Source organism: Punica granatum, chromosome 5, assembly GCF_007655135.1.
Source record: "Punica granatum isolate Tunisia-2019 chromosome 5, ASM765513v2, whole genome shotgun sequence".
NCBI classification, from domain to species: domain Eukaryota; kingdom Viridiplantae; phylum Streptophyta; class Magnoliopsida; order Myrtales; family Lythraceae; genus Punica; species Punica granatum.
The window spans coordinates 13,934,525-13,989,106 of record NC_045131.1 but is presented as its reverse complement, the minus strand read 5'-3'; the positions used below and the strand labels follow the sequence as shown (position 1 = coordinate 13,989,106).

The window sequence follows — 54,582 nt, the reverse complement described above, 5'->3', positions numbered from 1 at the left end:
ACTTTACTAAAAAAGTGTTAAAAATTTTGCCGCGAAATTTTATCAAATTCTTTTCTCAATTTATTGATTAAAAATATTAGTTTTTTTATATACTGAGTTGCAAATCGCAAGGAAATTTCTACAAGGGTCGTGGATATTCATACTAAGATTGTACAATTCTGGTGACAATTATAAGAGAAGCAAACTCGGATGAATTAGGATTGTGTTTTGATATGCAAGAAGAGAACCTCAGTTGAAATATGGGTGGAGATTGGAGAATATATTAATTTCTTCCCCTTTTTTCAACTCCAAAAAAAGAAAAAAATAGCATTTTATAAATTCTCTATCTATTTAATGAAAATGAAAATTTATAATGGGCATTCCATTTATGTTTTTATTGTTATTCCCATTGCTTAAATGGGAATGGATAGGTGGGGCATTTTATTTTCATCTTCTAAAACAAAAAAACTCCCCATCATTTAATTTTTCTTTTTTTTTTTTGAAAAATTTTAATATGACTCTAGGTCAATGTGACATGGAGTTTCCCTACCATTGAATGGTGTAGTGGATCATGAGATCCACACTAATTCAACGGTGGGGAGACCCATATCACGATGACACGGAATCATATTAATAAACCTCTTTTTTAATAAACAATGGGTGTTTGACTGCTTAGCAAATGTTGATATCCCTATGCATCGGATTAACTGTCATGACACACGTATAGGATTGACTAAATCTTGAGCAAGAATGGTTCTTCATTAAGACATAATAATCAAAAACTAGAAAATGTCCTCCATTGGTTGGTCCATGAGGGCTATAATACATTAAATTTTTTGGGTGAATTATAATAGACCAATTAGATTCTGGATGCTGCAATATTCTCTCTCTCTCTGTTGTTTTTTTTTTTTGGGTTCCGGATCATTTCAGTTGGGGCAAGGCTACAATCTTTTTTATTTCATTAATCTAATAACCAAGGGAATAGATAATATAACTTCCAAGCAATAAAAAAATAAAAAGATAATATAGCAATTTGCCATTCGTAATATATTATCCCATAGTCTCACATGGCACTCTAATTATATTCCACTTTGAGTGGCTGCAATAATTATTAGGGAAGGTTGGGGTTGGAAGAAAAGCTACTGGTAATGTAAAAATGAATGAAACTTTTCTCACCAATGCAATGAGTGATAGCTTTTCTTCCAATGCATTTAAAGGCACGAATGAGAACTACATTTTTGAATCAAATTTTTGAATCTTTCGCGGCAAAAGATTCAAATTTTTGGTACTCAACCTGGAAAATCAAATTGGATCTCAAGCTTCATCTATCCGAGACATTGAGACTCGGCTTGGACAATTGCTCAAGCTTTAAAGTTGCGACCTCAAAGATCGCTTCCCAGTGACATCGACGTTAACCCAAGAGCATGTTAATGTGGTGACATTGAGGAATGGATGGGACTTGGATGCGGAACAACGCAGCAAAGCAAAACAAGAGGCCAAAGAAACAAAACATGAGTCCAAAGATGCAGCTTCAAAAAAGCCTAAACATCTTCCAAGTGAGATTCCAACTAAAAATGTTGCAACTTTGAAAGCTAGGAAAGAAAATGAGAGGCCTAGAGTAGAGAGAAGTTAGCCACCACTCCCACTTCCTCATAGAGCTCGTAAACAAAAGGATGAGTCTTAATTTAGTAAATTTCTCAATATTTTTTAAAAAATTACATATTAATATCCCTTTTGTTGAAACTCTTGAACAAATGCCTAGCTATGCCAAATTTATGAAGGACATACTTTCCATGAAGAGGCGACTAGGTGAGTATGAAACTGTGGCTTTGACAGAAGAATGTAGTGCTATTTTGCATAGAAAATTACCTTTTAAGCTAAAGGATCCTGGTAGCTTCACTATTTCTTGTTCGATTGGTTCTTAGTTCTTTAGTAAGGCATTGTGTGATCATGGTGCTAGCAATTTGATGTTTTTATCTATTTATCGGGAATTAGGTTTTGGGGAGGTTAAGCTTACATCTGTGAATTTGCAGTTAGCCGATAGGTCTATTACCTATCCACAGGGCATCATTGAGGATGTACTTGTTAAAGTGGATATATTTATATTCTCTGTTGATTTTGTAGTACTTGATTTTGAAAAGGATAAGGAGATATCAATTATTTTAATGTGACCGTTCTTAACTACAAGGTGTGCTCTCATAGATGTTCATAATGGCAAACTAACTATGATAGTCAATGACTAGGAGGTAACATTTAGTGTATTCAAACCTATGAATCTCTCAAGCGAATCTAATGAGTGCTTTTCTATTAGCGTTCTTGACAGTGACACACGTCCAACCCTCAAGATGACATGCCCGGACAATGAAATGTATCATTCCAAGGGGCAATGAAAGATGTTGATTTCCTTGGAGTGCTTAAATGGCTAGAATCGATACAAACTGGTTCAAGGGCGATAGATCAATGTGAATTCCAAGAAATTTTCTATTTGCCCAAACTAATTAAAAAATTTGTTCCTTCGCGGGTGAAGAGAGAATTTAAGGAATGTGTGGCTTGGCGAAGAATTATGTTCAAGTGGCTTTATCTAAAGCTGAAAAGAAAGAGTCCTCAAGCAAATGAATCAACATAAGTGGCAATCAAAACAACGATGGAAGCTCAGATACCCAGGAAAACATAGACTTAATAAGAGGTGAGTATTATATTCTTCTTATAATTTTGCCAAAACATTGAGGACAATGTTTGAGTTAGGTTTGAGGATGGAATTTTACTTTTTTAGTGATTTGATACTCTTAATACTTGTTGATTTGAGATGATGTGGTGATAGTTGATGATATCTGCTGATTGAGCTCATAGTAGGTTTGGGGGACTTGAATTGCTGATGTTCAGAAGGGAAAAAAATAAAAGGTTTCTAGTTTTTGGTTTTGTTTAGGTTTTTATGTGAGAGTCAGATGTTGGCTTGACTTAATGAAAATTAATATTGAATTGGTCCATATTCAATGACGATTTTAGTGATAGTATTCATTATGTTGTAGTTAGAGGATTTCTTGAACTTGGCTTCTGTTTAAGTCTGATTGCACTTACAATCATCGTTAATGAAGTTTTGAATTAATAAATTTAAAAAATATAAAAATTACAAGATTTTAAAATTTTATTTAGTTTCTTAAACTAAAACATTTTTCAGAGTCATACATATTTTGAGTAGGAACAGATTTAGTTAAAAAGATTATGAATTGATTAAACATATTGATTCACCACCTGAGTTCACCCGGATATGATTTCTGATTTGGAAGTCGAATTATGTCAATATAGTGGATCAAATTACCCTTGGTGAGATTTTGAGCATTCTAGTAGGATTGATACATCTGTTATCAATCAATATTCTTCTTTCATGAGGGTCATTTCGGGGGCATTTGATTTCAGAGTTAAAGTAACTTTGATTTTGATTTTGATTTTGATTGTGGAAAAAGACAAATGAGATGATATTATAAATTTGACTTGAGAAACGTATGTTTTTGTTGTTTAGTGGGTAGAGTTAAAATCAAAATCACGATTCTGAAATCAGTTTCAAATTTCAAACGGGACCTTCATGTTTACGTCGCTCTAGAACTTGCTTCATATACTCATTAAGACTACATTTATATGCATTTATGAAGAAGACGAGGGCAATTAGGTTGTTTTAACCAAAAAGCCTAGCAATTTCATTTTGATCCATTAATGAGTCACTTTGAGCTTTATAATTTTCTTATTTCTTTCTTCATGACCCATGGGATATGAATTATTGATTTTTGGGGTGAGTGATGGTATTCATTTTTGGGATGAAAGTGAATTAGATGAGTAAGAATACTAATTATAAACTGTTTATTTGTATTAGTACTTCTCTTCTTTAGAAAAAATAAAAGTAAAAAGTAAAAAGTAAAAAGATGAATAAAAAATGTGAAAAAGAATTAAGAGAAGAAAGAAGTCATGAAAAGTGAAAGAATTAGGCACTCAAGACTAGAGATTTGATGTTTGTGGTTAGTCAAAGTTGAGAATTAATGATTTTGGGGGAGTGAAGAGTTATTGAAATTCATTGTTTGAGAGTGGAGAATTATTATATCATGGATTTTATCTCGGAATTTCAACCACTTTCTTTTCCTTTATATTTTAACCAAATAGTTGGTTGAGATACCTAGCCACATTACAACCCATTAAAAGTCCTTTCCGATTCATGTTTGCATATAACTTAAGTAGTGGAGATGGGATGGAAAAACAAGCCTATGATAGTGCATATTCACGGAATTGGATTTGAGTGCAAAAACAAAGCCTAAACACTTGAGAGTGAGTGCATACACACTTCCTAGTAAGGATCCACTATATTGATATGTTTAGCTTTACAATGAGATATTATATTGAGACTCCTGAATTGATAAGGATGGTTTTTTTATTTAAATACATTTTCTTGAACAACTTGATTTATTTCTTACTCTTATCATGTGGGCTTTTAAATGATTATGAAGAAAGAGATTTCAAGTGTGGTTTTAAAAGAGCTTTGGTTAAAATATTTTGAAAATTTTTACTGCACTTCTTATTAGGATGTATGAAATTCGGCAATATATTATTCTCAATCTTGAGTTAGGTGATGAGGGAATGAAACTATTAGATAGTGTGAGTCACTTTTGAGAATTTTAAGGGGATCATTCACATTTATTTGATTTGAGACTAGCCATGAAAGTTTGGTTGATTGTTTTGTTTAGTTTTTGTTTTCTTTTTCTATTTGCTAGAGGACTCGCATATCTTAGGTTTAGGGGTGTGTGAACTCTATTAAAATAGTTATTCGATACCTTTTATGCATTTATTTGGAGGTAGTTTCTCAAGTTTAGATTAGTTTTAGTAAGCTTATGATTTAAGTTACATTCATTTACATTTTGGTAGGATTTTAGAGTTTTAAGTGCTTTTTGGTGTTTTTAGGAATTTTAGAAGTTAGTTCATGCATTGAAGCTTTATTTGGGAATGAAGTGGATAACTCAACTCCGTTCCAACTATAACAATTATATTATTGGGGGTTGTAATGATTGTATTGTTGAATTATAGGAAAAAGTAATGTATAGTTGAGAGAAAGTAATGATTGTGTTGTTGAATTGTTGAAAAAGTAATGAATAGTTGAGAGAATTTAGTATTAAAAATTGAATTGAACGGTAGTTATGATAAAAAATGAAAAAAAAAGGAAAAAAGTAATAATTATATTGTTGAATTGAAGATAAGTGGAGTTAAGTGAAGTCGAGAAAAAAATTACTTCATTCCCAAACAAAGGCTGAGTTTTTGCAACCTCTAAGTTTTTGTGTTTTAAACAGGTTAAACTGGAGCTAAATAGTACAAATTGCATATCAATGGAAAGCTCATCGAGTCAAGAGCATAGCGGTTCAAATGGTCCGTCAATCGAAGTTTAGATGAGGAAGATATGATCGATTGAAGTTTAGTGCTCGACCAAGAATTATTGAACTGAGAGCCCTAGCTGTGAAAACGAAGGGTTGCAGCCCTCCAAGTCAGTCCGATCCAACCTGATAATGCTTATTTCGGGATTTTTCTCAAGCCTTAAGGATTCTAAGAGGAGGCCATTATTAGAGAGATATTTAACTATTTGTAATTAGGTAGCTATAATATTTTTGGAGATAGAATAATCTAATTGGGACGGTTAAATTAGGAAACTACATCTTCTAGATAATGAGATCTTTGGAGATTTTGTTAGTTTTTTTTTCATGTTTTTAACCTAGGAAATTAAGGGCTGAACGTTCATTCACGTGAACCAAAGAAAGGTGAGAACGGAACTTTAGGAGCAAGAGGAGGTGGAGATTGATATCGTGGTGACCGTGACTCTAGTTAAAGAATTGGCTACATCATTCTTTCTCGTTTTTCTTCAAATCCTTGTTATCATATTTATGTTTTCTTCTAGGATTTGATATTTAACAATACGATCATGAGCTAAACTCCATTATCTAGGGCTTCAATGGGACCTAGTATTTTTATATAAAATTGTGATTTCTCTTCTCTATGTCTATTAAATTCAATTGAATCACTTATCCTATCTTGTTCTTAATGTGATTGATTGCTTGACCACCAATTAATTTGATTGGGAAATCTAGATGAGCTCAAAAGAGGATTTTAGATTAAGTCGTGGATATGATAACCTAAGTTTAGTTTGAGTTGGAAAATCAACTAATTCCTGTGAGGGATAGGAATATACATGATCGCCTTAAGTAGTCACTTAGGGTTAAATGGGGGGTTATTACGCCATATATCCCATGATTTTATCTTTTTTTCAAATCTATCACATACTTTAAAAATTACTCAAAAAGGTCTATGGTTTATATTTTGCTCCAAAACTATCACGCTGTCAATTTATCTGTTACTAAAACGTAAGTAGGCTCTAAACTTATTTCATAATTTTAATTTTTTCTCAAATCTATCTCGGATAAAGGGTCATAATGGCAAGAATGAGTCCACTTACGCTCCATGTCAATAACACCGTTAAATGTTAACAGAGAAATTAACGCCATGATAGATTTGGAATCGGATGTAAACCATGGATTTTTCTGGGTAATTTTTAAATCATGAGATATATTTGAAAAACAGGTAATACTATGAGATATCTTGTGTAATAACTCCAATGTTTAGTGGGTTCTCGCTTATTAATTGCCTAGGATTAGAGTAGTTAATTCGATATAAGTGATTCGTTTTTGCAGCGCTTGAAAGATGGGTAAAAAGATAATGGAGTAGAAAGATAATAGAATCATAAGTCAGTAATTCATGAATTTAATAGAATAGAGAGAGAGAATGATCAATTTTATATAAGGTACTAGGGAAAATTGAAAGTCCTAGATTCATCTCCATTGACTTTACTCATGTTTACTTCATCGCTTTAGTTTAGCTTTTAGATTTAGTTTAATCCACTCTTTCAAATCCAATTGTCTGGATAAAAGCTAGTTGTGATAGTTTTGGTACCTAGTGAGGTTTAGATCAGTCTCTGTAAAACGATAATCTTACTCTCATATATTACTAGAGGCGGTACTTGCACTTGCGTGAATTGACGATTTTTATCACAATAGCATACTTTATTCGATGGAGACGAGCTAAAAGCTTAAGACCGAATCAAAGGTCATCAAATTCCTAAGGCACGAAAGTGACAGAACTTTCCAATGCGATATTTTCGTCGATATAACTAGATTATTCGTATTATTTATGTACCATAATTATTAAGAGTACAGTTTATAGTGTCAAAATCTCAAGTGGTATATTGTAGATTCGTAAAATCGGTCTATAATACTCGAAAACCCACGCAGTACGGGGACTTAATCGAAGAGCTCAAGTATCCAAACTAGAAACTTGTTAGTAATCTGTGAAGATGCACTTATATGAAAATGTAGTCAGATTTGGATAGTTTGGCCAATATTTGTCAGCTTGTCAAAGGTGGGGGGACAATATGTTATATAGGACGGTGGTGGTGCCACCCCCCTTTTTGCCAGGGCCGTACCTGGTGCCCACTTTTGCATAGGTGAGGAGTGAAATCGGTACTCTGTAGCAAAAAGAACCCTCCAGCCGAAGATATTGACAATTTTTTCTTCCCCTTCCCATGGAAAAGCAAAATAATGTCGAATTTAAATGCAACAAAATGTAGCTCAACGATAAATTAATCTTTCAATAAACAGATTATGTTTACATTCAGTGTAATATTATAACTTAAGAACTTATATGAAGTAATCTGCGATCTCGGGAACTAAGAAGATATATACGCAAAAAAATGGGTTGTGTAAGTCAATAAGTTAAAAATAAATTGTACTTTCATTGAAGCAATGGATTGAATTTATTTAATTTTTTCTGATTACTTGCACGTTATCAAGTCCATCTTACTCATAAGTGGTAGATCTTCATTCAATCAAAATCATACCTAAAAAATTCAATATCCTCCCAAGTCCAACAACACTGGGCAGAATTTACGAAGCTTCAGGCTCACAATGTAAATGAGCAATAGAGAAAGTACCAACCTAAACACCTATCAAAAATTGAATATCAAAAACTAATCGATGGCACGCATGATCGATTTGACAGCTAAATATGATCCTGCTAGGTTAGACTTGACCCTAGGCAAAACATGAATTCTTTCCCTAACATTATTCAAAAATTTTCTTAATTGGCAGATTTTAATGATTGATGATTGTATTTGAATATTTGAATGGACCTCCAAATTATGATGATAGACTTCCTTCCTTTTAATTAATATGCTAAATTAAGAATTACACTTGATATATTAATAAACTATAAATCAAAATATAGCTCGTAACGTGAGTGGACCTCTAGTACGTAATATACACACACACACATCATTCTTATTTTTTAATCCTATTTCATGAAAATACTTCCAAACAAAGTGTAAATCCGGTGCATTGTATCACTTCACAGTTAAAATCATCCCCCAAAAATACATGGCTTATATGATGCTCGACTCTCGAGTCAGATTCGAACATTTTGCAGCTGGAACTTCTCTATGTCCACTTCATCAAAGGTAGATAAAACGTTGCCATATATAGCATCGGGTCATAAATTAAATTTCGTAATTTTCATAGTTGGAGGTAAACATTTTACATATATCTATATCTATATATATATATATATATGAATTGAGACATCAGTGTACTGTACAGCTGTCTTCGGTGTCAATATCTGACCTTGTGGACATTAGGTTCAGATCAAGTTCCCCAAACAGTCCTTTGACTGTAGAGTTGACCAAACATCTCACATTTGAACAAGGGCTGATGCCGCTGATCATGATATCATAATGGAAAACCTTTTAATATGCATAAGATGTATCAAATCAATGGGCACCCACATCATCAAGACCGTTGAATTTTATGATTGAGCACTGGCCTACTTATATGCAAGAACCTCTCCTTCACCAACTACCAACCATATCGATTCATTAACACTAGAAACTATGGCTTAACCCGGGCATACCAGCTCAAACAATAACGATTATTTCAACACGCTCGGAATGAATTAATTTAGAAGAGAAAGAAATAAAAATTGAGAGTGAAAAAAATGAAAAAATGAAAAATAAAATATAGAATTTTAAGAAAAAGTAATGAGATAGAATGCGAGATTGGGGGTTGAAGGAGAGAGGAAAATAGTGAGTGTGAAAAGAAAGTGAGAGGGGAGAACAATGATAAATTGGCAATATTATTTTTGAACTCCTCTCTTTCATTTTAAATTGTATCATATTTAAATTAAAAAAATGATTTTGAATTTTTAACCACATCCTATAAATAAGGTAAAATTGAACTTTCATTTAAATACTAATATAAAATAGAAAGTATTAAGACAAAATATAAGATATCTCAAAGGAAAAATCATTTGCCCCTATTTTTAAGTGCAAGATTAGGTTATGGAAGAACAATTTGTTATTAGCGGAAAGAACCTCTAATTTAACCTTTTAATTAATTAATTAATTAATTAATTGAAATTAATTAGGTCTTAAGGTCAAGTTTCGTTTTCAAGATCCTAATGCGAAAATTGATTACGAAAACGTCATTTAGCATTTCCTTTTTGTTGCAAGTTGGAGTAAGCGAAAGGCAAAAGTCGTACCACTATTATTGTTAAAGGGGGTCCACCATTTACTTCCAAAAGAAAATTGGAGTGTAATTACTCTCCATAATTTGAAAAAATACAGACACATTGGATATAAAACTATTTTATTGATTAGGTGGCGTTTGAATTCTATTTCATTCCAATTCCCTCCATTCTTTATTCAATTCAACAACATAATTATTTTTTTTTAATCTTTTTCTCTTATTTAATAATAAATTTTCATATCTACTTTTTCTTAATATTATTACATCAATTTTTGAATAATAAATTTTCCGACATACTTTTACATCCATACATATATACATACTTTTCTGTCTTTTTCTCTAATTTAATAATAGATTCTCACATCTATTTTTTCCTAATTATTATTATAATTAATTTTTTAATAATAAATTCTCCATATACTGTTATATATTTTGTCTCTAGCGATTAGTGTAAAGTGAAATTGAATTCCAACTCCAGTCCCAAACTAATCCACAATGCCATATTAATAAAAGCTATGAAATATTATAAATTGAAATATAGTATCTTTTTTTTTGTTACAAAGGAGGTCCAAAACTTAGTATAATGAAGAAGAAATTATAAATAACTAATAAGTGTGCACCGATAGTCTCACTAGGTATCGAACCTGTGACTTCTAAGTCAACAAGCAGAGGCGTGTGTCACTGCACTACACTTTTTTTTATTAAGAAACTAAATTTGGGATAAAAAATTTTTAAAAAAATTATAGCTTTACTTCATATTTTTGAACATTTGGGAATAAGTTTGTGGAAGTGGGGAAAAAAAAACTTGGATAACTGCCTTCGGGCATCACGAGATCAACCGCTAGCAAACCCGCATCAAGTTCGTCCGTCTATGTTATAAGAGTCGATGCTGGGGCAATAACCGTAGGATGGACGTATTTGATGGGAAGAGAACCACAGAATATGGTTGAGGATTGAGGATAGGGGAAGGTGAATGAATGATATATAGCAAGTTTCACAGTGACAAATATGAAAATCTGAAAAGTATGAATATCATCGCATTACATTTCATTATCCGCAGGAGAAGATATTGTGTCTAACGAGTATAATAGGTGTTAACAGATTGATTTAGGCATAATTAGAAGTTATTTTCCTGTGAGGCAATAATCATATGCATGTAAAAGAGTTGATCAATTTCTTCCTACGTTAATTATGTTTTTTTCGTGCAAATAATTTTCCTGAAAAGAACCAATTGGATTATTAAAGAGAGCCTACACTAACAAAAAGAAAAAAAAATTTGTGGGCAAAAAGGAAGCTGTAAATTATTGGCCAATGAATGGAAATTGCATATTCGAACCTTTTTTTCCGATTATATAGAGAGGCGTATGGGTCTATTTGTTCAATAAAATAAAAATTCTAATAGCTAATAAAAAGGCATGAATAATCCCCAATAAGTATCAAATATGAAACCTCTTAATTATCCGATAAAAATATGCGCCACTGTATCATGCTCAAATTGCATTTTCAAACTTTGCACTTCGTCCACTTTCACTGGAAGACAAATTTGTCATATATGTAAAACCATAACTTTAGGCAGCTCATGGATCTGCTTAGTCATAGATGGGTGATGCCACCTCGATCGATCTTGCTTTATATCATGAAATAGTGGTCCCGATCTCCACTTCAACGCCGACATTTTCCTTGTTTTCGCTCTGGATAATTAATTAGCAGCTGATCAAAAATATCATTTTTGTGTCCTGATTTTTCTATAATTATATCCGATGACCCTTTTGTTTTTTGGCATCATTTGTTATGCTCTTATTTGATGACCCTGTCGTTTTTCGGCTTGATATATTATTACTCGACTGGCTATAATACTATGTTGTTTATGTATGTAGTAAGGGCGAATGCAGCTCGCTCTTGGTCAAGAGAAATAATGGCATTATTGTATATGATTAGTCTCAAGACCATCTAACATGCAATGCATGCATACAAGGACAAAAAAAGAAAACATAATAAATAATTATAAACTGAAAGAACCTCCAATCAACGACAAAGGACAAGTCTTACCACTACTGATATATACAAACACACATATATATCCTTATATGTATATATATATGTATATATCATTAAGAAACACTACCATTACACCATAAAGATTTAATTATTTAAAAAATAGAATTTATGATAATACGCTTCAATGATCAAATCTCAACTTATCACAAGGTGTTGTGTAATTGGCCAACTACTCTTCGTATTGAGATTCAAACTCATTAGAAACACGGTGTGGTTAAGTCAACTCAACTTCCCAGCATGAATTAGGCTTGGCTAATTGATTAGGGACTACTTTTACTGAAAAAGCAGAAGAAAAGACTATTTATTAGAGAAAGAAAATTTGGTATATTGAAACGTCTTGGGATTAAAAGTTCTTGAGTTCAATTCTCACAAGAAAGACTATTCATGACTCTATATTTCTTTTCTCTTATTTATTTCCATTTAGGTCAATGAGTCTCATTTATTTATAAAAAAACGAAAATTCTGTTATCATAGTGGTTTCTCATCTTGCTAGTGCTAGTTATAAATATCCTTTTACAGAGTTATTATATGCCAACCATTATAAAACTAATTTGCCTTCATTGTCAAAGATAAACTCATCATGCATCTACATTTCAATTTAAGGGAAATATTCTTCCGGGTGAGGTTTTTACAATGGCTCCATTTATAACATGTGAGTTGCCGTGCGTATATATATATATATATATATATATACAAGTTTAATATCGCGTGGAACTTTGCGAAAGGCGATAAATATGTAAAAAACTGAGATTAGGAGATATAGTTAAAATTGGAAGGGAAGAAAGCTCCTTGATCACTACTTTCTGATTTGAACAGGAAGTGTAATATCATTTTCGATTTTAGGTGCTTCCTTCCCTAAGGAAAAGCCACTGCTCAACAAAACCATGGGCCCCTTGGCATGCCAAAGAGAGTCTGCACATAGTGAAACTTCTCCGTCCAATTTATATGAACGCATGGCATCTCTCAAGTAACAAAATTGGCACATGAATAGATTGAACCAGCTTGCTAGTTAGCATACATGATCGTATGTAGTAGGAGATAGGAGAAGTGGACATAAAATTGAACTTGGATTCGCTTGAATTAGTGTCGAGGGCGAATGCTCCTCCACTAAATTTCATTTCTGGTTTCCACCATAAAAAGAAAAAGGAAAATCTCTTTTTTGAAAGTAAGGGTGGCATGATCTGTGCCAAAACTAAACAAAGGGGCTCGATCGGTAGTCCCATTGACGAGATTGGAACTTAGAACCTCTTGATTCTTACCAAGCAAGAATGCTACTCCCTTTGTCAGAGGATATCTTCATTGTAATGTCTTGTTTTGAATTTTAAATTCTACAATAAGATCAGGGAAGCAATTCTCATGAATATTAATTATAGGTTTGATAATAGATCTCCCGTTCGATTCATTGCTATAATTAAAATCGAATTCACAGTTGGGGGACAATCCTATATTATTGTAAGGTAGTTTCTCGGTTTTACTATTAGTTCTCTAATTATTATCTATAAAAAAATTTCTACTAGCTGGGGCTGATTAATTATATAGACTCGTGATAAAATTGTTAGATTCTTGAAAATGATATTTATTGATGTATTTAGAATTGATGTACTAAGAAATATATAATTATATATATTGATGAATATGTACTTAGAAATAGTAATTATCGTGTTTGGAATCATGATGAGTATATTCCTGACATCTACATAAAGTTACCGTTATTCCCTCAACTTTATATCTTAATAATATTGTCATTTTATTGGATAATTTGATGTAAGCATATATAGCATCTCTGAATGAAAAAACGAATATACAGTTCTGTTACCTACTTATACAATATATTTAAATCAAGAAATTCGAAGTAAAACTTTGTTTGGAAGCGCTGCTGATGAAAGTTAAAAATGTTGAAATGAAAATGATGGTAATTGGTGAGAGAAATTGTTCCACGCGTAACAATTAAATAGAAATACACGGGTTTATAAGTAATTAGGTACCATAATTTATTGGCTCAAATTTTTGGATTGGAGATGGTTCAATAGCTTATAGGCCCAATGAAATTTTACATGATATTAGAGCATGTTATACTTTCGCGCGCCCTTGTGGGCTCACACCACTTCAAGTTGGCATGAGTGTGGCCAGGTCCAATTATGAGGCAAGCAAAAGTGCGCTCATGTTATTCAGGCCCGAGCGTGGAACTTGTAACAATTAGTTTGATTTGTCCCCCTAGCCTGAGCACAGAAGAGAATATGTCCGGCTAATGGTCAATTGTTCTGTGAGGGTGGGCGTTGAAATTTAGAATCCCACATGAAAAAGCTAAGTGTAATTGAATGGGTTTACATGAGATTGGATTCCACAACCCATCAGCTTGAACTTTTGGGTTGAAAATGAGCTTAATCGCTTATTGACCAAAGTGAGAATTTTACATGGTAAGAGTGGGTTAACCTTTCGCGAGCCCGTGTGGAGACTCACACCATGCCAAGCTCGAGTGTGGAACTTGTGACTAGTGAAATCCAAGTTCGAAAATGGAAGCCCGACTCGTAGTTGGTTTGACGCCCCTTGCCCGAGTGTGGAAAAGGAAGTCCACTTCGAGGTAGGTAAGGCCTAAGTCCAAAAGAGAGGAGACCCAAGTATGGAAGAGGAAGCCCATCTCGAGGTAGTTAAGACTTGAGTTCAGAAGAGAGAAGAGTCTGGCTCAATGTAAGTTGTTGAGAGCAGGTGTTTAAGTGTTCACGTGACATGCGTAGATAAAGGGTGAGAAAGACCACATGGTACCATGTAAGGGTGGGGATTGAGAGAGATTGTCCCACATGAAAAAATTAAAGAGAAATCTACGGATTTATAAGAGATTTGGTACCATAATCAATTGACTCGAAGTTTTGGATTAGAGATTGGTTAATACCTTATAGGTCTAGTGGAATTTTACAAACCTCTTTGAATATATATAAGTAAGAGCGATTGTCATAATAAGCTATCAACTTGCTCGAGAAAATCATATTAATAACCGTCAAATTTAAGGCATAGTTTTAGAGTCAATTTCTTTTCTAGAACAATGACTTTTTGCTTTAAAAAAAAGTAATGAAAAAAAAACACATTTATTATACTTCCCACCACACTTTTAAAATATGAATACCCTTTTATAAATACCTCTTCTTGGTGCCTTCGGCTTGGGATAAAGGAAGTCCAAGATTCGTGCCTTTTAAGAGACAAGAGATACGCAAAGTCGCCGACACTTACGTGAACGCACGGCTCCTCTATAATTTGGGAATGGAGCGCAAAAAAGTAGATATCATACGGATCAGATCACAAAGGCAAAATGTTCGTAGATTGATGCATCCTATATAACCATAATTTATATTTTTATATCCCCAGAGTTAAAAAGAAAGAAAGAATAAAGGGACCCACCATTAATTGTATACAAGAGAAGTTTCATGATCTATATATCTATATATATACTATATATAAAAGTATGACAAGTAACCATACTTTTATACCCTCGTAATTTCTCCTCACACATTTTCGTCTTGTAACTTTTAATTGCACATTTTTACTATATATATAAAACGACTTTTTTTATTCACTGCTCATTTTTGATACTTTATTGCAACTCTTCAATCTCAACCGAATTAGCCCTTCATAACGGATATGTATTTCATAACCGTTTATATTTTTAAAATTTCATTGCACCATATTCGTTTTCAACATCGTCATAGATTAATACATTTATTGTCTCATCTCTATGAATGACATGATTGTTTTCAAAATTTCATATTTTCCTAATTTTTATTCCAAAAAATACATATATCATTTATAAATTTCTACCACTCTTTTCGTACCTTTTACTTTCACATTTTGGTACTTTTTCTCATACATTTTCAACTTTCTATTTATCGCTCATTCTCAATATTCATTGTCTCACATGTTCTATTATATATTGCTTCAGCTGAGTTAAACTTTATACATCTTTTCTAAAGTATGACCCTTCCCAAAGTTTTTCTCCAACTTTTTTTCCTTTTTGTTGTAAATTAATAATATTACTATTTTAACATTTACTCAAATAATACAAATGCCACTAAACATGATATTTTTTCAATAGCATAGCATCCTTTCATTCGTTTTAAAAGAAACACTAAATTTTACGTATTTTTTCTCATGATCTTTCGACTTCAAAGCACCCATTCATACTTTTTCACTGTAAAAACTACCTAACATGTTCATTCTCTTAATTATTCACTCTAAACAACTCATCAAATATGAAATAATTTCTCCATTCAGCGCTTACGATTCCTCTCTCCACTTTCCTATATACATTTATATTTTTATATTTCCTCTTTTTGTATTTAATTATTTCTCCTTTTAATTATTTTTATTCTTTAACTTTGTAATTTCCCATATTCTCTTTCGAACATAATCCTTTTTACTTTTTTAAAGTTTCAAAAACCAACTTATACCTATTTTTTCTCATAATCTTTCGATTTGAAAGCGCACTTTTATACTTTTTCACTATAAAAATTAAGTAGCATGTTCTTTTCCATACTTATTCACTCTAACGAACATATAAAATATGAAATAATTTCTCCATTCACCGCTTACGGTTCCTCTCTCTTTTTTTTATTTGCATTTGTATCGATGGATTTTCAAAATTTATATTAAGAATTTGTAAAAATTATCGTATAGATGGACAATGTTACATAAGCTTAAAGTCCCCATGTTGTCAATGTCCTACTTCACTAGTTCTAGGTACATTTTCGTTGTTGTTCCTCAAGGGTACATGTGTAAAAATAAAGAGACGAGTTGTTTCTAACGTAAATCTAATATCGATTATCAATACAACTTATCAATTTGTAACTAAAATTAAATTTACTCTTGTGCCTTAGGTGGGATCTAAAGTGTATCGTTTGTTTTTTATTTTATTTGTTAAGTTTAAATTATAATATATAATATGAATTACTAAAATAAATTTATATAATGGAGTCTGATCAACTTCCTTCCAATTTTCTTTCTTTAAAACTTAAACCCGACCCCAAAGTTCTTTAATTTTCGGAATTTTTTTTTATCAATTTGGGTTGGATTTTTCTAAATTTTAGAGTTATGGGTGTCATTGCAAGACTATTCGTGAAAATAATATTTCTATTAATTATTTTGTAAGATTTTATTAAAATTTTAAATTCATTTCTCTATTTTTCTTTAGGATATTCTATTGAAATGAAAGATCAAGTCAAAAAAATATATCAATTGGAAAAATGTTCTTGAAATAAATTATTTTAAAATTGCATTAATTTCATTTTTTAAAAATTATTTCCAATATTTTAATCATACTTATTATTGTTCATATCCTAGATTCTGCATCAATGCTATACGCAATGTGAAAAAGAACATAATATAAAACATTGCCTTTGTATTTTCATCATTATATACCATTTGTAATTCTACATAGTTTGAAAAAATAATTTTTTTGGTGAAATAAAAGAAAAATAACTTTGGTTGAGATAGAGATAGAGTAGGGGCTGAGGAGAAATAAGTAAAAAGCAGAGTGAAAATTGACCACGAGTGAATTGATGGAAGAGCGATATTAGATATATGGGCAAATTACAAAAAAAAACCCAAATTTTGTAAAAAATCTCAGTTTTGTCCTAAATTTTGTTTTGTAACAAAAAAAACCATAAGTTGTCTAAAATGTCTCAAAAATTACCTCCGTTATAACTTCCGTCAATTTTTGTTGCTAATGGTGGGTCCCTTTAACAGTCCACGTAGGTCACACGTAGGCAAAAATTGACGGAAGTTATAACGGAGGTCATTTTTTAGACATTTTAGAAAACTTATGGTTTTTTTCTGTTACAAAACAAAATTTAAGACAAAATTGAGACATTTTACAAATTTTGGGTTTTTTTTTGTAATTTACCCTAGATATATAAGTTTAAAATTTGAGCATTTTATAGTTTTATTTTTTCCTTCAGTTTTACTTTTCTTCAATAGAGTAAAACATAATTTGGATAATTTCGTAAAATTATACAAAAACTGATACATATATTTAGATATAGTGATTTGTTATTGGTATGCTAGTTTTGTTATACTTTTTTATGTCACCCATATGTAAATACTATTATTAATATATATACATATATATGTTTCCATTGAATTTAATATTATTTATTTATTTTATTATAAAATTAAATGAAATATATTTTTGAATATTATTAGTTTCCTTTAATAATTTTATTTTTAATTTAATATTTAAATACTCACGGGATCCACGTGGCAGATTTCCATATGCAATGTCTACAATGTTAGTATTATGTCAAAAAAATCTGTTAAAATTAAGAGGAAAGTGATGACACGCTAAACGTGATAAGAAACTCATAATTTATAATTTTTCCAATCAAAAAATTCGTGCTAGAAATAATAAAACTGCCAAAATTTTCTTTTTTGGGTCTTCAACCATCATAGATATTATTAACTCATTTTATTTTATTTATTTATAAATTAAAATAAGACATATTTTTTTATTAGAAATAGTCACAAATTCATTCAAAATGAGAGATTATTAATTTACTATTATTTATATATTTCTATTTTAAAAGAGTTTTCTTATAAAGTCTGTTGTTCAAGTATTATGTATTTTAACCTTATCAAAGAAGGTTTCATGTGCAACACGCGTGTAAATTTACTAGTATACTTACATGTAAGATAATTATATGCATTAACATATACGTATATATACTTATTGTCTTGATCAAGTTGTATTAGATATGGTCATTGATTATCAGCAATTGTAACCTATCGCTCGCCAGCAAAAGATGGTTGATAGATCGGCTTTATTATGTTGGGACCATCTCCGGCAACTGGAGTTCTCTCCTTCTCAATAAATACTTCATCCCCATGTGAAACACAGGCCTAACCAAATCATGCCTTGACGGTCGCTATACGATCGTTCACACACCAATACTATAAAAGTCAAACAGTCATTTTTTAGCCACGACATGATATGACGAGAAAAAAATCGATGAGATCTTGAAAAATTATTACCATTATGAGTGCTCATGTACTTAACATGCAACATTTCTCATTTACGATAAAATTTTAACATTATTTCCTCATGTTTCCTAATGAGATGCAATGGACTAAGGATTCCTCGTTAGACACCTTTCCCGCATCTACCTCAATAATTGCAAGCAATGAGACCTCACGAAGTTATGGGTAGAAGGGAGAATGGGAGATGGTGTTGATTGAAAGGAGATGGGCCCCTGTAAAAGGGATATGGACCCCATGAGAACAGAGAAAAATCCAAGATTGTGTTTTCGTTTCTTAGCGGAGTAGCCAGCCAGCTGGTCCCAAAACAAACGCATGCTTTGATGCTCAAAGGATCTGAAAAAAGTTTGGTCAGTAGAAAAAATTAAGACAGGGAAAAGGAAAGGGCAGCAGCAGCACTAATCTACCGATTGTGCAATCCAGTCTGCTGCTTTGCTTCCATTTCTCACATTTTGGTTGGTCTGATTATTAAATATTTTTATATATTCTATTGTTTCTTTTCCCTCCTAAGGAAGCAATTTATAATAGAAGCTAATAAAATTTCATTGGTTTTACGAGAGATTTGGGATCATATGCAATTAAAAGTTTGAATTGGTAGATAAGAGCATCCAATCCTCTTATAAGCTGAGGGTTCTCTTTGTATTTGAACGATGCGAGGGGTCATAGGATCCTCAACAACCGCTCTCACACGTAGGTGGGGTTCGGTATGTGTAAATCTATATGAATTTCTAAGAAAATTGATTTAAATTTTTTGGGCTCACAAAATTTTCATGTTTGATTGGGCCATGAAAATCCACATTTTTTCTTGGATGAATTGGGGCCAAAGCCCAATTGCATTAAAAGAAGGAAATCCACATTTCTACTCTCACAATCTCACTTGAATAGTAATGTAAATTACCATCGGAGAGGTGGAAATGTAGGCTCCACCTTGATGGGAATGTGTATTATTAGTGATTTAATTGTCGGGAATCTACCAAATGTCTCCTTAGCGCTAAATATCAATGTGAGATTTTGTCTCTTGACATATGCTCTCACGTGTAGCGTAGTTAGAGGTGAACATCCGGGTCAATTGGAAAATGCTTGATAAATTAGATTTAGAGAATATATTTGCATATGCTTTTCAAAGTATTTTCACGAGAAATAGAAGAATTGCTCATTTTTCTTTTTTACAAATGTATAGAATGTATTATTATTATTCATTGAATAAAAGAAAAAAGAAAAGGTTCAGAGTGAGAGTGCAAAAATAGAAATAAGTAGGAAACATAATAAAAGAACAAATTATTCTTGGACCGATTATCTTTCTCATTACGGATCAGTTTGGGCCGGGCCCCGACCCCTGTTTATACCTTAAGCCACATGCATTTTCTTATACCAGAGAAAGGCCCACGACTTAGCACGCGAAATTAAACCGAATCTATGTATATAAAGTTGTATTCTCACTAATAATTAAAGGTAGAATGGTAAATGTTTTAATTCATTAATATGCAATATAGATTTTAAATCACAATAACAATAATAATTATTATGTAAAAATAAATATATCCAATACAGTGTCTTAATAAATTAATATACAATATGAAATATAAAATTAAATAATAATTATTATTGTAAATAAAGGCATAAATATATCAAAAGAAATCTATTAATCAAGAATCATTATTTCATAAGTAAATAAATATTCATAATTTTAAGGATTTCATTTGTAAATAGTTATTTATAATTTTAAGGAAATTGGAAATTATTTGAAATTTAAAAGTAAATTTTAAAAATCACCGTTAGTGTTATAAAAGTTCGACAAGAAATCTCACATCAAACCCAATTTGTCAAAAATTATTCAAACTCATGAAATTTAATACATGAAATGTGATTGAGAATAATTAGGTTAATGCTAACTTTAAAAATTCATAGATTTTATGATTATTATTCTTTCATTAATTAAAGCTAAAAATTTTAAATAAAAATTTGTGGATTTAAAAATTATTTTTCTACAAATTAGATTGATGACTACGATTATGTCTATAAAGTAAATAAATATTCATAATTTTAAGGATTTCATTAGTAAATAGTTATTTATAATTTTAAGGAAATTGGGAATTATTTGACATTTAAAAGTAAATTTTAAAAATCATTGTTAGTGTTATAAAAGTTTGACAAGAAATCTCACATCAAACCCAATTTTTCAAAAATTATTCAAACTCATGAAATTTAATACATGAAATGTGATTGAGAATAATTAGGTTAATGCTAACTTTAAAAATTTATAGATTTTATGATTATTATTCTTTCATTAATTGAAGCTAAAAATTTTAAATAAAATTTTGTGGATTTGAAAATTATTTTTCTACAAATTAGATTGATGACTGCGATTATGTTTATGAAGTATTTTACATAAATTATTTGCTCGAACTCCTCAATTAATATTATATAGTGTGGGTTTGAAATTTACCCTATTAAATTTTATATAGTATAAAAATAAATTTTCTATAAAATAATATAAATTATAAACCGATAGTAATTAGTATGTTTATATTTAAATTCTTATAATAAAGTATGTTTATAAAATCCGTATAATGCATGGCATTAATAACTTCGCACAACAAATGGCTAGAGTTTCTTTGAAAAGTGAAGAAGAAGCTTTATATAGTAGTGAGAGGAGAAGCAAATTCGCCAGGAGAAAGCTTTCGAGTATGGGGAAATCATCAGGGCCAAGAGAGTAAAGGCCAAGAATATGGGTTCACGAGGCGCAACCTTGTTTGCTATAAATGCGGCAAGAAAGGGCATTTCGTTCAGGATTGCAGATTGAAGATGAAAGTTACTGAAGGTAACGCGGCAACGAAGGCCCTTGAAGATAATAAATATTGGGATGGGGGTGAGATGAAGTCATCCCAGGGAAAAGAGGTAATTGCGGCAACAAGTATAGTAGCGAAGGAGACAGCGAGGCTAGCACTGGCAGTGTCAATGTCCACTGAAGTCGATTATAGCGATGATTGGATCATCGACTCCAGATGTTCCAACCACATGACCGGCGACAAAAAGAAGCTTCGGAGTACGCAAGCCTATAGAGGAGACAATGCGATCGTGTTGGCAGACAACACCAAGCTACCTATTGCCAACACCGGGAAGGCCGAGATTTCTTCGAAGCTTAGCACGAAGAAGTTACAGCTATGAGATGTCTATCATGTCCCAAGTATGAAGAAGAATTTACTTTCAGTGGCATAGTTGACATCCGCCAGTAATTATGTGGTGTTTGGACCTAAGGATGTGTAAGTGTATTGGAATAGGAGATTTTCCAGTACACTGATTATGGAAGGAGGGCGGAAGGATTCTGCCCATGTAATGCCAGCAGAGAAGAGTTACATAGACAAGGTATGGAAGAATGAGACTGTAGACTTATGACATACACGTTTTGGACATATAAATAATCGTAAGTTGAAGGTGATGATGAATAATCCGATGCTGAAAGGATTGCCTTAACTCGAGGTGCGTGAAGATACAGTCCGTCCAGGGTGCTAACACAGGAAGGCCTATCAACTGCCCTACAAGGAGTCTTAGGCTAGAGCAGAGGAGCCTTTAGAGCTTATCCACTCAGATGTGTTCGGACGAGTGAAGGAACCATCTGTCGGAGGCATGAGATACATGGTAACCTTTTTCGACGACTACTCCAAGTATGTTTAGGTTTACTTTATGAATGAAAAGTTGGAGACGAGAGCAAAATTTAAAGAGTTTTAAGGAGAAGGTCGAGGCCGAAACTGGCGGGAAGATAAAGTGTTTGTGGACAAACATCAGGGTGAATACATGTCCCCAGGAGTTCACGGATTATCTATGCCAGTGTAAGGTCCGGAGGCAATTGAAGTGTCCAAGTATCCCTCAACAAAATGGGATGGCAGAGAGAAAGAATCGACATGTTGCAGAATATGCTGAAGCATGTTGCATGCCAAGCACGGGCCAGCTCATTCTGGGGGGAGTGCTTGAAGACAGCTGCGTATGTCATCAACAGGCTCCCTCAACCGAAGTTAGGATTCGTCTCACCATATCAGAAGTTATGGAAGGTCAAAACCACGGTGAGTCATTTTCAAGATTTTGGGTGTGTTTGCTATGTGTTTGTGCCTGATTATTTGAGGAGTAAGTTCGACAAGAAGGCCGTGAAGTGCATATTTGTGGGTTATGACAACGAGAGGAAAGGTTGGAGATTTTGCGATCCAACCACAAACAAAGTCTACTTGTCGTGGAACGTGGTATTTGATGAAGCCTCGTCATGGTGGGTCCTAAAGCATGTGTTCTTGCCCGAGTCAGAGGCAAGAGAAGATTCTGTAGAAGATAATACAGCGGAGCAACCAGAAGAAGAGGAAGTTCGAGATGCAAAGCCACAAGTTCAGTTGCCCACGAAGAAGGCAAATCCTTGAAAAACTGGTGTGTATGTCACAAGATCAATCAGAGACTCGCGAGAAGAGGAGCTAGAGGAAGAGTCACAACCAGAGTTGAGAAGATCAAGTCGACAGAGGAAGCCAAATCCCAAGTACGTCAATATGGCTCCGATACAAAGAGGTGATCGTCATTTCGAAAGAGCCATAAAGAACAAGTGTTGAGGGGGAGTGTTAAGAATCAACACTAAATTCTTTTTCAAGTGTCTTGAAGAATGTAGAAGCATTTAGACAGCTAGGGGATACTTAAGATATTACTTTAGAGAAGTCTATAAGAATTGGGGATGAAAATCTAGATAATCTATGAGGACCATTATTTAATTAACTAGAAGAATCTAGAGAAAAGAAAAAAAAAAGAAAAATCTAGGGAGTCAATAGAAAAATCTAGATAATAGGAGTTAGGGCAGCCACCTACTATAGATAGAGATATAATTGAAAAATAAAAGTTAATTGATAGCTGCAATAAAATATATATATGAATTGGGCACGCTCACAAAGAAGTGTCACGACTTTACTAAGCCGTCGGCTAGTGGTTTATCGACCTTTGAAGTGCTCTAATAATTTAATTCAAAAGAGAATATTCGTGTATTTATCTATGATTTCACATAAAGTTAACTCTTTAATTTCAATTAAATGAACTTTTACTATATCTTATTCTTATTATATACAATGAATTTCGGACAACTGCATTTATGTTATTTCTATGGAGTGATACTCAATTAAAGAAAATTTTGACAAATAAAATATCTTTTCGATAATTGAAAATAATTTCTTAATATACGAAATATTATTTTACGTTCAATGTTTTTAATATTCTATAAATTTTGCATATATTTTTGCATATATTTTCGCTTAGGTGTCGTTTGTGATTAATAGAGGGTTAGGAAATCAGATTTTTCGTTGCAAGGAATGAGAGATGAGGAAGACATCGATACTCAAAGAATACGAGTAACATGAGGGTCCTCAAGCCGTGGGTTTGAAAAGCATTAGGAGAATCTAGAAGAGGGAGATGGAGTTTTAAGTGGCTTATTCTATAGGAAAATTGACACTTTCTCAAAAAAATATCAAAATTTATTAATATTCTAGTGCGGATTTGTACCTAGTTGAATGAAAGCTAAGGACCCTGCTCTCTAATGAGTTTTGTCATGCTTTGAGAAAGGGGATTTGATATAATTGCATAAGTTGCCGCTGCTGTTGCCGCCCATCGACAACACCTGACCTTCTCCTAGGAACCTCTTATCGATGTCACTGTTGCTACTGTTGCTGCTGCTGCCTTCGCCATTGCAAAATCTCACCGGAAAAGATCGGATCTCCACCTCATGAGCCACCCAGGAGGACCTTGACCTCGCAACACCCTAGTTCGGTTCGCACTTTCTCTCTATACAATCCCAAGCCTCCTGAGCCTGGGTTCGTTGAAACTTAGGGCTTGCAACCCCCGAGCTAGGTTCACGAGCCCATCACGAACCCAGCCATGGGGCTCGCGAGGCCTTGGTGAGGGTGGCTTAGAAGCTCATGCTGGAAAGGTTTGAAAAATATGAACATTATATTTATCTTTTTTTATAAAAAAAATCTATTTAATATATAATTTAAATATTTTAAAGATGGATATTTATGTCTTTTTGATCATGTTCATAGTATATTCCAGATTTTCGTCATTTTTCTATTCCATTTAACTAATAAATAATTTCAGGACTATTCTTTCTCAATTTTAATTCATGTCCATTTTATTTTGCATTAATTTCATTCCAATGAACCATACATACCGTAATCTCCATAAAAGCTACTCCTGTTAAACAAGTAATGAAGTTAAGATAAATGAGTTATCCCGAAGACTCAAAACCATCCAAAATCACAATTGTTTACAGAAGATGGATTAATTACCATGAGTTATTCTATAACAAACCTCATTAACTTTCAAGAAATAGAAAAAACAGAAATGAGTAAATAAAATTTTTTGACATGAAATGGATTTCTCATAGAATTTACATCAATTGGATCCTTGGTATTCGTCGATTTCATCCTTATATACAACAGTTTGGTCCTTATATACATCAAATTGCTCCTTGTTCAGACTCGTGATGACTTTGATTGAACTCCTCTTCAGGAGCCTACCAGGAGAAAGTGACACACCATCGCCATCCCAAGGGAGCCTGCTGCTGCTCGAGTACAAGGAGGTGGTAGTAGGGGAGAGCTCGAGTATGAGGAGGAAGTTGATACGGGAGAACTCCGAAGTGGCAGTGTAACTGGTGGGAGTGACAGTGTGAGGACTGGTGGGAGGACGGCTAGGGGAGGATGAGGTTGTCAGAATGGTGACACAGAAGTGAGCTGCCGGAGGGAGAGGAGGTGGCGTGGATGGCAGTCGCAGCTGATATAGACCAGGCGAGCTGGACTAGGAGCAATTGGGCGGAGGGAAGAAGCTAGCTGACCAGACGGACCTGGGGCCTGATCACAGTGCGGAGGTTTCTGCGTGGTTCCATTTCTGATTGCAGGAGACTTTGGTATGCTTGGACCGAGTCCTAACATCATTCTTCCGGTTCGGATTTGACGGAGATTAGCTGATTAGAAATTAGAATGCACTCAACATTCACTTTGTAACTCCAATTGCAATTCACCGAGGCCGTACATGGTCCTAGCAACACCGGACATGGCTACTTATCAAATCAAAAAAAAAAAAACCACCTTGGACATGACTACTGATTAATTACTTGGGATGAAAGGAAGAGCAAACAGCAAATCAACTCAGAGGCCCCTTTCTAACATAGCTCGAACTCTCATAGGAAGTCCATAGAGCCGAATGAATCCACCAGCATCGGCCTGGTCATAAATCTCCCCGCTCTCGAAAGAAGAAATATCCTGCCTGTAAAGGCTGAACGGGCTTGTCTTGCTGGTAGCAGTAACATTCCCCTTGTACAGCTTCAGAGTTACCGAACCTGTTGTGGTGCTTGTGATTTTCTCCATGAATGCATCCATGGCTTCACGAAGGGGATCGAACCACCTCCCAGCATAGACTAGCTCTGCATACTTAAGGGCGAGCGAGTCTTTAACTTGCATAGTCTCCCGATCAAGGGTCAAAGTCTCGAGCACCCGGACAGCTTTGAATAAGATAGTGCCGCCTGGAGTTTCATAGACCCCGCGGCTCTTCATTCCAACGAGGCGGTTCTCCACTAAGTCAATACGACCAATCCCATGCCTTCCCCCTATCTCATTAAGCTCGGAAAGTAAGGAAGCTGGGGAGAGCTCTTTTCCATTGACTGAAACAGGGAGACCTGAGACTATCCCAATCTCCACATACCTGAAGAAAGTTAATCCATTCAAATATATTACTTGATAAATCAATTCGAAGGGTATGATAAGACGAAACCTACTCTGGTTGATTCGGTGCTTCTTCTGGATCAACAGATATCATATACATATCTTTCTTTGGCTCATTAGCAGGGTCCTCCAGAATATCACCCTACAATTAATTCAAAACAAGTTATAAGCAGCAGTGCAGCACCACCCAGAGTAAAAGCCATCACGTATATTCCATACTAGAAATTTTACCCCAACACCAATCAAGGTATATATCCCATAAAGGATAACTAACGCGAACCTATACCATTTCCAAAAGAAACCTGGTGGAGTTTCAAACCGGCTAGCAGGAATTGAAAATATTCACCTCATGGCTCAAGTGCCACAAATTCCTGTCTCTGCTGTAGATGGACTTCTTCGTAACTGGGACAGGCACATTATGTTTCTTAGCATATTCAATCGCATCTTCTCTCCCTTGGATGTCCCATTCCCTCCATGGAGCCACGACATTCAGTTGAGGATTTAAAGCAAAGAAAGTAAGCTCAAAGCGGACCTAAAAAAAATTAAAAAGGTCAAATCTCCATAGGAAAGTTAAGATTCAACGTGGAATTACTGTAGCTGATGAAACTTGGGAATCAGGGCACACCTGATCATTTCCCTTTCCTGTGCAACCATGAGCTACAGCGTCTGCTCCAACTTCCTTAGCAACATCTACCATGGCCTTTTACGTATCCAAAAAATCAAGATAACCTGATCAGTATCCCAATATTTTTGCAACAGGAAAGATAGAAGTAGAAAGGGTTTGTCTACCTTGGCAATAACAGGACGGGCCATAGAAGTCCCCAGCAAGTACTCCCTCTCATAGATGGCACCTGCTCGTAAGCAAGGATAAATGAAATCCTTCACGAATTCCTCTTTCAGGTCCTTCACCACCAACTGACACGCCCCACTGGCCTTTGCCTTTTCTTCTAATCCTTCAAGCTCTTTTATGCCCTACATTTGTAGCACTAGGATTAAGCAAGTAGGAAAGGGGAGTGGATCCACTTATTGTTAACTGAACTTGCACATGTACCGAAGTATTATTAAATAACATACTTGCCCAACATCAGCAGTGAAGCATACAACCTCACAGCCATAATTCTCCCTGCAGTTAACAGAAGAAGTTACCTATCATGCCAAAGAAGCATCGCATATGTGTTCAATTTAAAGTACATCATTCAATTATATTTGGATATATGATGATCGAATGGCAAAGGATTTATTGACTCCAAGCTACAACATTTACTTCTTCAATAATGTAAACACTATCATAGCAGGGACATCCTTCTAAATCAATAGATATAAACAAGAGTGCCATGCCTCTCTTTCCCAAACTTAAATAGAACACCCATGCAAATATAGAAAGTGGTAGTGTGCTCTATATTAAATGCCGAGAAGCTAATATTTGGGGCTGGCTGCTTCCAAACTTAAGCTGCAAAAATCGAGCCTCATGGAGAGAGGCGGAGCACTGGAAAACATACCTCAACCATGGAACTATCACAGAGGTATCTAAGCCGCCACTGTAGGCTAGAACCACTTTATTTAACTTCCCGCGGAGGCCTTGCTTTTTCTCTTTATCCATAGACGTAACTTCTTGAGTGCCTAAATCTGAAAGAGCTGCTCGTGTGCCTGAATTTAAGGGAAAGCTGATTAAATTAAAAAGATCATACCATCGAAACTTTATATGTGCAGAAATATATATTTTTCTCCTTTATTTATCAGTTTCTATATATCAGGAATCTGTTTTGTCAAAAAATCTCCTGCAGTTATTGCAAGCCCAATGCCAATGGGGTTAATGTCACCTCTTGCATGAGCAGAAAAGAGCCATCATTTCATCACCGGATAAGCTAAAATATCAGCCAAACAAATCGAACTCACCTTTAGTTAGAGGAGCTCTAGGGAGGATGCGGCTATTCGTTAAACCAACAGCACAGCCCCGGAAACCACTCACTCTGGCCCCCAGCTGCAACAAAATGGTCCACAACCACCCCATCAGTAAGAAGTTCTTTTGATTGGCTAGCAAATAGGTCCATCCTGAAAATTATAAGTAAAGGCTCCGAAAATGCTGAAGAATGCACTGGCAGTGATATCTTTCAACAGTAATCTGTACAATAAAATCCCATTTGCATAAACCATAGCCAAAACAATAACAAAGAGATCAAAGGGACAGTTGCACTGAGAGAAATGATTAGGTGTTTCAGCATGTTACCAGTCGAAACGAGGATGGCTTCCCTTGGCAGCTCATCCTATCCTGAACTAGCAACGGCTCTGCAGACACGAAGAATAGAGTAAACTCAGGGATCCACAACTATCTTCGGAAACACGAATTCAACCATGCAGAGATAAAAGAGACTGAGAAACTGAAAACTGAAATTTCCGACAACTCAATCAAGGGAGAAGGAGAAGGTGAAAGCATAATTTCCAACGTAGAGCAAATGCCAGTTGAATGAGCAATGAACAGGTAGCAAATTAATATGGAGATATACCTCTCTTGGATGCACAGAGCGCAGTGCCATCGGCTGTGCATGAAGCTAGCGCGTGCCATTGAGCCATTGTCTCTCCTCCTCCTCCTCCTCCTCCTCCTCCTCTCAGTCTCTGCCTGCAGCTGCAACTCTGAGGAGGAAGAACACAACAAAGCAACAACTTTTTCTCAGTAGGGTTTAAGAAACAGTGGGAAGATGACAAATCTATCAAATGCCCGACCCGGACGTTGGTCGGCCGACGGATGGAAATGGGCCGGGTCAGGATGGTATCTGAGGACCTGGGCCCGACCTAGGCCCAGAATTGATTGTTAAAAAATCCATATCTATATTTATATATTATCTATCTATCTATATATCTGTATAAGCAAAAACATGGTGAACCCAGTTAGATAGCCTCAAAATTCTCAGTTGTTGAATGAAATTTTCTTGCCTTTTTGAAAATCAAATTTTAACATTTTATAAAATATATTATGTATAGATTTTGTGGGATCCTTTAAAAAATAAGTTTTAATTTTTTTTATTTTTAAAAGATACAAATATAGATTTATTGAAACGGTTGTTATTTTCTCGTTTTTTATTCCTTTAGAAAAACAAAAATTTCATTTTCGCATTTTAACTTTTTTAAAAAAATTTTAAATTTTCAAATTTTTGAATATAACGAATCGGCACATCGTTCAATGTGAAATTGGTGCAGCAAATTCAATTGGCAAATTTTAATATACGTTTAAAAAATGAGATAATCTTTATTGTGGGTGAGAGAAAATATGATAATAAAGAGAATAGATTTATGAGTATATTTTATAAATATATGATGAATCATATATATCTAAAAAAGCAAATCAGACTATATTCTTTTAGATTATGTATGATATGTTATAAAATATGAAGTACCATCACCCCATTTCCTCATTCTTAATTCCTTTTTAATTTATTGAATAATCTCCCGCGGAAGTAGGAAAGACATGTCTGGAAACTAGTAGTATAAGCATGTGCGTTGCGCGTGCACATAGAGAAAGCTAGTGACGTATTAACATATTCATCTTTCATAATACATATCATACTGATATTCCAATTCCATAACTGCAAAAAAATATATATATTATCATAAAGATTGCGCCTCAAGAAATATATTGTTATGCAATTTCACTTTTTTAGATTCTTTTCCCTATTGCCACCTCTTTTCTTATTTGTTTTTAAGTACTCCTAAATTTGTATGCACTTATTTCTGTAGGATTCACTTGTTTGACATCTCACTCATAATCTTAGCAGTGTTTATTATATCTGTTTTTGCTGGGTAGTGTTTATCATATCTACTCGTTTGTATATATAGATTTTTATATATCTTCTTATATTTTTTAATTTAAATTCATTTATATATTAATAAAAAATTACCGCGCAATCTGCAACCAATTCTTTTAAACAAGTGTGACTCATATTCCACTAACTTTTACCCTCCATATCCCTCCAACTCCAACACTGTTCTCCTGAGCACGTGCTAATGTTCTTTCTATTTGAGAAATGTAGGGGTGTGCACGGATATCAGGTATATTCGAAATCAGTCGGAACCTCTCCGTTAGGATAAGGCCCGGGTAGTTCATATTGAAAATATGGTAGAGTCTGGGTATTAAAATATGAAACTGGTGAAAACTGATTTTGGTTGCGATTCCGATTCTTACATAGAGGGTATCCAGAACCAGTACCAGAGCCAATACTCGGACTTTCATAATAATTTCTCTCAATATATATATATATATTTATAATCAGATATTTCTATATTTAAAAAATATAGTCACTAATTTTTAAAAAAATCTAAATCTATGTCGATATTTTATTTTGCGTGATTACTGATTATGAAAGATGATATTTTTTGTTTTATTTAGTGAGAAAAAAATTCATAGGTTTCAATTGGGTACTTGGAACCTGTAATATAATACAGGTTCCGAGTAGATTCCGATTTTAGGACTTCACAGGGTAGGGTCTGGTTCCAAAATCTTAAAATTTGTCCCTTACAGAGTAGGATTTGAGTATCATGAAAAATACAGGATACCCGAACCACGCACCTGTAGTGAAATGATTAGAAGTTTCACTGGCTGCACCCACTTGCATCAATAGACACAGACGGTCATTTACGCGCCGACAACAACTGCATATTCTTTTTTTATTTGTTTTTAAGTACTCCTAAACTTGTATGCACTTATTGTATAGGAAAAAACCAAAACGTCTCCTAACTATTGTTCGTCATGAGGATTCACTTTTTTGATATCTCACTCATAATCTTAGCAGTGTTTTATTATATCTGTTTTTGTTGGGTAGTGTTTATCATATCTACTCGTTTGTATATATAGATTTTTATATATCTTCTTATATTTTTTAATTTAAATTCATTTATATATTAATAAAAAATTACCGCGCAATCTGCAACTAATTCTTTTAAACAAGTGTGACTCATATTCCACTAACTTTTCCCTTCCATATCCTTCCAACTCCTACACTGTCCTCCCGAGCATGTGCTAATGTTCTTTCTATTTGAGAAATGTAGGGGTGTGCATGGATATAAGGTATATTCGAAATTAGTCGGAACCTCTCCGTTAGGACAAGGCCCGGGTAGTTCGTATTGAAAATATGGTAGGATATGGGTATTAAAATATAAAATTGGTGAAAACCGATTCTGGTTGCGGTTCCGATTCTTACATAGAGGGTATCTAGAATCGATACCAGAGCCAATACTCGGACCTGCATAATAATTTCTCCCAATATATATATATATATATATAGTTATAATTAGATATTTCTATATTTAAAAAATATAGTCACTAATTTAAAAAAAAGATTTAAATCTATGTCGATATTTTATTTTGCATGATTACTGATTATGAAATATGATATTTTTTGTTTTATTTAGTGAGACAAAAAAATTCACAAGTTTCAACTGGGTATCCGGAACCTGTGATATAATACAGGTTCCGGGTAGATTCCGGTTTTAGAACTTTACATGGTAGGGTATGGTTCCAAAATCTTAAAATTTGTCCCTTACAGAGTAGGATTTGAATATCGTGAAAAATACAGGATATCCGAACCCACCCACCGTAGTGAAATGATTAGAGGTTCCACTGGCTGCACCCACTTGCATCAATAGACACAGACGGTCATTTACGCGTTGACAACAACTGCATATTCTTGAGACATCGTAACGCCAACTCAGTGGTTCGTGTGCGTGGGTCAGGGCTTGGGCCTGGCCTAACTCAGGCTTCCACAATGTCAAGGCCCAGCCCGTTAAGTCGACTGCTTCCCTCTCTCTCTCTCTTTCTCTCTCTGCTGCTCATTTCATCGTTGCGTTGGTGCTCTCTGGCTCCGTTCTCTGATCCCTCCCGAGCCTTTACTACTTCGACCTCTGTGCGTGCGTGTGTTTGTGTCGCGATCTCCGATCTGCCAGGTGCTTATCCTTCCGCCCCCCGCCGGTGTTCGGATACTGCCCAGCCGAAGTAACAGAGGTGAGAATTTTGCATTTCTAGGGTTGATTTGTAGCCTGAAAATTGAATGGATGTGTTCGAGATTTGTTGCCTGATAGTCCATTCAAAAGAGTTATACTTGCAATCATCCCCAGTTCTGTGGGCAGGCAGCCTTTAATTTTCTCAACTGGCGTCAATTCTCAATGTGGGTAAACTGCCCTGCCCCCAGTTGCTCCCCCTTTTCCTACTTCACGGTTTCAGCATTTGGATTGAGCTTCGAGTAAAAGCCTGGCTTCTTTATGTACTGATGATCGGTTCTTTTTCGTTGTACAGTTGCTGAGCAAACACTGCTGACTGTCAAGCTTTTCGAGTAGGGAACTCGCAAAATGCAGGTAAAGTAGATGTTCAAGTTCTTTTATGTTCTTATTTCAACGTCTGTAGCCCCAGATATATCTGTCGCCAACCTTTCAATATGATGGCATGTCCGCCCTTCTTAAGATGCAGTGTCATGGGATGTTATGAGTTCTTTATTTATGTTTGCGGTTGGTATGTTCTGGTCTTAAATTCTTCGATAGACCTTATTCAGATCGGTCGAGTAGACATCAGATAGTGTGATATCAATGGAGTCGCATATACGGGTCACTAATGTAATCTCAGATGTGCCACTTAATAGGTTAACTTTCTTGGGAACAGGCTCAAGTAATCAGAGATCCTTGTCTAGAGTCATGGCAACCCTTTATTTCCGTTCTTTTGTTTTCTGTCTCATGTGCCACTTCTAATGTTATTTGTACGTGTAAGCCTGCTTGCATGTAATGGAGTTTAACCCCATGCTTGATTCATCTCGGGTGTTAACTTAAGCTTCTGGGAAAGAAAATGTTACTCAACGTAATTTCAAAAGCTGTGCTGACTGCATCTTCACATGTATATCACGCGTCTTCAATGAATCTAGACCGGCATCCTTGAGCAACTGGATGTGGTCATGCTGTAGGCATGCTTTAGTCATAGAGGGTGTGTCAAGCATTTGCACAATTTTGTGGACGTGAAGGTTGCCTTTTCTACATAAGAAATTGATATAACCTTCCTAAGTTTAGCCTTTCAAAGGACAAGCCCAGCTTTCCCTGAGCATTAGAGGTAGCTGGCTTCTTTTGAACCTTTTAAAATCCCTAAGGCTTAGGCCTTGTAATTTGCTGAGTATGAATGAAGAGCTATGCTGGAGTTTGTCCAAAAAAATTCCTAAGGCTCTTGTCATATTCATCAATCATCAGTCTTGTCTGTCTAATTTATTATTAAAAGTCCCGTATACTGGTGTTTCTGTAAAGCCATAACACACGTGGGGAGTGTTAAAAGTACAATTGTCCCTAAACTTAAGTTGTTTGGATTTTTTGCATATTGGTGCATTGAGGTTGTTTCTAACCATAGTTTAGAATGGTTGATGCTTTACCTTTCGAGTTGAAAGTGCTTCTTATTATTTGAAAGGTGAAATACACTTGCACCTCCTATAGTTTGGTGAAGGATACTTACACCCCTTTCCCTCTGTTTGAAATATAATAACATCTCTGTGCATTTTTAAAAGGACACACAGACACCCTCTGCACTAGCCATAGCTGCTTTCTCAGTTTCTAGTGAGATTGATCGATTCAAGTTGCTGAGCCCCAGGCTGAGTCACTACTGGGCTTGGTCAAGTTATGATGAAATCAGATGAAAGTGTCCGTTCTTTCAATTTACAGGGATGTCGGTGTTCGTTAAAAACTCACGAGGTGTTAATTTACCTGAATTAGGGATTGCAAGTCCTAAATGCAGGGGATGCAAATAGATTTTAGTTGGGAATAGGAAGATGTAAATGTGCCTTGATTTTTTAGTTTGTATGTGCAAAACAACTTATACTCTTTCAATATAGACTGGTGTGTGAGCACGTTAAACATGGTTTATCTTCGCTTATCTACTTTGTGAAATCTAATTCTTCACCCTATTGGGGCTGGCATTACAGACATCGAGGGCAAGACTATTCAAGGAATACAAAGAGGTGCAGCGAGAGAAAGGAGCTGATCCAGATATTCAATTAGTTTGTGATGATTCAAATATTTTTAAGTGGACTGCACTTATCAAGGTAACGTTTTGGTTTTTATGCTAGGTTGCCAATTTTCACTGCAAAGTTGAATAGGTTAAAAAATTTTTAGTTCTCTCTGACTGCTGAGCTAAAATTGACGATTTCCATTTTAGGGACCATCTGACACTCCTTTCGAAGGTGGCGTCTTCCAACTTGCCTTTGCCATTCCCGAGCAGTATCCTTTGCAACCACCTCAAGTGCGTTTTTTAACAAAGATATTTCACCCAAATGTGCACTTCAAGGTATGGTACTGCTATATCACTTTGTGATAATTACCTGTTTGATCTTAATTGCAAATGTGTGATCTAGACTGCACCACTGCTGCATTTCTCGTGTCAAACACCTTAGGATTCTCACTATATCAATGAAGCTTTTTAAAGTTTTACTTCCTTTCGGTATCATATGCTTACGAGAGACCTATATAATTTTGATCCTCTTGGAATATTTTTTGCAATAGGTACTTGCTTGACTAATAGCGGTCATATTGTTTTAATTGTGCAGACAGGAGAGATATGCCTTGATATTTTGAAGAATGCATGGAGTCCTGCATGGACTCTTCAGTCTGTTTGCAGGGCTATAATAGCCTTGATGGCCCATCCTGAACCTGATAGTCCGCTAAACTGCGACTCAGGTACTATTTTATGGTTGAGGCCTTTTCATGAAGACTAACTATCTAAGTAAATATATGGCACACCATCTTTAGCTATAATTACTCCAAATTAAGGACATGTTTGAGATGGAGTGTTGTGTTATTGGCCATGTCTTGATTCTGTTACTCGTGTTTGGTTGAAATTTGAAACACGGAATGGGCATATTGTTGGAATGCCTATTCCTTCAAGTTGGTGGAATTCCAAACAGCAAGTTAAGGAATGCTTATCCAACTACTTTAAGTAATAAGATATATGCAAAATAAAAATTGGATAAAATATTTAAAAATTAGTAATTTAAAATGAAAAAGATTACCTGGCCATCTTGGGTGGCTACCAATGGCTCTGGTTCAGTGTCTATTTTTATTGCCCCTCCTCAATAGGGTGCTCTCGAACCTAAAATCGACCGACCCAGCTGGGCCCATCCCAAACTTGATTTTCGCCGTGCACGGAGTTTTTCTTGAAGCTTGTTGTGTGCACTATTCAACCAATGCTTAGGAAAATATCATTTGACAGAATCTATACAAGGGAGAATAAATCAAGGTACTAAAAGAGGAGAAGGTACACGAACGACGCGACTTGGATACTTGGGAAGATGCTATTTAGGTAGTAGGGCCATGTTGTAGGGAAAGTCCTAATGAGACATGATTTAGGTGAATTTATAGCCAAATTTCTCAAATTGGCCTTTCTAGAACAGATTAATGGAGTGCAGTCACAGGGTAGTCCATGTACCTTATGCGATTCAGTACATAAAGAGTTATGTTGTAGTTTATTGGCAGTAGCCATTTGCTGTTAAACGGGAGATAGCAAGGGAAACAGTACGTGCTTAGTTTTTTATATAAGTTTTCCTAAATTTGTGGCTCAAGGGTATCATACGTAATTTGTGCTCAATTTTCATCATCTTACTTGAGAAGCTTGCAGCCGTCTTCCTTTTTCTCTCAGATTCTGTGACTGGCTGGACAGTATCGTGCCTGTTTGGTCCGCTCGGTCTATTAGTTTTATATTGTCACCCAAAAACAGCTGCTAACGCAGCCCAGGGTTTTTACTTTGGTTGCATGGGATCTAGAGCTTTGAGATTTAATATGCAGATGCAGAAGGATAACATCAGAAAGAGCAAAGATTCTTTTGAGTACTGCTCAAAGGACTCCAAGGAGACGGCCAAATTTCAATGATTCCTCATCTGTTTCATTGCAGGCAATCTTCTTCGATCGGGTGATATAAGAGGCTACCAGTCCATGGCGAGGATGTACACTAGACTCGCGGCCATGCCGAAGAAAGGATGACCTACTGCAGTCTCAGGTTGTTTGAGATATACATATATGCAGGGCATGCTTTCCATGTGTAATGTACTGTATTATACGACAGAAAATGCAAACTAAAATCAGATCTTCATGTGGTACTTCGCTTCACTTGCAAAACAGTTGTTCATTGAAATAATATCCATATCATGTCCTCTTTGCTCTTGAATTAGAAATATTGGTGCCCTTGTTTGTATTATTGTCCAATTGAAGTCCAATAATTGTGCCAGAATTGTTAGAAAAATATATATTGAAAATTAAAATATTTTATGTACCAATCTTTTAGGATGAATAAAGGTGGGTTCGTGCCTGATTTGCAGATTGCTTAACTGGTTGCTAGATGCATGTCATATGTGCATTGTGCATATTTAGGTTCTATATTAAGGTGGCAGGGGATAGTCTGCTCTGATATTCTTCTGATCGGCCTTGGGTTAGTGTGAGAATTCTTTTCCGCCATAGGTGAGGCAGTCAAAATCGAGTTTCTCCATAGAAAAATGGATAAATTATAGGCATGAGATTTTATTTTGAAAAAGAAATCCTTGCAATGAACCATTTGCTTGATATTCCGACTAACAAGCTCACTGTCGACTTCTAAATATCCGACAGGACGCTAATTTATTGTCACAAAGACCAATGATTCATCCTGTGTCCTAATGACCACTATGTGAATTTTGCATCAATTTGCCTCATCTAAGTTATTGTATCATCTGTATATATCTATATCACAAATTAGAAAAGATATGCAATCTGGGTGATATAAATCGCAAAGCGATTGCCTTTTTTTTTTCCTTTCTTTTTTATTTTTGGGGGTTGAGGGTGGGGGTGGGGTGGGGAATAAGCGCAGTTCTTTATTCATAAAACTCTTGACACTAAATATAAACAAGAGTTCAAAAGACCATTACATGAGCTCTCATAGAACGAACGTTATTAGTGTAAATTAATATATTACTATTAACTTTTCACCCTTATTTTTCTCCTCCCCACTCTCTTCATATGACATCGCGACAAATTCGATACATAGTCCACGTCCATCGGTACAAGAACAAAGGGGCTTGAGCGGTAGATGACCACGAACAGAAGTAGTTGTATAACCAAATTCTAGATGTAGACCGATGAATATTGCTGTCATTATAATCACTTCTTAAGGAACCTGTCGAACCAATCGCTGGCCTCCTTGACCATCTGCACTGTCATTTGGTGCCCAATCCCGGGTTGTGCAAACAGCTGCACGTAAAAATGAATGTTTAAAAGAAGGATCTTTCTTTCAGGTCGCATATTATTGAAAGGTGAGAATGAAAAACCGTGTAGTAAGCTGCATGAAAGTATGGCCTTTTGATATCAAATTGATAACTAAATATGATTATGTAATCATGAGATACGAAAGTATATGCCTTAAAGCTATCTGGACACTTGGCCTCCTCGTAAGCCTTCTCTGCTCCTGATTTCGGAACATCTAGGCCTGCAATTGGGCATCGGGGATCCTCTTCACCTGCAACATGAATTGATGTTTCAATCTCTACCTAAAGATGAACACCGTAAGACTCACTGCACAAAATTGCAGTTCTCAACCAAATGCATAACTAATACTAAATTTGGGATTTCAAGCAGCTAGTCATATCATGATACTTGCATCCTGCGTGTGTTCCAGGAATACCGCTGATGCTGTTCTTCAATATTTATCTTGACCCAAGGAAGAAGAAGGATCAGGAATCAACAAGCTTCCAAAGGGTAAACTATTGTATTCCTTTTCTTTTTCCCCCGAATTCCTAAGGCAAAAGCATGGATTACTGAAAGAAAGAGTGAAAGAAACTATCAAGGAACTCTACATTTTCTCACATGCTTTCCATCATTGTTCTCTGGAAACACAATGATGCTGGGAATGGATTAAGGAGATTCAAAGATGACTCCATTGCTTTTCAGGCAATGGCAGATAAGTTCTTAGAGCTGAAAAGTAAGAAGAACAAAGAGAGGAAAAGGAACAATTGCATGATTATCAGAGTTTCAAGCCTGGTGATGATCCCAGCTTATTTAGTGTCCTAGACAAGACATGCTAATTAAACAGCACACCATGACGGATTGCTTATTGACAAGTTTGATTTAATTTACTAGTCTAGCACACTCAAAGATCGAACTCCCTACTTATTCTTACATATCTAGCTTGATATGATATTCAAGCTTACCATTGATTATGTATAGAGGCCGTGGTGCAATGGGTGGAATTGTATTAGGTGAATCAAAACCAGATGCCAGGCCAGGAGCAATTCTATCCCAAACCTGCTCAAATGAATGAAGGGTAGAAGTTACACCAAAATACTCCACATTTTTGAAATATTGTTAAATGAATAGTGGGTCCTAAACAAAATAAACAAAGATCTGTTAAAGAAGAAATAGCAGCTAATTCAGATTCATCTAGTAAAATCCGCATTTAAAAGCTGCAGTCAGGTGAATGGTAAAGTCAAACCAAGTTAGATGCAGAACTTATCGGCAACTCCACAGGAAACTTGCAGAGATTGCAAAGTAATATGGTGATCCGTGGATTAGGGATGTCATTATAGAGTAACTGACCTTTTCCACAACTTCTTTGTCGATGACACTTTTTCCTAAGTTCGCCCGTGCCTCTGTAAATCAAAATTTTAGAACATAAGGAACAATATGAACCTTCTCAAATAACAGAAATCACCATCACATAATAATTGAGAGAAGAGAGAGAGAGAGAGAGAGAGAGAGAATGCTCCATATAAATTTGTCAGAATCATAATTAGACAAAATGCCATGATATTATGTGTGCAAAAGTCACTATATTTGGTAGAAGTAGGTCGTCCATCAGTATGTGTCATCTATTTCCCTGAAGCCTTTAGGCATGCAGAAGATACAACTAAAAATTAAACAACATTGTTATTAAATTTTTATGATAGATACCTTCAAATACTGCTTTTATGCTATCAACTCTTGCTTGCCACATATCATTGTCAATAGCCCATCGAAATCCCTGCAATATATCATCAATTACCCAGCATGATTTTCAAAAACATGCAATTTACTATTCAGACGTATTTGCAGACCTGAACACCAATAATCGGGACCACAACAGCGTAGCGTGTGTCAGCAAAAGCAGCAAACCATGCATGCATCCCTGTACCATCAGATGTCCATATCGGTAATACAAGAAGCAGAAGAAATTATTTTTGAATTCTGACAAGATTTTTAACTTGTTCAAACCTCCTAGTGATTCGCCCGTGATTCCTATCCTTGAAGGATCTATGTCTTCCCTCTGCATGAGATAATCTGCTAGTTTTATCAGGTCCCAGGTCTGCATAAGTTTAGAAACTTAATCAATGGAATGTACAAAATCATTAAACAAATGAATTCCATCAACAACAGCTATATGCATTGAAATGCAATGAAAAGCAAAAGTCCTTACAGTGTCGAATATAAATGGCATTGTATCACCTGTCTTCCATGAAGAAACAAGGGCCTGAAATTTAATTAGTACAAGGTTAGGAATGATTTTGAATGGAGATATAGCCCAGCCAACTAAAGCCCTACTAATACTTCATTCTTACTAGAGAACCATACAGTTATTATACTACAACTAATCAACCCATGATCATGCTATCTCAACTATGGGTAATATTATCAACAGATTCATAGGCATTCAACATTCAACCATGAAAAGGAACCACAACTAGGCTAGCTGCTTAAGGCAACTAATTTTTTCTTTCAGCAATCCAAGGGAAGTATAATCTATGTTCATTTTCAGATATTCAAAAACTTACTGACCAGAATTAAACAGCCAGGATAGCAATGGAATTAAAGAAGCAGAGAAGGAGATGTAAATACATACATCTCTATATGTGGTCTTGTTACTTGCACGTTCACCATGGTAGCGAGAATCAACAGCTATGGTGATATATCCTCGAGAAGCATATGCCTGAATCAAGAAGAACAACAAAACCATTGTCAAGGCAGGATATCCGAAAATGGTGCATGATGCAACTATGTGGCTACCTCAAGCAATGGCCGCAACCACTCTTTGCACTTGTTAGTGCTGTGCAGAAACACAATAGCCGGCCTTCTCTGATGGCTGCTGTCCTTCATGCTCAAGATAAGCACAGGTAGGCGCCCCTGCTCGCCTTCCTATTCATTAAAGCAGGCAACAGCATGTCAAGTTATGCTCTACAAAAAAAGGCCAATTTCTTCTGCGTCATAAGATTTGAAGCTTAGTGCAGTGAAAGATGTTATCGATCAATAACAAATGTGCCAAGGGCCATTGCAGGCTTTGTTACCTCAGTAATCAAGTAAAGATTTTCTTCCTTGAGCAGCTCGTTGAAATTCTCTGTAGTTTCCTTCGGACACGATTCCATTACCTATAAATGGAAAGGGAAATCACATGAAATTCAAAACAGCAAAAGTCAAGCAAAGAGTTAATGATTTCAGTGTTCAGAATAGATTTTACGAACCTCGCTGGAACGAGGCTGTGAATCCTGATAAAGAGGATCCTTCACAGGTTGTGCTGGAACTACAGTCAGTGGCACTAAAAAACGAAAAAGTATAAGATGAAAATGACAGACGATATCAGCTCATCATGGATTTATTTCCACGAAAGTATCCAGAGATGCACCGTGGTTTGTGATTCACCGAGTTAAACCATTACTGGGAAATCTCTATTCCATAAGCTATAGCAAGGATCCAATCAAAGATACACTGTGAGAGCTAAACGAAACACTGTTATGGGACTTTTTATATTTGAACAAACATTTGGGCCCTCTGCAAACATACTGAGAGGAAGAACCAAGTTCTTGTATACTCCTGAATCGTAAGCGCACAGACAACAAGCAATAATACAAACACACCGTGTGTTTTGACACAGTTTCATATCTATCAGCATGCTTGCTCATGCTTCGTAGCCGGATCTGTAGTCACCACAAGAATCATTCGAACAAGCTAATCGCAAATCATACATTACATCACCAAGTGGATAAGCAATACTCAAATGCAATCCTACCTAGACTTAAAATGAGTAAATTCAAAATTGTTCCCTCCACTCCGCTATAAACAGTTAATCCGATGTGCATTCTCGTCCCATTTTAGTTGACCTGAGCTCTGATTACTATCATTTCATCATCATCATTACAGAATTTAGCTTGCTGACACTACGAGACTTCCACTCCAACTTCGTCTTCCTCACCACGAATCTATCTACTGTTAAACATTCATGCCACTACTGAAATGAGCTCAATCATGAGATTCTCGAACCAAGATCACCTTCCTTTCGCCTGCTCCGGAGGACTCGGATGAACTCCGACCGGAGCTCCGCAGCATCTACGGCCTCTTCCCCTCCCATGTCGCCGATCGAGTGGTCGCTGCGGAGTGGACAGTCAGTCTGGCTCCGCAATTTATAGCTCCGGCACAGCGAGGCTTGCACGTGCGGAGATGGGATGGGGAACGTGCGGGGGGATTGCAGGAGCGCGTGGCGGGAGAGGGCGAGTGGGGCCCAGCGCGTGGCCGTTGCTGGTGATGGGAAGGTTCGTCCGGGTTGCAGCGGTGAGGGATCGGAAGAGTACCGTACGGATGGAGGTAGATGCGGAAAGTGACGAAGAAGCGTCATTTTTATTTCTACATCTGCCCAGAAATATTATTTTTTCTACAAGTTGCCCAGAAATATCATGATTTTATATAATAATAATAATAATAATTAATCTCTTCAAAATTTATTGTTTACTCAGAAAAAAATAGCAATTAAATATCTGATCTTGGCTGGAACCAGTCCAATGGATATAGTCGACTGCAAAATGAACATAGTCGACTAGAGCAAAGTGCAATCGACTATGTTACATTTCCAATCGACTATATTCAAGTTGACTGGTTCCACCGGGGACTGGATAAATTTCCCTACGAATAATGTACCTAATAAAATAAAAAGGAGATATACATGTGCATAATAAATAACATTGATGAAGATGTTTCTCATTTATTCTTTTTTTTTTTTACTAAGGTGATACTAGTTCTAATAATTTTACAAATTAATGTCGAGAATAGGATTTAATGTAGAGTGATGCTTGTCCTACATATCAAAGTAAGAGATTTTAATTCATCAAAAAATCATCAAAAAAGAAATTAAGATATTTAAATTTTATAATTGGAACTTTCTTATCCTCTTTTTTTTTTAATATCACATACTAGATTTATGGAATTTATCGTAACATAAACAATAAGATATTAAAATTACAATTTCCTTAAGCAGAAAAAAAAACACTTTAATCATCAAAGTTTTTGCTACATGTCATTTTGCTGACTCCTGATTTTAGTTAATTTCATGATTTTGAAAACTGCATCTCGTCACTCACTTCGATTAACCCAATCATTCAACTTTGACGAAAAATGAATATATGCATTGTATAGTGTCTTCTTTCAAAGGTCAAAATTTGCATTGCATATTTTTGATAGATAAAAGAATGGTCATTATGGTTTATTATTTTCTTAGCTCGATATTTTTCCTTGTACCAACTCCCTCCAAAATCACCTTGGTTAAAATTCGTTGATATATAGCACTCAGTCCCAAATGTGACATTAAAATGATCAGTTTTTGCATTTGTACCCATTGAGCTCGCTATGATCAGTGATTTCGTACATATATTGATATAAATTTGATGACCGTTGCGCGAGCAATGAATTCTGGCCACAAGCTTACCCTGAAGTGGGCGTACATGGTGATTGCTCGTAAGATGATGATCAAGAACTTGTTCTCTAGCTCAAATAAGGTTCCATTGGAGGAAGGATCGTTGGAGGTCACCTATAGCCTAAATTTAAGGCCAATGTCGAAGTAAGGAAACCAGAAGGAAATTGCCTCTTCATGAGATTATCATGGCCTTCCAATTCCATACGTCATAGTCATATTATAGGACTGGCAAGATTTTATATAGATGGACTTCCTATAATTGATGATTCCGCCGAAAAAAAAAAATTCCAATTTTTTTTCGGTGTGTATTCCGGTATCTAGAAGCCCAATGGGATCTGACTAATCCAGTCGGAAGATCGAGTATTAAAGGTTATTTTCTCCCCCAATAAGTGCGCTTTCCGAGATTCGAACTTGTGTTCTCCTATTTACGGGGTAAGCTGCTTACCACTCAGCTAACACTTTTGTTGGTTTATTAGGTTCTTCTGATTGATGTTTACTGAATGAATCATGTGCCAGAGTCAGTGCATCTGATTTATTCCTAACGTTCGCCTTTTATTATGTGGGCTTTTTCCCTAGAGATTAAATAGTCATTTGGTGGTGATGTCTAATTTTTATTTTTATTTTATATTATCTTATATCTTATATTATTATTTAAGTAAACATCTTAAATTATTATTTAAGTAAATAACTTTAGTAAGAGTTTGATTTTGTAATTAGCTCCTCATTTATAGAGTGGTTGTACAAAATATCCCTTATTTTTAATTTAAAGATCATATAAATTAGGGTAAAAGGCAAAAACCTCTCTTGAGGTTTTGTAAAATTGCACTCTCCCCTATTCGTTGACAATATATGCATAGAACCCCATTTGACTGTTTTTTATCAAAGGGAAAGTAAATTTTTTTTTTTCCTTTTTTCCCCCCTTTTTCACTCCTGTTGCTGAGAATTCCTCATGGTCGTCAATTGCTCTAATGCGATCATGTAAATTTTGAGAAGCTCAGGTAAACATGAACAAGAGTGGACAGAGAGAAGACTACAAATTTATGGGTGATGCTACAAATGTTGGCACCCAAAAACAACCACCATGGTTATTCTTGGGTGCCAATCGCCGTAGCATTTCAAAAAAACTATTTGATGAAATTAACACTTATGTGGTATCGAAATCGTGATCTTTTCTTGCCCTAATTCGATGGCGAGGAATAGAAGCAATTGCTTGCCCTAATTCGATCATAATTTCCCAGTAAGAGAAGCAATCGTGATTGCTCTTCTCCTTATCCAATTCCGATCGTAATTCTAGAAGGAGAGAAACAATGGTGTTCGCTGGTGTGCTTGCTCATCCCCTCCAAAGATGATTTCCCCCCTCTTTGTATCCTCTCTGTATCGTTTGGGTTTTGGTGGTGTAATTACAAACAATATGAGTGAAAAAGAAAAATAAAATGGACGGTGTTTACTTTCCATTTGGTCCAAAAAAAATCAAATTAGGATATGTCTATATTTTGCCAACAAATGGAGGAGAGTGCAATTTTTCAAAACCTAAAGGGAGGTTTACCCTATAATTTAAAATAAAAGGGGGAAGCTGAGGGACTTTATTTTTGACAATATTTTACTCTCATCTCTCACCGTCCAAATCCCATAATCTATCATATTATTATGGACAAAATGCAGTGACCTTCCTTGAGATTTGAAGAAATAGTACTCAATCAAATTTATTGACAAAATATTCTCATTTCACTTATTTGATCAAATCGTTATTTTTTGGTAAAAATACCAATTAGGGGCATAACTTTTGGATACGTTATTTTTGAGACCATATAGTTATTTTTTATTAAATAAGGCCACTATATTACAAGTGAAATATTGGTATAAATCTTTTCTAGTTTTTAAAATGTATTCTTTAACTTTGAAATAAAAAAAATTCAAGTAAAAAAATATTGTCAAAAAGAGAGGAGGAAGTTGTCCTGCAACATTACTTAGGGCGACGGCCACCAACGACGGGCCACCACCATTCATAATCATGTGATGCAGTTTATGCAGTTCAAAAAGTAATGCGATTATTTGCGAATGCGATTTTTCTTACATTGTTGCCAACCCTGTTGTTCCGTCTTTGGCCACAATGCCCCTGATGTCGTCTCTGATATCCTCAACCGACATTGCCTAAGGCTATGGATGACTTAGAGGTACTTGGTTTTGGATCGGTGTGATTTTTGGCTTATAATGTAACTAAAGCATGAATTCAAAATTTTTAAAATTGAAAACCATATTCATATCCAAACCATACATTTTAAAAAACTAAAATTAAATAATAAAATTCGGTTATTTTCAGTTCAGTTAACTCCATATGATACTTTTTAAATAAGTTCGATATATCCTTCCATCATTCATAATAAGAACGCAACAGCTCATGGTGTACTCATACAAAATCACCCATCATAGGCATTAGGTAACTTAGGTTTTTTCAATTAATTTCTTGTTTTGATTTAGCTGTAAGGTTCCATTGGCATATTTTTAGGGTAGCCTATAAAGAATAGAGCATATAATCAAGTACACATGGAGCCCAACCATGTGAATTACGTAATTCCTTCCAAAATTAGGCAATTATTTGTCTCGTGGGCTTGCAAGGTATTCACATGGATTATGAGATTAATCGATCAAGTCTAGACACCCTCATTATAAAAAAATCTAATAAAAGTTTTATTATCAATTCATCAATAAGAGAAATCATAAATTTTGTGAACATTAAACGGTAATGATAATATTATGACTACTAAAATTTTAAAATATTTTTATTTGCACAAAAATCTCCATATAAGTTTGCCTTGAAATTCATATGTACATGAGGAATTTTTTCCTTCAATATCCGATACAAACTCTTGGCTTGAGCTTCCTATTTGTTCAACAAATATTTTTTTTCAAGGTAACTCATTTTTTTCAATTAATTTCTAATTTTCAAGATTCCCTTGGCATATTTTTAGGGGAAAAAATATGTTTTTTAGTTCCGTAGGTTTAGTTACTTTTATGTTTTCATCATATTTATATTTTTGTCCTTTTACCTTCTAAAACTTTTATGTTTTCATCATTCCGTCACTTTAATTGTTAACATTATTGATGTGAAATATGATTACATTCCACGTATTTATATATGAGCCCGCACCCTCATTTGAAGAAAAGGGAATTTCAGCGAGTATTAATAAAGAAAGAAATATGCCTACAGAAAAAATAAAAGAAAGAAATATGAAAAATAAAATTCTTCTTTCTTCATCATTCTTCTTACTGTGGATGAACATAACAAAGAGAACTGAGAAGAACTTACCAACTAAATTTTCCTATATCGAGTTATAAAGATGACAACCACAACAGCAATATCCATGTTCCTTCTTAATGTTTTGATGCTCGAGGATGTCGGGGTCTTGCTCCCTCCTTTGCCACCGCCGCCAAGGCCCAACAACTCTCTCTCTCTCGATTCTCAAACACACATTATCCTCTTAAAAACTCAAATTAATATTTTTCCAAAACAAAAATTTTTAATTAATGCCAATTTGAATGTTTGCTAGTTCTAATTCTCTATGTTCAACAAAAAATCTCAAATTTATATGCTAGCTAGCTAATTGTTCCAAGAAAATCCCCATCTTGCGGTTTCCAAATCTTTTCTATTTTGGGCTTTGCTTGCTTTTTCCCTTCTCTCATTTCCCGTAGAATTGTCCATTGACAATTCAAATCTTGCATCTACCCGCCTCTCTCCTAGTCCCAAAGGCCCAGTCCATCATTCTGATTTATTTGGGTTTGGTTTGGAGATCCGGATATGATTGATTGATCTTGAATGATATTCAGAATTCTCTTCTCTCTCTCTCTCTGTGTTTCTGATTGATCTCGCAAACAATTAATCAAAGGTGTGATGATTAGAATTCGCCTCCCTCTTCCTCTTATGCAGATTAGATTTTTCATAGTTATGCTGGTTGTTTCAATAATTTCTACAAATATCTCCTTTTTTATAAATATTACTATATATATATATCATATATATATTCATCTCTTGATTTTCTTTCATTGCCTTTGGGATGGTGTGGTGTCCTTCTGTTGAATTGGCCATCTAATCATATTCCACATCAGCAAAGTTAACAGTTAAAGTGACTGAAAAATGAAAACAGAAAAGTTATAAAAGGTAAATGACAAAAATAGAAACAAAAATAGAAATATGATGAAAGTAGAAAAGTAATTAAACCTACATGACTAAAATCATACATTTCCCTATTTTTAGGAGAGCCCCTAAAGAATAGAGCATATAATCAAGTACACATGGAGACCAATCATGTGAATTATGTAATTCCTTCCAAAATAAAGTAATTTTGATATTTACTTAATTTTCTTTATATAATTTATGTCCTGGAGATAGCATAATGCATATTATATAATCTATTTTTTCAATCTTTTTTTAGATTTTTAGTTTTAATCACCTACATACTAAAATTATTGGCATGAGATAAACTTATTCAAAAAGATATTAGTGAGTATCTTTTCACTAATAATAATAATAATAATAATAATTATTATTATTATTATATGATCATCATCATCATTTGAATAAGTATTGTTTCACTTCGTACTCAAAAAAGACATATACGAGTGTGTTGTCAATGCTCCCCCAGAACCTCTAAACAAATTTGGAGCTAGTAAGCTTACATTGTATATTTGAAAAGACAAATTCTACTCTATACAATATCAATAATTATGGAAGATAAAATCCTAAGAGGACTGACATTTTTAAGAAAGATTCTTGAATTCCACTCGTGCCAAATGACAATAAACACAGCTACCACACAACAGCTTCGGGATCACTGTGTCGAGTTTCCTTCCTTCAGGCTAAGGAGCCAAGTAGTCTGGAGATTCCAACTATCATCTGGCGATTACAACATGACAAGGTGTCAGCACCCCATTTTGGTCCATCCAACAAACAAGGCTCATCAAAAACATACAATGCTATGACTCGAGTGCGGATACAGTTGAAGCTCAGCAGAGCAAGAAAATCACTATTCACCTCAAGTCGGCAAAAATGAGCAAAAGACATATGCACATGACCGAAGAATGGCCTTGGTCATCAGAAGCTAACAGAGTGACCAGAGAGATTAATAACGTCCAAAACCGGCATTTCCAGAGTTCACACGGACAGTCATATTTTCCGACAGTTTGCTTGACCATCGAAAAATAGTCAATATTGGACTCCAAAAATCCACACCAGTACCAAACAAATGAAAAGTGTGTTCAAAAGCATTTTTCAAATCATCTGCTCTATACAGAACAACTTTCTGTATACAGACAACTTTTCAATGGAAGTCCAAAAATGCCGGTTTCCTGGAGGAAAGTTAATTCCAAATATCAGACGCGGCCATGCCCCACTAGCACACAGAGCATGAACAACGCTTCAGATTGTCTCTTGGAAGTCATACAGACACTTCAAATGACTTCCAAGTGACAAAGCGGGCATACCCCTATTCGGAAATGCATAATCGGAGACTGGTCTGATGGAATTACGGCAAACGAAGTTCATACCGCATTGCCCTGAAAACTCTAGCAGACATGCACAATTGGGCAAAACAGACAGCAAAACCCTTTTCAGTTTCCCGAGTAACCTCCGAGGAGCGGAAATGGCCATTTTCAGTGGAAATGCATATCCGGAGGTCCTTTTTACGGAAACTTGACGCCGGGTGTCTATCCTACACCATGCTAGCCTCCTCAGGGCTCAACGTGGAATTGTCGGAATAAATCACACGACTCATCTAGACCTCCCGAGCAGTGCTTTAGAGGTCTCAGATACACTTTTCAAGTCATTGGAGGTCTGATCTCGACAAACAGAGATTACAGTAATCTCCGAAGTGCCCAAGCAACTCAGAAATCATTCTGAGAAATCCAGTTTCGGCCTCCTAGGTTGTCTCCGGCCCCACGTTAGCATTACTGGCTTAAGGGACAATTGTTCACGTTGTCTGACAATTTATATCAAAATGACCAACGTGAGATGCAGACACAAGATATGCTGTCAGAAGCGGACAACTTCGTTCCAATCGCCCGAAATGAGCAAAACCGGCTTCCGAGCCCAAAAATCACACGGCATTCCCTTGGGAAAAATGGATGATTTAGGGCTCGTTTGAATCGTTCTCGCGAGCACAATGACAATTCGACGTTCAATTCGAACCACGAACTTCGAATGCGTGACCAATCGAGACCCGAACTTTGGCCCGAACTTACCTCACGACCCGTGGGACCCACGGCCAACTCATTGCCACCTCACCCATGCCCATTGCCCTCCATGTCCCTTGGCTTCTTCCTTCAAGGCAACTTGCATTTTGTCTTCCACTTTAAAATATCTAAGTGTTTGAAGACAACACTCCAAGCTCATCAATGCTCTTATCTCTTCTCCATTAATGCAATGGATGAGGATGAAGCTTGATATTTCCTTAAGCAAATTCGGATCTCCTAATCCATGTCCCTTAATTGCACTTTTCTTTCACTAATTGCACTTAAGCATAGCCTATATATACTTTCTAAGTCATTAACTTAATCATACACCTTCAAGCACTCTCTCTCTAGCATTTCACTCAAAAAAAAGCTCTCAAACTCTCAAGGAGTTCAGCAAAAATCGCAGCTCAGCAAGAACAAGCAAAACCAAGCAAAACCGGGCAAAGTCTTGAGTCGGAATCCATCCCGGCTTGAATCCAAACTTTACCAAACTTCATATCCCACATTTTTTTGACCCCCTCTATCCATTTCTGAGCTTAGATTTTAAGTTTGAAGCCTCTAAGCCATAGAACCTGCCTTGAACAAAATCTGGACAGATTTGGTCCTTCTCGGGTCGAAAATGTCAAACCGGGTTTCAAGCCTTTCCAAGTCGATTTGAGCTACCAAAACCCATCAAACACCTCCCCAAACAACCCTAGGGTGTCAAGGAGTCAAGAAATCCAAGAAAAACCATTCGGTTTAACCCCAGGAAGAAGAAACAGCCCGACTGCCCAGTCGGGTCGAAATTTCTGACTGTTTGTACGGTTTTCTTGCAGATCGGGTCGATCCAGGACTCTTTTCAGAAAACGACCACCGCAGCCACCTCCGGAGGTGAGTTAGCAGTCGGGAGCCGTTGGCCTTGCTCAAATATTCCATCGGGAGCCTCCGTGGCTACGTCCGACCCGACTTGTGCCAGTCGGGTCCGAAATTCCAGACGTGCTCTGTTTTCGGTGATTTTTGCAGGACTTTACGGGTCGACCCGACCACTCTGGGAACAAACGACCACCACGGTCACCTAGAGGGGTCCCTTGGCTACCCACGGCCGCTGACCTTGCCTCAAAATTCCATCGGGAGCCTCCGTGGCGACGTCCGACCCGACTTGTGCCAATCGGGTCTGTTCTTTCCCAGTTGAGTCTGTTTTCTGCTTACTGACCTGACTTTGCTTTTGATTTCCGGAAAATCCACGCGTGCTCTCCTCCCGAAACTACCGCAGGGACGTTAAGCATCCTCGTAGCTTTCCGGAACAGCTGAGAACTCTCCGAAAAGCCACCCGAGCAGCCCGAACCGGTCTGTTTTCTCCCGGGTGCCCAGTCGGGTCAGATTACTCCAGACGGGCCTGTTGCTGCCAACCGGGTCTGTTCAACGAAAAACAGCCCAAACCCGACCCACCAACGGTCCAACCCGACTTCTAACAATCCCATCCCGTATCCCGGGACTAGGTATGACCATTCCTGACTTACAAGAGCTAGGACTTTTACGTTTTTGTTGTGTTTATGGAGTTATAAGAGGTTTCAAGCATGATTTTACTTCCGAACTTTAATTTTATGCAATTTCCTTATTACACCATCATGTTTATCATCGTATCACGTGCTAGCATGTCGGGAAATGTTTAAATAGAAGTCGTGGAAACCATCCCGACCAGGAAAAGCCGAGATACCTCTCGGGTTAACCTCTCCATGAGGTAACCGAGAGCATTCTTGACCTTTTTGGGTCAAGACCGGATTCCTTTACCCCGATTTAAATTGTTTCCCGAGTTTTATTGTTTTTCTCACATCCATGAAGTCGGTATTATTTTATCGATTCCTTAAATAATATGTTTGTGCATGTTTGCATGTTTGAATGTGTTATTTAAATCATGATAATACCGACTTTCATCTAATCGTGTTATTTAACATGTTTGATGTTTGAGCATGCGAGAAACGATTCAAAACAAGACGGGGAAAACTCGTGAAACCAAATACAAGCCGTGAGACCCCTCGGCTTTCTCCAAGGAGAATAGGCCGAGAGTCTCATGGAGTTATTCGGGTTCCATGAAGCTTCCTCTTCCCGTTTTAAATCCGTTCTTAGATTTCGTGTGATTTGCAAGTTCAATTACATCGAGAATCTCACATGAAATATCTTTCCAAACCAAATTTTGCATGGATTCGCAATTCGGAGACCCTTTCGGGCCTATTAGGACCAAAGGGTGTTTCGGCCATTGTTGGCCGAATCATCCTCGGACTTTCTTGACCTATCTTGGTCGCCGACTCATGAATCGTTTTCACAATTAATGCATTCGGCACAACCCTTAAGCATTAATTTCACGAACGGGTTAATTGGGACGCTCACGTGATTAAACTCACTTTACAATGATAAAGTTTACACGAATTGGTCATTAACTGATAACTCGCGTCGATGAGTTGTCAAATGACGTTGGTGCCCTTTTCAAACTTATCAAATTCAAAACTCGAAACGTGCGGTCCGATGTAGCATGGATGTCTAAAAAGGGCTTCTGTGTCTCAACTTGAGTTTTTACCTGATTCCAGGTAACGCAGGTCAGGATACATAAGATCTTTCTAGATCACTTCCGGGTAGATCGACCGGTTCTTAGGCTTTTTCGGGGTTTTTGCACAATCCTGGACGATCCAGGGAATTGGTCGACACCGGCTACAAGCCGAGGTGGCCCACACTGCGATGTTTCCCCTTTTCTGAAAACAATTTTCAAATAAAGGGCAAAATCGTCTTTTCACAATTCAGCGACACCCTCAGGGTTAGCATGACAGAAACACTACAGTACGGGATAAGAACGGGCTACATGTGCAGGTGCAGGTTCATCTGCATAGCCTTTTCTTATCTAACTGATGAGTTTCTGTCATCCTAATATAGACTCGGGTAACTAGAACGGTTATCTCTATCAGAAAACATGCAAAATGCTAATTAACCTTTCACTCGACCTAACCAAACACTAGATAATGGTTAGGAGGAATTCTAGATTCCAAATCTAGAGTCAAAACACGAGTTTGGTTAATTCAGTGGTAATTCAGTGTCACAACACCGAATCACTGTAAAAACAATCCACACACTCGAAACTTGACTACGGACACCCGACATGTCAGGTTCTCAAACCAAAGCCGAATGCTAAAACATTGGCACGCGTTTGTTTGTCTAGGGTAGGATTTGCATACCAAAATACCCCGGATCAATAAACTTGCTAATCCACGTACATTCGGTGAATACAAACACATTGTCTGTCATTTATCTGCCGCTTGTTATCTTTCCGCACCTGTTTGCCATACGGGTCGAGCCTGATCCCTAGGCCGAACAATATTAGGGTTCAACACCCTAATCATCGATTACAGGGTCCAACACCCTAATCAACACTCAAAGGGTCCAACACCCTATTCAGTGAGAGCGTGCACTGAATTTCAGTTCTTCGGTCTTTTCCCTGAACTCACGGTGAGTTAGAGTGGAATAATAACCGAACGCGAGTCGACTGGAATTCGGCCATTTGTAATTTGTATTTATTGTTTTTGAGAGTATTGTAAGGACTTTTATTTTGTACATTCATTATGTAAGAATTCCAGTCGGTAAGCGAACGGTCCGAGAGTCGAATCATTCGAATCGGTTTTGTGCTTGCCCAGTCAAAAGTAAATTTGAGATTTCGCGGTTATGGTTCATGCAGGAATTCAACCTCCACGGTTTGATGAACTGTAACGCAAGATTGTGAACCAATTCCCCGACACACAGATTTACTTCTCTCTCGGCTTCTCCACCGACATCGTTTAATTCACCGAATTTTCGGTGTCAAAACGTGCGAGCCGAGTGTAGCTTAATTCATGCGGTAAATAATAAAACATGCAAGCCTAGCAAACTAGAGTACCGAAAAGGCGTGCGGGATATAGGCCCGCACGTAACATGAACCCCCGAACACGGACTTTCCGGCTCCGCACAGACCAATGCCTTAACAACAACTAGATGTTCCATACCCCTAGACTTGGGTAACTTATCCACCCTCGACCTTTGGGTCGTAAAATGATAAGTGTCGATTCCTTCTCTCACGCGTGTCCGTCACGCGTCCCCACGGGAAGGTGGACACTCCCAAGTCGCGCGATCCAAAAGCGCGCAATGCGGGCCCCGACGAGAGTCCACATTCGGGTCCGTACAACTTGGCGACTCCATTGGGGATCATGAAAAGATGGGCGTTAACTTATTTATTCATTTATTTCTTAGTGTTTCTTTTTTTTTTTTTAGGATAGGGGCCATCGGCCAATATAAACAAAAATTACATGAAACACAAGCGGGGTAAGGAGGCCCCCGAGAGATCGCCCAGAAGGAACGGTAGAATGCCACTTGGTGGGTGAGGGTAGAAATGAGATTCTGGTGAGAGATGAGTCGCCGATTGGCCCATCCAATCCACACACGCATTACCCTCCCTATATGTATGACCAATTTGCACCTGCCAATCCCGTACAAGTAACTCCAGGATGTCGTCCACTAAGAGCTCGGTAGATGCCGCAGTCAGGGACGGGCGAGTGATCATCAGCTTCATGACCTCCGAATCCACCTCCAATATAATCCGCCGAAGTCCTAGATCCCATGCGTGTTGAAGGCCTATGAGCCCCCCCCCCCCCCCCCATAATTTGACGATGACTGAAGTCGCAAATTCGACATTGTGCGCAAAGCTGCCGTTCCATTGCCCATTCCCCTCACATGTAACTCCACCAGCACCTGCAAGCCCCAGATTACCGCTTGATGAGCCATCAGTGTTAACCTCGACCCACCCCAGCTGTAGCCGAGCCCACTGAATCCACTTCTACACTTTTAGACTCCGAAGTGTAGTTCGTATGGTCTTCGTTCGATTGAAATTTTCGATCATCTTCCTAGCAACCAAAGCACCATCTGAAGGTCGAGAATAATTCTCCTAAATATTTCTCGATTCCGCCACCCCCATATGAGCCAACATGCTGTTCCAAAAAGGCAACTCCAGCCTCTAGCCAAATTCATCAAGTTATTCAACATCCAATCCCGTAAAGGCATCAAGAAAAATATTAGGTGATCCGCCATCGGAACTAGCTGAATCCAGGTGTTACGGGCTCGAGGGCAGTCTCGTATAGCATGTAGTGTCGTCTCCATAAAATCAGCACAGCTTCCACATGCACCGGATACCGCAATATGCCTGCGCATACGGTGTTCATTTGTGAGCAAACAGTCGTGGCCCATCAGCCATAGAAATTGTTGAACACGCTGAGGACCGTGCCATCGCCATAAAAGCTTC

General features: G+C 36.3%; 3 protein-coding genes and 1 long non-coding RNA gene across 5 annotated transcripts; 2 read left to right on the top strand and 2 right to left on the bottom strand.

Annotated features, from left to right (window-relative positions):
• Positions 1 to 23,982: 23,982 nt before the first annotated feature.
• On the top strand, positions 23,983 to 25,746 carry LOC116206668. Its single transcript, XR_004156755.1, has 2 exons — positions 23,983 to 24,434; positions 25,176 to 25,746. It is a non-coding gene; the product is annotated as an uncharacterized LOC116206668 (long non-coding RNA).
• Positions 25,644 to 29,049, bottom strand: LOC116206665 (argininosuccinate synthase, chloroplastic). Of its 2 annotated transcripts, XM_031539459.1 has the most exons (10): positions 28,888 to 29,049; positions 28,611 to 28,669; positions 28,280 to 28,364; positions 27,883 to 28,030; positions 27,458 to 27,506; positions 27,173 to 27,355; positions 27,009 to 27,083; positions 26,730 to 26,915; positions 26,437 to 26,525; positions 25,644 to 26,363 (listed from the first exon to the last, which is right to left on the bottom strand). In XM_031539459.1, the coding sequence occupies exons 1-10, from the start codon at positions 28,952 to 28,954 to the stop codon at positions 25,811 to 25,813; spliced, it is 1,494 nt and encodes a 497-aa protein (XP_031395319.1). In that variant the 5' UTR covers positions 28,955 to 29,049; the 3' UTR covers positions 25,644 to 25,810. The 2 variants fall into 2 exon arrangements, with proteins under 2 accessions (XP_031395319.1, XP_031395320.1); XM_031539460.1 differs by lacking the exon at positions 28,888 to 29,049 and having other exon boundaries at positions 28,280 to 28,435; positions 28,611 to 28,644.
• A 3,148-nt stretch (positions 29,050 to 32,197) lies between these two features.
• LOC116206667 (protein PEROXIN-4) lies at positions 32,198 to 36,584 on the top strand. Its single transcript, XM_031539463.1, has 6 exons — positions 32,198 to 32,375; positions 32,667 to 32,725; positions 34,321 to 34,440; positions 34,554 to 34,682; positions 34,942 to 35,071; positions 36,282 to 36,584. Exons 2-6 carry the CDS (start codon positions 32,720 to 32,722, stop codon positions 36,368 to 36,370), a joined length of 474 nt encoding a protein of 157 aa, XP_031395323.1. The 5' UTR covers positions 32,198 to 32,375; positions 32,667 to 32,719; the 3' UTR covers positions 36,371 to 36,584.
• Positions 36,585 to 37,212: 628 nt separating this feature from the next.
• Positions 37,213 to 42,008, bottom strand: LOC116206666 (putative esterase YitV). The gene is made up of 13 exons (XM_031539461.1): positions 41,651 to 42,008; positions 40,846 to 40,919; positions 40,672 to 40,752; positions 40,394 to 40,522; positions 40,230 to 40,316; positions 39,807 to 39,860; positions 39,605 to 39,695; positions 39,448 to 39,518; positions 39,305 to 39,374; positions 38,951 to 39,003; positions 38,566 to 38,659; positions 37,777 to 37,874; positions 37,213 to 37,609 (listed from the first exon to the last, which is right to left on the bottom strand). Exons 1-13 carry the CDS (start codon positions 41,991 to 41,993, stop codon positions 37,520 to 37,522), a joined length of 1,335 nt encoding a protein of 444 aa, XP_031395321.1. The 5' UTR covers positions 41,994 to 42,008; the 3' UTR covers positions 37,213 to 37,519.
• Positions 42,009 to 54,582: the final 12,574 nt, after the last annotated feature.

Coding starts and splice junctions, on each gene's coding strand:
- LOC116206665 (XM_031539459.1), bottom strand. CDS start 28,954: ATGGCTCAATGGCACGCGCTAGCTTCATGCACAGCCGATGGCACTGCG. Junction 28,365..28,610: donor AGCCATCCTCGTTTCGACTG/GTAACATGCTGA, acceptor ATTTTGTTGCAG/CTGGGGGCCAGAGTGAGTGG. Junction 27,356..27,457: donor TCACTGCTGATGTTGGGCAA/GTATGTTATTTA, acceptor CTACAAATGTAG/GGCATAAAAGAGCTTGAAGG.
- LOC116206667 (XM_031539463.1), top strand. Junction 34,441..34,553: donor AGTGGACTGCACTTATCAAG/GTAACGTTTTGG, acceptor TTTCCATTTTAG/GGACCATCTGACACTCCTTT. Junction 35,072..36,281: donor TCCGCTAAACTGCGACTCAG/GTACTATTTTAT, acceptor GTTTCATTGCAG/GCAATCTTCTTCGATCGGGT.
- LOC116206666 (XM_031539461.1), bottom strand. CDS start 41,993: ATGACGCTTCTTCGTCACTTTCCGCATCTACCTCCATCCGTACGGTAC. Junction 40,753..40,845: donor CACAGCCTCGTTCCAGCGAG/GTTCGTAAAATC, acceptor TTCCATTTATAG/GTAATGGAATCGTGTCCGAA. Junction 39,696..39,806: donor TGCCATTTATATTCGACACT/GTAAGGACTTTT, acceptor AAACTTATGCAG/ACCTGGGACCTGATAAAACT.